The 62,786-nt window shown below is 28.9% G+C and overlaps 3 protein-coding genes across 3 annotated transcripts; all 3 read left to right on the top strand.

Annotated features, from left to right (window-relative positions):
* Nucleotides 1–12,238: 12,238 nt before the first annotated feature.
* On the top strand, nt 12,239–12,982 carry LOC149512725 (uncharacterized). Its single transcript, XM_089751837.1, has one exon. It carries the CDS (start codon nt 12,660–12,662, stop codon nt 12,906–12,908), a length of 249 nt encoding a protein of 82 aa, XP_089607963.1. The 5' UTR covers nt 12,239–12,659; the 3' UTR covers nt 12,909–12,982.
* A 13,424-nt stretch (nt 12,983–26,406) lies between these two features.
* On the top strand, nt 26,407–27,341 carry LOC111307550 (uncharacterized). Its single transcript, XM_089751955.1, has 2 exons — nt 26,407–26,820; nt 26,968–27,341. The coding sequence occupies exons 1-2, from the start codon at nt 26,730–26,732 to the stop codon at nt 27,087–27,089; spliced, it is 213 nt and encodes a 70-aa protein (XP_089608081.1). The 5' UTR covers nt 26,407–26,729; the 3' UTR covers nt 27,090–27,341.
* Nucleotides 27,342–48,014: 20,673 nt separating this feature from the next.
* DHNAT1 (Thioesterase superfamily protein) lies at nt 48,015–50,888 on the top strand. The gene is made up of 3 exons (XM_022905573.2): nt 48,015–48,580; nt 48,707–48,898; nt 50,600–50,888. The coding sequence occupies exons 1-3, from the start codon at nt 48,446–48,448 to the stop codon at nt 50,750–50,752; spliced, it is 480 nt and encodes a 159-aa protein (XP_022761308.1). The 5' UTR covers nt 48,015–48,445; the 3' UTR covers nt 50,753–50,888.
* The last annotated feature ends 11,898 nt before the right edge of the window (nt 50,889–62,786 follow it).

Below are 62,786 nucleotides of genomic sequence, written 5' to 3'. Positions count from 1 at the left end.
AAAATTATTTACATTGCATAATCCATACTTGCATGGTCTTCCAACCCATAAGCTTGGTCTGCCGACATAAACTTAGTTTTTTTTTTTTTTTTGGGGGGGGGGGGGGGGTGGGGAATATGAGCTTGGTCTGCTCCCATTAACTTTTAAATTTTAAATAAAAATATTCGTGTGAATGGTCATTAGTTAACAGAAAAAGGTAAGAACATAAAAATACGTAATTAGGTCATGATTGAACAAAATGTTCAATGAACTATATTGTTAATATTATTTATATAAAAAATATATAAACCTATATTTATATATTATACGCTATAAATATCATATGAAAAATAGTAATAAAATAGTTATTAGACATTACAATAATTGATAGCTCTTTGATTACTAGAATATTCTCATAATTGTTTTTAGAAAAAAATTTAAAAAAATCAATACTTTCCGATATTAATTTGTTTTTTTTTTTTTTTGGAGAAAGATTCTCTCCAAGGTTTGTCCTAGCTAGCTACGTTGTATAAGTAGCGCCCACACCAAAAACTTGGCTACTCCCAATGTAGGGCACAGACCACAGCTCCATTTGCTAGCAAGTTGCAAGAGAGTGACCATCCCCGGCTATCCATCCGAAAAGTTTTAATTTACTTTTACCATGGGAAGTAGCAGAAGGCGGTGCAGAGGATGAAAGCTATCATGTTGCTTCATCTTCCTCAACATCTTCAAGTCCTGGAGATCATCCTATGACACAACAGATGATGATACCGTGACTGTATCGGGTGACTATGAAGGCATTTTTGATTGGGAAGTACAAACTGGCATTAACAGGAGAGCTTCTGACTTCATTAAGAGATTCCATGATACCCACGTATGAATATTATTGTAAATTTATGGAATTCAACTTGATGTGTTGCTCTACTTCTCCAGTACGTACCATGGAATTTTTTCATCAAGTATTTAGCATAAGCTATGTTTTCCCATACTAAAAAAAAAAAATTCGCTTCAGAGATCAGTTCTTTTTCTTCTCTCTGTCAACCTAGCTAGAGAACAATAATTATTACCATGAGCATGACCTTGTCTACTTCTGTTATGATACAAGGCATTTTATCTCAATGTCTTTAATTTAATTTTGTTTCATGCTGTATCGTCTTTTATTCGTTGTTCATAAGTCATATAATAGATGCCCTACATCCACTAAATGAACCAAGACCAGAGTGTTTTAGTAATTGAAGTGTCTGAATTAATTGTTTTTAAGCGCTATAGAACTATAACTCTGTTTCTGTTAACTTTTTAATTCCTTTTGGATTGAAGTTTATATTATAAATGGGATGAATAAGTGCTTCGTACGGACTCTTAACTGAAAGATTATATATTTGTCCAACTTCATAAATAACAGGGTTGAATTTTGGTGCATTCGGAGGAGCTTTTGCTCTTTAAAGAACAATTTCCCTTTGTCTCTTGAATAGAAAAGTTTTCGTCTGAAGAAGCAAATCCCCTGGCTAACATCAACGAGAGCTCAATTACTAAGGTTAGATATAGTAAATTTGGTTATAGAAAATTAAAATGGGCTGCTGAATTCTGTGAGCTAAGCTCAATATGCGAAACAGGTCTTTGTAGAGAATCTGTGGAGGAGAATCATTGATGCCTACCCTAAGTCAAGTGGAAGCTTACCAAATCGTCTGTTACCTTATATGCTCCATGTTTATATAATAAATTAACAAAATCTCACCAAAGCATTTTACGGAGTAGAGCCTGTAATATTTTCCTCGTGTCTTAGCAGTTTTATGGGCTAATTTCCTTTTATTATTGTTCTCACGAAGAGAAAGAAGAAAATATAATTCTACTATATTATTGCAGATGTGATCACAACAAAGAAATTGCGCGTAATACCAGTGATTAAATTGGTAAAAGAAAAACCAAGGAAATTATGCCTTATTTTTAGGTATGTACAAGATATGTACATGCCAAACTCTGGCTCCAGCAGATGTATTTTCCCTTTTCAGGTGCCAAAAGTTAGGTAGACAGCTTGAATGCACTGCAGGGATAAGCGACAAGGACTTTCTTTGAAACATCCTGGCCATTACAGCCAATTCCTTCCCAAAAGTGCAGTTTATTTTATTTTTTATTTTCCAAAAGAAAAAAGGAAAAGAAGAAAGCCATCTGCCAACACCGATCAAGAAGGTTACTTTTTTGGATTTTGTTATTCTATCTTTTATCTTAAAAAACTCTCCTCCTCCTCCTTCTCCTTTTCAAAAATATTCAAAAATATCCCAAGTACAAAGTACGAGCTCAACTTTATTTCAAAGATGTCCATAGGTGCGAAACAGTTAAATAAACAAAAGTATGGCTTACTACCAGTAATCAGATTTGTTTGAGAAAAGAAATGGAAATTAAATAAATCTTTAAATCAAATGCTAAATAAAACAAGTCCTATGTTTCAACTTGTTTGCCAAATTCCTACTCGCAAGTTGTTGTAATACAATGAGAAAGAGATTGAAGCTGTCTACCTAATATTGACGTGAACTGCGAAGAGAAGTGGGGCCAATTCGACACCCTTCCCTATAAAAAATAAAAAAAAATACGGGTCATATAGTGGTTATTACCTTTCTATGTTTATAATTTGACACAAAATACAACATTCCCGCGATTTTCTCCAAAGGCTCTTTACATTTCAATTACATTTCCAAGTTCATGAACCTTTTCTAAATCAATTTTGAAAATATATGTTGGTGTCAAGCTCTAATATAAGGGTGATCTTGTAAATATAAAAAGAAAAGACAGTTAAAAGCAAAGTCAAAGAAGTATTTTTTGTATCTACACTCCAACGTATAAGTTAATAAGGATTAAGTCGAAAAAAAAATGAGAAAGTAGGAAAAAGAGAAAGATATGGGTTAAATGAACCTAGCTTCATAATGTCTGAGTCATCATATTTATAACTAAGCCGAGAGAGACAAAAAGAAGACAATTAAGACAGGACCAAGTTGAGATGACACTGACAATGTCATACTGACTTTACATGTCAGGTCAGCACAAATGATCAAGATATCATTGATTGTCTACTGAAGACTTTGAAAGAAGGAAATACTACTATACTCTTTTGACCATTATATGCTTCTAACACTCTGTCTCCCCATCAAATGGTTTGAGTATTAGATTATCAAATTTATTACTAACATCCTTGGTATAGAGCAGGTTGGTTGCATTCTTCGTCGAAGGCCAATGTTGCAGAGGGAGGTCAATTTTGGACAATGATTAGCTTTGACCTACAATTTGACCTGACAGTTATTTAATCTCATGCGTGTGTTCAGGATTAAGTGCATAACAGATTTAAAAGTTACCGAGGTGATAATTGTCCTAAATAGTTCGAGGTAATTGCTGAAGTTCGTTTGGCCTTAGTGAGACTTATGTTTTCTTTTAAAATTTTGGATTTAAGCCTTTGTTTTGGACCTTGGAGGTGGATCGGGCTCTCAGTTTACCCATGATAGTTATCTAGTTTAGATGATCTGATCTAAGGTTCATTCGGTTAGGCCAATTTGATAGCATTAAATGAGGAGAGAGGTGATTTAAACGGAAAGGTTTAAAGTAGAAAGACGAAAAGATGTCTATCCATTCGTTCTTTAACACATGGCAAGGATCGTATCATTCTTCTAATCTATAGCACATCTATATATACGAGCTGGTAAGGCTTTAGCCTTTCACCTTTTGCTTTCTTTGCTCTCAATCCAACCTAAAATTATCAATCTCAACAACTTTTTAGCCTTTCAAGTTTTTTTTACATATACTTAAATATGATTTCTAACTATGTCTTCTTGTATGAGATTTGGAAGGGCTGAGAGTTATAAGGTAGAGCCAATAAAGGTCAGTAAAAATAGGATGATGACTTGATCCCTTTATTATTATGGGCTGTAACTAAAAAAAAAACGGCTTATTGGTTCAACCCGATGTCCGAAAAGGGTAGCAGCACAATGACAAGAATGTTCAACCAAGAGGTGAGCAAGTTTTAAGCAATGAAAAGCTATGTGCTCAGATTAACTATGTACTTCAAAATCCACCTACTTCTTCCATCTCTTGGGTCAGTCCATTTTTTATGGCCTATTTTCCTTCTCTCTGGTTATTCCTCCATCTAAGGTTCAATCTTCTCTACCTTATGCCACTTCTACTCCCCTTCTCAATCAATTTTTCTTAATATTTCATCCTCTTCTAAGTGATCTTCACCTTATTTTTCTTTTTCTGGGATTAAGTTGCTTTCATCCATTACTCTTCCTTGGAATCCACTTCCACACAAAAGTCAAATTCTACTGACGAAGTGGGTTCTGAGGAGAAAGAAGATGAAAGAAGCACCTCAATTGGAAAAAGTGATGGCAAGAGGGATAGTCCTGCAGAGTAGCACGAACTCGTCGAGGTCCCTATCTATATTTTATGTGACCTCGGCATGATTCCTAAAGATGTGATGAGGGAGGTAAAAAGTAGAGCAGATTTCGAAAACTATTCCAACATGTGTTTAGCTTATCACGTTTGAGCTTTAGGTCTCACTTTTTTTTTTCCAAAGAGGGATACAATGTAATAATGTTGAACTCCTTAGACCAAGTCATTGATATATTAAAGCCACATCGGCTCTGTGTATATTAAGATTCGTTTGTGGTCGGTTTAAGGTTTCCTCTTCATCCTTTATTCATTTTAATTTTTAATTCTCATAATTTAATCATCACTCAGGTCACCCCAAATTTTATTTTATACACAGTCTCTTTTTATTATTTTTTGTCAACATTTAAATATTCTTCTTTCTTTTCCTCTATTCAGGGAATTCTTTTCTTTTAAAAAGCATTTTAGTGATAGCATATGGTTTTATATCATAACTCGACTAAATAAAAAGATTCTCGTTAATTGCTCAAGCTCAAAAAGGAATTTGAAGCTGCTCTTCCTTTACTTTGAAAAATAGAAGGCTAATAAAGATGGTAAACCCAAAGTTGAGGCTTGGAAAATAAAGAGTACACTCAGCTCTGTTATGGATGCACAATGACCTTTCTATCCTTGATTTATTAAATCAAGATAAAATTTTAGATTTTACACGTAAGGGGAGCTTGTTATCGACACTCATGGGCTGACCTCTCTAGAAATAATAAATAGGACAAATTATTAAGTTAGGTTAGAGGAAACCTCATTGGATTTTATTTTGAGTTAATTTTTTATCTAACTACTAGCTTGGTTTTGTAAATATAATTGAAGCCGAGAAAGATTTTGACGTTGCTCTATACCAACATGCACTGAGGCCCAATAAGGGAAAAAAAATTTAGTTCGAGGCCCTGTCGTGTGGGGGATACAAAGTAATCAGCATAGTGATTCCCCATACTCCTTCAAGTATAAAGTCGAAAGCTAGGGCAGGTCAGTATTTGTCCTCCATATCAGCATCAATGCCACATTTTCTAGCCAAGTGACCACAGGTGAAAGTATTATCCTTTCTCTCCTGATAACCCTAAGACTATGGTATTGAGACTTAGCTTAGAAAGAATAACTATAAGATTGGAGTTTACTTCAACGAATGACCTCGTCTCTAACCTCAACATTGCTAAGAGGTTTTGCAATGTCACAGTTCTTCCTTTTAGTGAGTATTTCTTGACTTCAGTTTGGTTTTTTCTTATTGTTTTTGTTTTTATTTTTCTAAGTCTAAAGTCTTCTTATGTAATCCAAAAGAAGTTTTCATATTAGGCCGTGAAAAATAGCATCTATGCCTTTCATCACACCTATATTGCCATGGGACATATATTGAGGGCTGAGATAGATATACTTGCTGAGGAGCATAAAAAGAGCTTAGAGATGTTAGACAACATCAAATCAAGCGTCATTGAGTCCTCTAAGAATGCGGTAAAGCTAAAAAGAAAAATAAATGACCTGTCAATGAAGCTAGAGGCCATCTCAGTAGATAAAGCCTCAACCGAATCGATAAATGAACAAGTCAAGCTAAAACTAAATGATGCTCAAGTTGAAATTGTAAGGCTAAAGTTTGAGTTGGAGGCTTGGGACAAGAGGGAGAAAGAGCTAAAGATAAAGGTAGTGGAAAAGTATAAAGCTTATGAATGTCTCCAGGTAAAGGTTAAATTCCCTATGAAAAATGTTCTTGGTGCCTTTCAATTGGCTAAAGATAAGGTACAATTCAAATTCTCTTCTCTCAACCTTGACCTCTCTGATATTGATATCAACAATATTATATCAATGCTTTTTTAGAATCAACCCTAGAAGGATAAAGAACATGATAAGAAAGATGAGGAAGATGATAAAGATTAGGCCCTAAAAAAAGAGCTAAAGGTCGTCATAGGGATAGAGGAGGAAGAAGTGAAGGTTGTTGAAGCTAAGGTCATTCTTTTTGTCACTACTAATGAAAGCATTCCTCCCACTGTTACTACTACTACTACTACTGATGAATGAATTTGATGATTTTTTGTTTTTACTTTTGATTCTATAAACTTTTTGTAAACTTTTTGAATTTAAGGTCAGGTTTTTGTAAAGACCTCCTATACTCCATTTGATCTACTTTGTTATATTGAAATAGAAAAGAAAATTTTTTAAGTTTCAGTTTAGTTTTATTGTTGTTTATTTCTTATTTGCATTAATTCAAAAATAGTTTATCGATCCAAAGGCAGATGATTGGACTATAGACTTGCATAATTACTTTAGACATAATTGTTTTAAATCAAATTAATGTAATTACGAGTTTTAGGTCAGATTTCTTTAAATGACTTCAGATCATTTATACACAAGCTTATTGAAGATAATTTAATTCATATATTCACGAGCAAAAACAATGTTAAGTGTGAGCTCAGTTAGAACCGATCTATTGATATTTCATATCGTTAAGATAAAATAATATAAGTGCGAGCTGGGTTAAAATTGAGCTACTAATAGTAAATATTTAAGTTGTATATGTTCCATGTCTTTGGAACGACATTACCATTCAGATATTGTAATCTGTAGGTTGCATTGTGAGTGACCTTTTTAACAATATACAATCCCTCCCATATTAAGGTTAATTTGCTACCTTGGTCATTTACCCCTAAAGCTACAATTTTTTTAAGTACTAAGTTGCCTTTCCTGATGTGTTTACGGTGGACCTTTTTATTATAATAATTGACTAACTTCTGCTAGTAGGCCACGATCTGAGTTAGAGCTATGTCTCTTTGTTCTTTGGTGAGGTCAAGTTCAACCCTAAGTGTTTCTTCATTTTTTCCTTTCGATGCCAATTCAACTTTTAAGCTCGATAGGCCAATCTCAACCGACACTATGGCTTCTTTTTCAAATGCCAATTGAAATGGGGTTTCAATAGTATGGACTTTCATGGTTGTCCTCAAGGCCCACAAAACTTTTGGTAGCTCATTATCCTATTTCTCTTTTGCTGTGTCAAGCTTCTTTTTCAGAGCTTCTAGTATTATCTTATTTATAGCTTTAGCTTGCCCATTGGACTGAGGGTGGGCAATCAACGTGAATTTAAGGTTGATATGAAGATTTGAGCACCATTCTTTAAATCTCATATTATCGAATTGTTTGCCATTGTCTATTATTATAAACCAAGATAGTCCAAATTTATAAACTATATTTTTCCACACAAACTTTTCAACTTACACTTTCATGGTAACGACTAGGGCTTCGGCTTTGACTTTTAACTATTTTGTGAAGTAATTTATTATTATTAAGACAAATCTCTTCTAAATTGTAGCTAAGGTGAATAGTTCGAAGACATCCATCCCCTATTGTATGATGGCCACAAGCTGATGATAGGAGTGAGCTTGATTTAGGAGAGATTTTACACATAAGCAAACCTTTAACATTTATCGTATGTTTTTACCAGTTTAGTCACATCCCTTTTGATAGTGGGCCAGTAATAGCCTTGCCTCAATACTTTATAAGACAAAAGTAAAGGTTCAAGGCAATTTCCACATATTTTTTCATAGATTTCTCTCAAGAAGTACTCTACCTTTTCTTCATCGACACATCTCAAGTAAGGTAGACTAAAAGACCTCTTGTATAATTTACCTTCAATCATTATGTATTAAGTGGCCTTTCTTATTAGTGCTTTAGCTCGGACTCTTTCATTAAGTAGCACTTTCATGGTTAGGTATGCTTTAATTAGTGTCATCCAAATTTTTTTCATATGAATTGTCCCATGAGTTTGTCCTCGGTGCTTTTATGCACTAGTTTCTCTCCTAGCACTTGGTCTAGGCTATCCATTGTTGTTCCTAAATTCAACTTAGATAGTGAGTCTGCTATTAACTTTTCCAACTCCCACAAGTATTAAGAATTTCACTTTCAAGTAAAGAGCTGAGCCTATGAGCCATATAATAAACTGGCTATATAAGCCTAATATCATATTGTAAGCAGACCAGACATCTACTATTATAAACTCAACAATCGAGATAATCGTCTTCGATTCTATAATTAGTTAGATCTAGAGCTTGATGGTTCCTCTTATTGACACTTGTTTATTTCTAAACCCTACTAACATTGGTGATCGGCTTTAACTGATCTTTGCTAGTCTCTATTTTCTTAAAATAGCCATAATACATAATGTTGGTCGAACTCTCATTGTCAAATAAGATTTTTTTTACCACATAGTTATATACCAAGGCTGTGAACACTATGGCATCATCATGTAGGTGTTGGATCCCCTTCAAATCTTTTGAGCTAAATAAGATTAGCTCATCTCTTAAATTTTTTTCCTTTTAGTCGAGGTACCTATTGTCATCACCGTGCCTAGATTAGACTTTCTTTTCGTTAAGATGAAGCTATCTCTTATGATCACGTTAATCACCTCGATGATTGGCCTATTATTGTCAGTTCAACCCTCTTTTCGATTTGACTTTTCTTTTTGGACATCCATTCTTTCCTAATCTAATCTTTTTTTTTTTTTGCCTTGGATGGATGCTCTATGGTCATTTCTATAGTCTATTCTAAACTAGTCTTGTCTTCTTTGTCTTATAAATCTTTTTAGTTGACCTTATCTTATTAAAGCCTCAATCTCAGTTTTCAGGTCAATATAATCTTTTGTAGTATGATTGATGTCTCGATGGAAGTTGTATCTTTTTGTCGGATCTCACTTTATGTTTTGCCTTGTTGGCTTAGGTCATCTGAGGTTGAGGTTTCTTTTGATTTGTATAAGAATATTCTCATTATAGGTATTTAGTATAGTGTAATTTCTTTCTCCACTAAGACTTTTAGCCTTATATTATCTCCTTCTTAGAGGAAGATTATAGAAATCTTTATCTTTTTTACTACCAAAGAAAAAAGATAAGCTTCTCTCACCTTAATTTGTTTTCATTGTAGCTTCAGCGTTGATATATTTCTTTGCTATTAGCAAGACATCGATCAGAGTTTTTGGTGGTTCCAATGACAATGTCAACTTTAAGTGATACTTTTTATCATTGATCCACTAGTCAATGTGGTAACAATGGCCGTCTATTTTAACTCTTTGACATATAAAGCTTTCACGTTAAAATGCATGACATACCTTTTTTAAGTTTTATTCTGCCCTTGATGAATTGACACTCATGGTTGTTTTCCTAACTTTTCGACTACTCACAAATCAGGACAAGAATTAGTAACCGAGCTCCCTAAAAGTAATGATTGACCTTGGTTCCAGACTACTATACCAAAATCGAGCTACACCTTTCAACATAGTGACTAGGCCTTTACACATTAGAGTCTCGTCTACCTTTGTATCATTATGTTAGTTCTATAAAGTTTTAAATTATCAAAGGGATCAAAAGTACTGTCATCAAGGATTTAGAAAATGGTGGGGTAGTAGTATAGCGACAGCTATCTTATGGTAACATTGATGTCTGCCACAACTATTGAAAAAAATAGCTTGAGAATGCCATTCACAGTGGTAGCGGCATTTCACAATCGTAAAAAAAGGCCTAACAATAAATAGCAGCAAAAATATACTGCTAACATCACAACTCCATTTTTTGTCCAAAGAAAAAGAAAAAAAAAACCCAATTATCATTTCAAAAAAGCCAAAAACCAAAAAACACAATCTCAATCAAATTCAAAACCTAAATTAAGATCAAGCACAAGCAAGTAAAGATGTGGGGTTTCAAGTTTGAAAAAGGAGAAAGGTGCATCGCTTTTAGGGAAAAAGGAAGAGAAAGGAAAAAAAAAAAAGAAAAGAGAAAAGGTTGTTTCAAGCTGGGTAGCTAATGGAGCAGTAGCAGGCGATGACTGAAACTAAAGGCGACATCTCAGGTTAAGAAGGAAGAAAAATGTGCCATCGGTGAGAAAAAAAAGAAGAAAAGAAGAAAAATAGATTAGGGATTTGCTAGAAACTAAATGGCATAGTTTGAAGGTTAAGAACAGAAAAATAGAAAAACAAAATAGGGCTTGGACCAAACCCATACTATGTTTTGATACAAAAGTTAGCAACTTATATGGTTTTTGGGCTTATTCAATTTATGGTTGTAGGTCTTAATATCAAAATTTAATTGAATATAATTTTTATACTTTTTTTTTATACTTTTTTTTTATTTGCAGTTTGTTCATTTTTAATTCATAAAAATGTGTGCTTTGAGATAAAATAATATTTATGAAAACAAATAAATTATGAATGAACATGTTATTGTTAAATTTTTTATTATAAAATATTTATAAATAAAGAGATACATTATTAAAACTAAATAAATGTACAGTTGTTTGGAGTATGAAGAACCCTTATAATGATAATAAATTATAAATATTATTTTTTTCATATAAATAAAAAAGTCATAAAACTACTTTAAAAATTATTAAAAAAAAGTTTTTATGATTATAATTATAATTATTATATTTATAATAAATTGTGTAAAATTAAAAAAAAATTCATGATCGTGATGGACACAACGACTATGATTACGACCTTTACATCTGCAACCATAATAAATGCGACATAACAAAAAATGAAACAACTACCGCAATTTAAATCCCTGACCGTCATATGTCTCTAAGGTTGGCATTTTAAATCCCTTGGGAAGCATGGTTCTGTTAATCTCATAGGTAAAGGGTAAGGTCTCCAAGAATTTGAGCTCATCCTCAAATGCTGTTGGTTTCGTTTTCAACTCTTTCTCCATGGCTTTTATCCAAGTTTCCAAATCTCTGTTCAGTTGAAGTTCATGGTCTATTTGTTTGGACTTTTGGGTTGTGGCATGTGTTAAATTGTAGTTGGGGTGGTGATGAGTTGAATTGGTGCATTCTTTTTCTTTAAAGGCCGAGGAGGCTTCCACCTCTTCGTAGCTCGGTTCCTTGACAATAGCTTCTTGGCCTAGCATAACTAAGTCTGTCACTTTGGAGACTTATGGTAGGGTTATAATTTGCAACATCTATTTGAGAGCTTGTATTTGTTCGGTGAAAGTTTAAAATTGCTCTGTGGTTAGACTCACTTTTGGCAGAGCTAGGCGGACGAAGTACTAGCTTGTGTGAGTTTCTGTTCCAATCGCGGCAGCTGCCTTTCCTTCCTATTGGGTTCTTTTTCTTGGTGGTATTATTTTGTACTTGGCTAATATGAAATCTGTCCCCTACCTGGCGTGCCAAATATTAGTGCAAGGCTTTGATCTAAGGGCGATCCTATAAAAGCAGAAGAGAAGGGCAATTAAAGGCAAAGTTGAGGTGGTCCCTGCGTTTGCACTTTGATGTGCAAATCAGTAAGGATCAAGTCAAAAAGAAAATGGAATAGTATAAATGAGAGGAAGATATAGGTTAGATGAACCTGGCTTCATTATGTCTGAGCCTTTATATTTATAGGTAAACTAAAGGGAACAAAAAGGGAATAATTAGGACAGGGTCAAGCTGAAGTGGCACTGTCCATGTCAAATTGACCTGACATATCAGATCGGTATAAATAATCAAAATACTCTTGATTATCTACTAAAGGCTTTGAGAGGAAAAAAAGACTACTATATCCTTTAAACCATTATATGCCCCTAACATTATATATTTCTGGTATAATAATCAAATTAATAAAATATATTTGTACTCTAATTAATCTGGTAATCCAAAGAGGTTGCTTAATTAACTAGGTTTCATGTGCTTCCTTCCTTCGTATTTCCTATGATCTGAGTTAAATAATTCCATATGAACCACTTCCACCACGTAACAAAAAAGAATACAAACGAGTAGGAGAAAAGAAAAAGGAAAGAATACCGATAAGAGAAGAGAAAGAAAGAAACGATAAAGTAGTGATGGAAGCAAGTTTGGTAGCCGTAGGGAATAGTTTAGAGAAACAGATGGGGGGGATCTTTGTAATTAAATTAAACTGTGAATGAAAGGAGAGAAATAGCAGTAACTAATAAAAGCTAGAAGATACTATACCAACCAAAGAAACAAAGAGAAAGACAACTGTTTGGGTCAATACAAAAGCAGAGGACAATAACATATATGCTTTGCCTTTGTTCCAGTTTTACAGCCATGAAACGCATTTTTAATTAGTATGTCAAATCAGTGGATCTCGACCATCCAATTAAATTATACACTCAACAACTTCGTGAGAGCCCCCGTCAAATGCTTAGCGCAAGTGGTTCCTCATTATAAATGCAAGCGAATCTCTCATTCTCATGCCATAGCCTAACCAAAGAGAAGTGAAGCTGTGCACAATCCACTTTATCGATCGCCTTAACAAATAATAACAGAACTTAGTCGGTATCCGGGAGAAGAGAGTGATGGGTTCAGGTTACACCAAGCAGAGGAAATCTTCTTCCTTCTCTATATTCAACATATTCACATCCTGTTGTTCAAATGGAGGCGACGACATGAGCGAGGAGGGCATTTACGTAAGAAGGACTTGGCATAGCGAAGAAGATGGAAGACGTTGGACTGCAGAACCGGGTATCGACCGCAAAGCCTCAGCTTTCATTGACAGATTCAGAACTCGAGTTTCCGACCCTGAGCGCCAAACTCTTGCTGTTTAGTTGCTAGATCAGTCCTGAGCGCCAAACTCTGCACTGAAGTGAATCGGATAATTTTATTTTTTATTAACGGTGTAAATTAGATGGTATTATTTCTATGTAATGAATAAAATTTTTAGAATTATAAATTTTTATATATTTATTTTAAAAATTAATATTTATTTATTAATAAAATAATATTATTTTATTTTCTAATAATATATGAAATTTATGTACTATGCATCAAATATCATCTCTTTATTTTATTAGTATTATTCTTTTTTTTTTTTTTTGTACTTCTTACTTTTATTTACCTTTAGTTATTATAGTGAAAGAAAAAGGGGCTGCAATACGTTAAAAACTACGCATTCTAGTGAGTTTTCACTTCAACTTTGTCTAATTACACTCTCTAATCTTTAATTTCGACTTTCAAGGATAAGTGGATTTTTGTTTTAAAAAACAATAAAACTCCAAGCTTTCTCATGTTTGCAATTGGCATTCATCCTTCCTTTATATCTTTACGAGTAAAAGCTCGAAAAAGTGTTTACTAAATTTTTTAAAAAATATTTTTATTTTAGGTGCCTATAAAAAATTTTTACAAGCGTCAAAAAAAATTCCATTTAAAATTTAAAATTTTTTAGTTTTTAAAAATATCCATGAGCACGTTATTTCAAAGAACAAATCTGCCACTGCATGTTCGGTAAAGAATGAGATTGAGGGGTTAAACTTCAGGAATGATATGAAAATTTTATGTTACAAAAAGACTTACATTATTTTAACTTTTTTTTTCTTATTTGAAGGAACCAAATTCAAACTTATTAGGAAAAAAACTTAATTAAATTTATTATGGATAGGGAGGTGAATGTAGGTACACACAATCACATATACCAACTTGAGATTCTAACAAAGAAACTTGGTATATATCAAGCACTGAAATTACAATCTTAAAACTGAACCATTTCCTAATGGATAGGAAAAAAAATAGTCTTACGCTAATTTCTTTTATGAAAATTGATTTTTAGAAACTATTTTTAAAAGGTAAAGATATTTTATTGCTTAAATGAATTAATGAAAATATTTTATATTATTTGGTTATTATTAAAATTAAAAAATATATATTTTTATTAATATAATAATATTTTTGATCAAATTAACTTAAATTTGAACATAAAAAATTATGTTCAATGTTTAACTTAAATAGAACTATATTTATGAGCTTGGTAAATAATTCAATTGTTTACAGTTCTTTTTAAAAAATTATATTTTTCTTTTAAAAGTAAAAAATAATTTTTTTAAAAAATCACATTTTCATTAATTAATAAGTTATTTTCATAAATCAATCAATTTTTTTTCAAAACAAATACAAAAATTTCAAACTTATTTTTTTAAAATTAATTTCTATAAAGCAAATTGAAGCCTTAAACGACAAAAATTATTTAAAAATAATCAAATGTGCAAATTAATTCTTATATTTTGAAAATGAAAATATATGGTACATAAATTAAGAAATTGTTGAACGATTGTAGATACGATGATTTACTCTGTTAGTAAAAAGTAATGATGTGACTTCGTCCAATAGAAACTTGCTAGTAGATGTATCAATCGAATTAGACTAGGCTCGCTTATCAATTTTAAGGATTTGTTCAAGACTCGACTTAATTAGTTCAATTAAATCTGTTTGAGCTCGTTTCATTTAAATTTACTATTAAAATATTAAAATATTATATTAATGGTTTAATACTTAAAAATATATTTTAAAATTATAATTAAATAAAAATAATTATGTACTATTAAAATATTTTAATAACTGGCAGCCAGCATTACCTCGAAATACTCTGACACATCCTTGTAATAAAAAATCCTCTCAACAATGTTCAACTAATCATTAAACTCCTCCGGTTTAATTCTTCCTAGAAATAATTGAACATCTACCTTAATGTCATAATTTCACTAGAAATCACAGTTTCGACGAGCATGACGATAGGGGTAATTCTTCATCACTCGATGCACCGCTTCTAGCACGATAGAAAGGATTAATTCATCCTCTTCATTTGTTGATTCTTCATCTTCAGAGGCACAATGTGGTTGATTGCGCTCTAGAGCTCCAAACGTTGATAAAGCTGCTGCACTTTGTTTCTTAATTCCTCCATCTCGATGTCTCATTGATCTCTCACCATAGCTAAGGTTTACCAAACAACCTTTATACGACGAGGAGCCATTGAACCAAAGCTTTAATACCAGATTTGAAACTATTGGCCAACTTCCAAAGTTACATCTTTTCTAGGATCGGGTGGAATTCTGGAAATATTATTTTGTCTTAGACAGGTGTGGCTAGCATGTGCTCCCTCGGTGCGCATAGCATCAGATTCACTCGAACTCTTCTACTTCCTTCTCTAAGCCTGCACCCACCATTCCCTTTCCCCTTCTCTAGAAAGGAAACAAAAGTCTCACCATCCATGACAAGGATCAGCTTACTTCTCGAGCGATAGTTTCACGATCTCGACCGCCAACTTGTTGGGAGTAGGGGCCTCCATCCAAGCTTGCCTAACCTGGTAAAGGGGCTTAGAGATGGAGGGTTTTCTGGGGGGAGATACAGTTTCTAGGTTGGATTTTTTAGATCAAATAAGAGTGCTTAGGTAGATAGTATCCGTAGTTTAGAATGTGGTGCATCCCGCATTAAATAGAAGTTTTAATTATTGATAAGTAAAATTAATTTGTGTATTAATTTTATTTATATTTGAAATAATTATGTTTGAACATAAATAATTATCTTATGATAAATGATTATAATTATTTAAATATATTATTCATAAAAACCATTATTATATAGAAGGTCATAACTATTTGAATAGAAGTTTATGTCTATTCATTTATTATAAATAGATCTTTTAGTATAATCATTTTCACTTTTTTAATTTGAGAGTGTGAAGCTTTGTTGTATTCTAAAAGTATAATTGTCTTTAAAAAAGTGTATTTCACGATTCAAAGCCAAAATTCTTTTATATTATTTCTATTTTTTTATTTATATTTTTTTAACAATATAAAGGTAATTATGATAAATTTATATTTCATATAAGAAAGATATAAAGAAAAGAAATTTGCATGATTTGGAGATCAATACTAGAGAAGGTTCAAGGTGTCAACAGATTAATGTTTTCTTGAACCAAAATGTTAATTTTTATAAAGATCTTCATTATGTATTTTATTTTTTGCATAATTATTGATAAGAAGATTGACTGGAAGAGATAAACACGTTAGCAATTAATTTCATTAGTGTGTAAAGTCAAAACACAATGGTTATCAAGTAATGAATTAAGTTGGGTTCTACTGGAATGGTCAATTGTTTAATTGTCATATCTTGGTTATTTATATATAATAGGCAAATTGTCCCATTGTTTCTATAAAAACAATCAAAAATAAAAATTAGATATAAATAGAGAATATATGCAAAAAATAAGATTTAGCTGCTAGTCTTATTTTTAAATCATGGCATCAAAATTGAGATAATAAGTTGATTTTAGCTATTTGTATGATTTTATCTTTGTTAGTCATTTATAAATCAAAGGTTGATTTTTTTAATTTATTATTGGTTCAAAATTTGACTAGTGTTCAATTTTCATGAAAATCAATTAAAATTAAATTAATGTATGTGAGTAATTATTGTTAAGATATGGTATTTCATAGATTAATTGTTGGATAATAAATCAAATAATTGTTATTATCAGAAACATGGACAATGTAACATGTATTTTGCCTACTGGGTATATAATACTAGAAGTGATTTTACAAAATAAAATTTTATTATGAATAATCACAAAGTGAAAATCATAAATAGCTGTTAAAGAGTTAATCAATGGTTATACAAAAGTATTGTTGTTTTTTGCATATGGGATATTGATTAAAAGGAAAAGCATGTCATAAACATTGAGACAATGGCTAGTTGTTATAAGTTTGAGGGAAACTCATCCAATGTGTTGTTAGTCATGTTTATGAATTTAAAAAGTTTTATGTTAGAATGCCATGGAGAAAATGACACGCTTTGCCATTAAAATAAATAAAAAGAAGTTTATTTTAATGCAAACAAATATAGCTTAAATCACCTAAATGATTTTTGGATGAAATAAACACTAAACATAAGATAAGTTTCTTATTACTCTCTTTCTAATTTTTATATTCTACTAAAAGAATAGATGATTAATAATTCATTGCAAACATTAAGTCTCATTGAATTTTGCTTTCTTTATTAACTATTCTTTTGATCTTTTAATTTTGAATTAAATTTTTAATTTATGATTCATAATTTTACAATATGTTATATGTGGATTTTCTTGATCATGGCATTAAATGGTTATGAACATAAAATGGACATGGAGTACTTGTTAGCTTTGATTATGAATCTTTTATAGTCTTCTTATATTTTGGTAAGACCATGGTTATCAAATCAAAATAATAAAATTCTTGATAATTATTTTAAGGCATAAAAGAAATTGTGAATCTATAAATATTTTTGAAAAAAAAAGCAAGTATATATGTTCTTATTATAAAATCATATTTTATGATCCATATTTCATGATTGCACTTTATTGACAAGAGAAAAATGCATAATTCATATTATTTGATTTATATAATATTGTTTCAATAAGAAATAAACATATCAACTAAGATAACTTCAATTTAATTGGAAAAGTTATATAATTCTTTGTAACTAGTTAAAATGCTTTCTATTTGTTGGATAAAACTAGTAAATATATAAAAGTCAAAACCTTTGGTAAAAAGGGAAAATTTTTAATGTGGATAGCCTATATTATTGACATGTAGATAATCTTGAAAATCACCATGTGTTCCGTATTAAATTTATTTTTTATTATTATTTATCTTAAATTACTCTAAATTAAATTCATATTAAAAGTAATGAAACTTTAGTCACCATCATTACAAAATAATTTTGTGTTCATTTTTCTCAATTATAATATTCAACTCTTAAATTACATTTGTGTAAAAAATTATTCACTTTCCAATTTTTTAATCTATGGCTTATTTATTTGTTGGACTTTTTAACCTATGTATATACATTTAATATGTTTATATATTGATTTTAAAATGATTAAAAGATGATCAAATCAATTAAAATTAATTTTAAAATACATCAAATAAAATTAATTTCATTATCATTATTACACTAATTTCAAAATCCTTTTTTTTTTTCATTTCTCTCAAACAAGTTAAATACATAATATGTTTGATTAGTTTAATTGTCAAACATAAATTACACTTAATTTAAAATACTATTACTAATTTTAATTTGGTTCTTAAATTCATTTTAGTTAATTAGACATTCAAAAGTTACAAATCATTTCATAATTATTTTCAAGACCCATCCTATAAATAAGGGTGTTTTGGGATGCTTAAGAAATAAATTGCATCCTTAAAATATTTTTTCTTATTGTCATGATATTCTTTTGCTATGCAGTAGACCTAGTTTAGTTTTTCTTTCTTTTTCTTTGTGATGTTATATATAGATGGATTAAACACACAAACTCCTTTATGTTTGGTTTTGTATTATTTTGAGTACTGCTTTATTTTTTCTTTTCTTTTCTGTTAAGATCTTTTAGATTAATTCTTCATTATAGTTGTATAATGATTTTTTTTTTGAAAAAAAAAATCATTTTGAAAAGAAATTTTAAAATTAAGCAAAATTTCTTAAAAAATTAATGTTTTTGATTTCTTTGTAAGTTTTGGCTATGGTTATTAGTTCTATTATAATTTAAATTATTCATATATTTTTATATATTCTTAAACCTTTTTTTTAGTTTTTGTTATGATATCGATTTGTATACCAAATTCTCATTATACTTTATCATGAAATAAAAGAGTAAGCTAAGTGATAAATTATTATAAAAAAAAAAGTCATCACTTATCACCTATCCTATTATATGTATCAAGTATGCATTTTATTTTTTATATTTTGTATGAAGTGAATTTATATATTTATCTATTTCAGAGGTCAATTGGTGTTGATTTTTATGTGTATTATTATTATTATTATTATTATTATTATTATTATTATTATTATTATTATTATTATTATTATTATTATTATCTTTCCTTTTTTTCTTAATTTGTAATTGAATTAGGGAAATTAAATCTGTAGAAATAAGGAGATATCAATTTTGTATAAAACTAGGAATAAATCAAACAACTTGCCAAACCTACACCTAATTTATGTTGAATAGAATCTAATCCCAAGATTTAAGTCTGGATAGGTCCTGTTCGGGTAGAATCCAATCCCAAGATTTAAGTCTGAATTGGTTCTATTCAAGCCCTAAATTTCTACTAAGGTTGGTTATAATTTGGGCACAGGATCAGAAAGAAAGAAGAGTGAATTTTTTGGGAAGGAAATTTTTCTAGATTTAGGGTTTTTGAGGAGTCAATTTTTAGGGAGAAATTTCTTAAGGTTTGAATTTCTGGATTTTGGTTTGAAGTTTTGGATTTGAGAGTTTGAATTTTTGAATTTAGGTGTGAATTTCTGGAAAACTTTTGGAAAATCTGGATTTAGGTTTAAATTTCTAAATAATTTTTGGAAAAATTTGGGTTTGGGTTGAATGTTTAAATTTTGCGGTTGAATTTTTTGATGGAGTTTGAACTTTTTTATCAGATTCCAGTAACTTTTTTCAGAAACCGACAAGTTGTCCAATTTTCGATGGCTTGTTCTTAGGTTTTATTAAAAAGAAGGCAGAGAAAATTTGGCTAGAGAAAAAAAAGACCAAAGGTTTCTGAAGAAAAACTGAGGGACTTGGCTTTTATATCTACACCAAACCACACCTTTCAGTAAGTCAGGATTCGTGTGTCAACCCATTGACCAACGCACAACTTGTGTGTTCGACCCGACCCGATCGTAGGTTTTTCTTTTTTATTTTCATTATTTGATTTGATTTTTTTTTATTTTTTAGCTTTTTATTTTATTTTATTAATTTTAAATTGAGTAATTTATTACTTTTAAAATATTTTTTAAAATTTCTCTTATTTTTGGAAAACAAAAAAAAAATAGTAATAAAAAATAAAAAACTCTCTTTTCAAATAAATTCATGAATCCTATCAAATTATTGAAAGATTTTTCATGAATTTAAATTTTATGGAATATACTAAATTATTGGAGATTTTATAAATCAATTTTCAAAAAAAATAATTTTTTAATAAAATTTTGTATTTTGTCCTACCAAACTATTAGACAATTGCATCTTAAGTTAAATTTTACCAAATTATTAGAGGATTTAATGAGTTTTTCTCAAAAAAAAAATTTTATAAATATTTTATAATAAAATCTCACCAAACTATTAGGAGATCTACATTAAAATAAACCCTACCAAACTATTAAAGGACTTTACCAATTATTTGCTTGAGTAAAATATATTAACAAATCTGATGATGAAGTCTCTTTAGAATATGATAGTAGTCTCCATGAATACTTCTAAAGTGAAAAAATTATCTTAAATTGCTACCAAATTATTTGAGTAATCTTGAGATCAATTTTCAATAATAAGTATCTTGGTAAATTATAAATATATTTAAAGCTTGGATAATTTGAAATCAAATTGATATTATCTTTTAGATGGGTGCTGTGAGGGTGCTATAACTTTTCTCACACGTAATCGTACTCCCAAATCTAAAATTTAGTTTTGTGGATCAGAATCTACTATTTAAAGATACCTAAGTCAATCTTGGGACTCCTCTTTAAATAGAATAGATTCGATCAGGTGGCTAATCACACCTAAACAAAAAATATTGGTGGTGACTCTTAAAAAACATATCTAACAGTAGGTCTATAGATCTATACGTTATAACAATATAATTTTTTTTTGTCATTTGATATTATGTTTATTGTTTTGATATTATCACTTTCATTATTTAACTTAAAGTAAAGCTAATTACTATTTTAGTAAATGAAAATTGATAGAAGTAGCTTTTTAATTTTAATTTTTTATACATATAATAAGATAAGTATTCTAAGATCTATGATAAATGATACTTATTTTCACCAAATAATTCAAAAATAGAATTTTTTATTCAACATTTTACTATGTTTTGCTTTTTACAAAATTTTTAGGGGTGTGAAATTTCTTTTTTAAGACATTTGGAATAAGTTGAATTTTTTATAATTTAAAAAAATATATAGTTTCATTTGGAATTAAGAAAAGTTAAATTCAAATGTGAACTTTTATTACCTTTAATAAATTGGAATATACAATCGATAAAGGAGAGTTAAGTGTCAATAATAAATTAGTAGGTTTATATATATATTGAGGCTAATAAGTTTAATTTTTATGAGAATACTAATAACATATTTTATTATTAAACAATAAGTTTTTATCAAAATTATAAAAATAACATTTTTTAAAAATAAAATAGGCTAGTATTTTTCTGATAAATAATATTCTAAATTTTCAATAATAGTATATATATTAAAAAATTATCTAATTTTGTGGTTGATCTATTTTTTTTACATGTGATTGTCTAATTTAGTATCTTATGTGTCTTTTGATTATTAGATGTCTAAATTGATTTACTTAATAACATTTAACTTTCAATGATATTATAAATTTTGATTTGAATTTGGTAAAAATTTCTAATTATAAGTCCAAAAGAATATATAAATGAAAATTCAATTACAAATTGAAATAAAAAAGAAATGCTACTCATATATTCAAATATTTGTATGCATAATCATTTCTCAATCAAATTTTTCATTGATTTTATTTTTATTGTCTTTTATTTTAAGGTGTTTATAAATTAAATAAGCATTATTACTAATTTGAATTTTTTTTGGTGTAATTACTTCTAATCTATTAATATTGTTAGTCAATTATTAATATTTAAATTTTCATTTTATTTTATTTAAAAATTATTAAAATTTAAACTTTTTATATCTTGTCACGGGCCAAGACTCAAGCTCTGACTCACACAACTCCAGGGACCCAGAAATGGATTCATCCGACATCCTAAATCAACCTTCAACTAGATCAGTGCACTGATAGTCAAGACTTCAGGGCCAACTACCCAAGCTTTGCTAAACAAGGCTACACATATACTGTTTTATGGAAAGCTAAAGAGAACAACAGAGATAGACAAGAGTAAACTTGTATTACTCAAGTTGTAGTATATGTACAATGAGGGTAAGGCACCTCCTTAGGGAAGGCAAAAACACCCGAAACCGTCGGGTTTCAACCCGACCCGACCCCTTAGGGTCGATTTTTTTTTTTGTGAAAATCGGGTATCAGGTCGGGTAGGGTAAAAAATTTTCGGGTTCGGGTCGGGTTTTAGGCAAACCTGACCCGATATATATAAAAAAATTATTTTTTTTAATTTTATATTTATATTTAAAATAATATTTTATTAATTTCGGGTCGAATCGGATTTGATTTTATATAATGTCGGGTCGGGTTCAAGTATTAAAAATAAAAAAAAATTCGGGTCGGGTACAGATTTGGGTATTATATATTTAAAATCGGGTCGGGTTCAAGGCGAGCAAAAACCCGTCCCATCCCGACCCGTTGCCATCACCACACCTCCTATTTATAGCTAAGGCTTCCTTGAATCAATGGCTGACATTATTCCTATCCTAGGGCTCACAAAAGTCTAATATATGTAAGAGAATACAATAGGATTACAATGAACAATTCTAATTTTACATGGACTTTATCAAAAAAGAGTTTGAACCAGGTTGGACTCTTTCTTCAGCAGTGCCCACACGGGGCCCCTCAATGGGCTCGTGCTTAGATCAGTTCTGCCCATGCTTGGGTTTACTCCTACATTAGTACTTAGGTTTGTCTAGAAGCTATCGAACCGAATCCTCTGGCCTAAACTCCCTAAGCTTGTTTCAGTGCCTATGCACCCATTGTGAGTCATGGTTTTGCCCTTATGACCTCCATTACACCTTTGAGGCTGGTCTCTCTTGCTTTCTAACTTGATCTTGGTTGCCTTAGAAAAGCTCTTTGTCTCGGAGAGAATCCCTGGGCCTAGTCCTTCCCGCGAACTATGACATTTTCCCTCATTTATTCTAGTAATGCCCTCATTGCTAAGGGGATGCTACTTCCAGACTGCACACCTTTATACAAGTTGGCTTCATCTTTTACCTTTTGAACTAGATTTCCCATGTGTCAATCTCATACTCTAACAAGTACTCTACTAGTTGTTCTCTCGAGTATCATCAGCCCTATGTTAAATTGGTCCCTTTCGCCTGCACGCCTGATGTTTCCTTCACTTCTTCTAAGTTACCCGTTGCACACTCTATATGGAAGTATCTAGCTGCACCTCGAGACTCATGCTGTGGCATTCCATTGCCATTTTGCCTTCATCTCGTGGAAAGATTTTACCTTATCGACAGAATCAAAAATCACTAAGCCACATCGCTTTAGGCTCCTCTTGGTGCTTATCACTACTACTACTCTTGTTTATAGACAACTCATTTGCCTAGTTAATGGTTGCAAGCCTTAGATGCCTTGGCCAGTCCTTGACTCTGTGTGAACCGTTACACAAAAAGCAACTTAAGGTCTTCTTCTCTTTGCCCCTACCGGCGGCACTGTTGGCCTTACGAAATCTGGGCTTTCTTGTAACCCCTTCTTCCCCTGAAAAAAAAAACACCGGTGTCTCCCCCATTCTAGCCTTTTCTTCTAGGCCTTGGAGACTTGGTGCACTCAACCTGAGTCTTCGATCTTGCAATAACACTGGCCCGACTTGATTCCTGCACGTCACTCTATTGCAGCATGGTCTTTACTCCTAGCTTCCAACCATTAAAAAAATGCTTAGGCACCACCACCTTGGGTCTTAAGCATACACCAGCAACTACGACAACTCGCAATGCAACGTAATCAACTTTGAGCCTTGCCAGCTCCTCTCGTAAGGTTGACATCATGGCCTTCAATGCCCCATTCAAGGATCTTTCCCTATCATAGAACCTATCCCTCAAATTTGAAACGGTCACCTCACACTTCTACAATCAAATGTCCAGGGACGTCACCATGTCTCTCAATTCAGCCTCCCTCGCCTTGCCTATAGGTGGGCACTCATCAAGGCCCTTGGTTTGGCCTTCTATTTGGTTTATCCTAACCATGCCACAGCCACAAACACACAATTAGCCACGAATGCACAAAGGCAAAAGAATTGCCTTAACCTTCTATGGCACCTTAGTGATCAGATCTTAGTCTCAGCAAGCCAGTGTGCATATTGCGCTTGATAGTCAAATACCAGTCTGCACACCTGCACAGCACACCCAACATTCCTACAACATTATAGTAGCAATCAGTTGAACACCTATTCTGCACCCTTGCACACCCGTACCTTATACACCAGGGGTGTATCACCAGCACACGAGCACAGAAACAACCTAAGATGCCCATACCACATAATCGAATGCTAGCACCAACACATTCGAAACCTCCCTTAGGCTAACTTTGGTTCTAGCAACACCCAGTACTGATCACCTTCTCCAGACCAGCTTTTGCGAACTCTGAACCAGCTCCAAACTTACTTTAATACCATTTATCACGGGCCAGACTCAAGTTCTGACTTGTACGGCTTCAGGACCCAGGATTAGACTCATCCCACATTCTAGATCAGCCTTCAACCAAATCAGTGCACTGACACTCAGGACTTCAGGACTAATAGCCCAAGCTGCTGCTAGATAAGGCTGCACATAAACTGTTTGATGGAAAGCTAAAGAAAGCAACAAAGATAGGCAAGAGTAAACGTAAGCCTTGTTGCCCATAATGAATCGGATTTGCCTTTTATAAGATAAAAAGAAAAAAAAAAAAAAAAGGTTATAGCCTTGTTGGAGTTAGTTTGGTGCATCAATACCACTTTGGATCGGATAAAGTTTATTGAAGTAGAAGAATTGGACCCACATTGATATGGGTGTCTTATTGAGTCGCATCTTTCCCACTGAAACATGTGGACATCACATGCCCATTGCCTTCCCCTCCCCTCCGCCATGGAAATGGAAGACCAGCAGTTCCTGCTACTCATATTCAATGCCCCTTCTCAGCAATGTAGATATTGGATGAGCAGGACCAGAACTGGAGGGATAGTGAATGCATATTGACATGCAGAAAAGTGTCAACACTCATCTCGAAAACTGGATCTAGGAGATATATAATTATTCTACTTTCCAAAGGATTAAGAGTAAGACCATTATATATAATTGTTTATTATTTAAAAGAAATGAAGAGTAAGGAGATAGTTGTAGCATTGAAGAAGTTGATGATCGAGCATTTGCGAAAAGGCATGCTCTTATTCATGCCATAGAAGCTTTAGAATGTTAAACCTATTTCTCTTTTGCTGAAACGGATAACCATAGGAACTCCAATCTAGATGAGTGAGACTGAGAGGACAATGCAACGTATCAGATTATAAAAAGTAGAAATAATTGAGGTAAACCGTAAATGCTATTTCTTGTTTGTATTCGTTGATCGGTTTATATACAGCTTATATACAATATGATAAGATATAGAACCTATTTAAATGTTTTGAATAATAACAAATAGTAGTTCATTGTTTGTGAATTTGATTTAATTTTATATTAAATTTGTCTAATTATATATATTTTTTGGTTGGTTTGATTGTTTGATTATTCGGTAATTTCTCATATATAAATATAATATTTTATTATAATTATAATTTACACTGATAATTAAAAAAACAAATAATGGATTAAATTAAAGTGAGACCAAGTCTAAACCAGTTATGTTTAAATTCAAAATATGAATTCCCTCTGACATCCTCCTGCAAAATGGTAGATTCATTGGTGACAACAATGTTTTGAATAAGAGAAACTGGAGTCGAGCTTTTGATAGGATTTGTCAAAGCATTAGAAAGTTGATCAACTGAAGAGATGAACTGGACTGTCATAAGACCTTAGGACATATTTTCTCTAACAAAAACAATAATCTAGGACTAAAATGCTTCATTCTTGTGTAGAAGATTGGATTTTTGCAAGTATAGTAGCACTTATGTTGTTACAAAATACCACTGGTTTAGAAGGAAGTGAAAAGTAAGTTTATGAGACAAAGATTGAATCCAAGTGATTTCAGAGACAGCAATTGCTATAGCCCTGTGTTAAGCTTATGTGGAAGATTTTGCAATTGTTTTCCCTTTTCTGGAGGACAAGGATAATGAAATCAAATTGGCTGAAGCAGAATTAATTGAGGAAAAAGCATTGTCTTGTTTATATATAGCTTATAAAATGAAAAGATATGTACAACCTATTGAAATGTTCCAAATAAAGATAAAATTATAAATACTAGATTAAGATGAACTAAATGTAAATCTATTATGTTTTAAATTCAAAATCTAAATTGACTCCAATACAATGCTCCGTCCAGTATTCGCTGTAGGGTTCGTGCAGCAGTCTCTATTCGTAACCATGTAATGTACCAAAAAGAAAAGAAGAGGCCTAATATTGAACTCATTGTCACATTAATGATTAAACAGGGCATGTAATTAAGGGAAGGGAAGCAAAGTGGGGTTGATCACTTGTAGACGTCACATTCAAAAAAGTAAAGGCATTCACGTGTAGAGTCGTCTTTGGGAGCGTGCACCAGATAATTTGGTGCAGTCGGCGAAGAACCTTTGAGATAAGAAAAACACAAAAAAACTAAAAATGAAGTGATGTTCCTCTTAAGCCTTAGCTCATCTCACGGATCTTGCCACTCTTTCTCTCTATCTTCTTCCTATATAATTGGCCTTTGACCAAGTTAAAAAGGGCCATAGAGAAAGGGAAATTCAGTCATTTCGCGGAGAGAGGCAGCGCAAAGCAAAATCCCGTTGGTAAAACCAGGAAATAGGAATTGATCTATGGCTTCTTGGAAGAAAACCATCACATCACCGTTCAAAAAAGCCTGCAATTTCTTCAATCAGCAACCAAGGGATAAGAAGTCCCAAAGAGGTATCTCTTGCCTATGCTGCGTATATTAACTTTAATCCTAGTTGTCCACCCCATCCATTCCCATATATTTTCATAACTTAAAGTCTTGATGATCCACATCAATCACAAGCTTACATGGGAATGCACTTTTTTCTTTTATGGCTGCAGACCATGAAGACCGTGTCAGGGATCTTCATGGGGAGGTGATGGCATGTGCCTATGAGGATGTTCAAGTCATGTGGTCGATTCTCGACAAGTCCAAGTCCAAAGCCTGCAACATCAATCCCTGATTTTTTTTCTCCCTTTTCTTTCTTTTAATTTCTATTATTTCTTACTTATTCCCACCCATAGTCTTCTGCATGTTTGACTTTTGTAGATACGATGTGCATGCCGGATCGGTCATCTCATCTTGTTCAAGTGATGGACAATATAAGTAGAAATCGATAACTAAATTGGGAATTAGGAGATTGGAAGGCCGATTTCGTAGGATCAGGATGCCCCTTCGACTTTAATGGAGGTGGCTGATGAAATTAGTAATTTTGAGTAGGGTTGGCATCGGGTCGGGTTCGGGGCGGGTTTTGCTTGCCCCGAACCCGACCATACATAATGCTTAAAAAACCCGAACCCGACCCTACCCGAAATTTTTTTTGTTTTTTCATACCCGAACCCGACCCCGACCCGACCCTATATAACCCGTACACGTACCCGACCCGAACCAAAATTAATAAAATATTATTTTTTTAAATATAAAATATTAATTTTTAAATATAAAATATTTAAAAATATCATTATATAAATATATATAATTAAAAAATTAAAAAATTAATTAAAAAAATTATTTATATATATATCGGGTCGGATAGGGTCGGGTTTGCCTAAAACCCGACCCCGACCCGACCCCGACTTTGTCTTCATCCTACCCGACCCGACCCCGACCCGACCCCCGATTTTCAAAAGAAAAAACCGACCCTAAAAAATCGGGTCGGACCGGAACCCGTCGGGTCCGGGTTTTTTTGCCTTCCCTGATTTTGAGTCAAGAATTGAGATGTTATATTATAGGAATCCCCGTGATTAAAAGAAATCCACGGCGAGATTTTTAATGAACTTTTTTTTATTTATTTGAATTGTCTCTATTTTAATATATATATTTTTTAATTTCCTTTTTCGCATGCTTTTTGGAAGTTGAAAATTCTCAACTACAGTTCAATAAATTTTTGGGTAAATTATATAAAATTACCTTATGATTTGAGGTGAATTTAAAGTGTTACTTGAGATTGAAAATGTGATATTTAATTATTTTGTGATTTATTTTATTATTTTTTTTGTCCAAAACCGTGACTTATTTTGTTATTTCTAAATGTTTTTTTTCTTTTTTTTCTTATTGTTCTCCAATAATCTTTTTTCTCTAACTTTCTCTCTCTAACATTCAAATTCTCTTACTTTTCTCTAACTTTCCTGCTAAAACTTAGAAAACTTAAGAACTAAGAACACCCGTCACCGTGTTCTTTAAAACTCCCAGAAGCTGGCAATGCTCCAATGGATTCTGAGTTCCTGGTTTTGAATTCGGCGTGAAAAAAGAGCATCAAACCCTTTGTTCTGTTTCCTCTATCGTTCCTATCCAATCCAATCACAATTTTTTTTATCCAAATTCCCTTATTTAATTCTTTCCCTCTATTGAATCAAATAAAAAACAAAAAACAAAAAATTATAGTGAATCATAAAAAAAAGAAAAAGAGTCGCACCTGTGTTTTTGGCAATCAAAATCAATCCCATCCTTCCTTTTTAACTTATTTTCATAATATTGTGACCTTAGCCTTTTCTTTGCTTCACTATAAAGCACAACTCCCATAATTGTAGCAGCAAATCCAGTCATCCCCATCATGGTCACCGGATTCCTAAAGATCATAATTGTGACACCCTAATCCCATATTGGGATAATATGAAATTTTACTACAATATATATGTAAAAATCTAAATTAAAACTTCTGAAACGTTTGAGATTTTTAGGTCAAAATAGATAATATCTCGCAGGTCAATTGTGAATTCCATAAATTGTGTCAGAACAGTTACTAGTCGGATGAAAGCTAAATGTTATACTATAGAAGCTACATCTAGAATCTTACAGAAGTTAAGTACTATACGGTGGAAGTCACCATTAGAATCCTAATATCTGGTATGATCGTGTGATCTATGTGTGCTTTGTGTTGCGCTTGCCCAATATTTGTTTTGATTTGATAGATTTGTATGCTTTGTGTTGGGCTTGATGAGAATGTCAAGCTTTAATGGGGTGCCTTTTGTGGGATAAAATTGTGAGACTTTCGGGTCAAAGCAGACAATATCTCACAAGATAGGTACCTATCTCCATAAATTGATCTCCATAAAATGTATATATGTTTTCTTTACTTTAACATATGTTTTGTCCTTCTATTTTTCTTTTTAACATATGAGTTGGGTCAACTAATTAAGGTATGAAATTGGGCTTGGTTATTAAATACTCCCTCATTTAAAATAATTTGGTCCTCCAAATTCAAAATCTAGATCTCAAAGTTTATTTGTCTTGCAATTTAATATCGTATGACATCTTTCTATTAAAATCCATGATATATCACCTTAACAGCTTCAATCAAGTCTTCTCCTTATTATTTCTCGCATAGCCAAATTGATATAAACTCCAATGTATAAAATATATCCATTATAGCTTAATAAACAAATATTCTAACAATCCAATCTCAATTCTTATTCCAACATCCAGTCACAAAACATAACTCTTTTGCAAATTTCAGATACTCGAAACATACATAATATTCAACTTAAATCATAGCTAGGTAAAATTACCGTAATGTAATTCTAACTTTTCTAATGATTCTTTACTAACAAAAACATGAAAATTATACTACAATTTCACAACTCTTGTAAAATCTCGAATTTTTAAATATCAAAATCTATAATCCATTTATTATTAACCCACAATCAGTCTCCAATTTAAAAGAATTCATTATTTGCTAAATTAACAATAATCCAAAATCCATATCTTAAATCGATTCATGCTTCCACTATGCACTCTCATATCATTCAAATATAACCCAAAAACATTAAATTGACTTTATAATATTTCTTGCACCAACAAAATCACTTGTTTATAACATCCCTTACAATGAAGTTTTAATTCACTCTTATAAACATGTTCATATATGTCCTTAAATCCTAATAACAATATCACCAAATAGCTGAGTCGAAGATATAATATATTAATTCTTTTTTTTTTATCATAAAAATTTTTTCTTAGCCATTATAAGACTGTGATAAATTTCAAACCAATAAAATTGATTATATTAAAAAATTCACCTTAAAAATCTAAATATAAAACTTTAAGCTCATGATACAACTCCTTGTTCATGTATCATTACTTTTCAAATTTCAATGATCAAATTCCATATAATCATTTCACTATTCAATAGGCTTATAACCATCTAATATCCTAAATTTTCCTTCAAGAAAGTATATTATTCATATTAGCTTCAAGTCAATGTCAAAAATCTATTTACGATAAAGAATCTTTTTACCAGAATTTTAATCCATATACTCTAAGAGTATAATTTATATCAAAAGTGCAACTATAAAACCAACTAAAATATATAGCGTTATATTGTAATTTTCTTAAATTCTTTAAATTATATCCATACTCAAAATTATTGAATAACAAAATCATCATTGAAGTTCACCTTATCATTATAAAAGTCATTCTTTGTACTTATAACATGTAGATTTTATACACAAAATATATCATTGGCCCATGATAAGTATAATCTCCATAAAACAGTATTCATCAATTCTCATATTGCCCTTCAATTTGAAATTATAATCACAACCTAATCACATTGACCATTTCAAATTCCAACCACTCCAAAGTAAAAATAAAAAGATTGACTTCAAACAATTCCATGGAACACCAAGTCACATAATCAAGCTTACAATTTCTTTTTTTTTACTGACAAAATATTTCTTATCAATATATTCATCATAAATTGTAATGATGATCAAGACAATGCTATAGATCATATCTTAAGTTTCTTGGTATACAAATTCAGACATAATCCATTGAATACCCAATATCACTCCGAATTCATATATAAATATCTTTTGATTTCTATAAGCCAATTATCAAATAACAATCAAAATCTTCACCAAACTTATAGGCTTATAGCATCATAATGTTCCAAAATTTCCTTGTAGTCCAATATGTCTTTTATGCTTATTTTACAATGATTTAGTCTTAGCAAAACCTAATTCTACAATTCTTAATACTCAGTCAAAATTTTTCTTTTTTACATTTTTCAACGACTGCAACTTTAGTTTTTATACAAGAATCATAATATATGTTTTATATCATGATATGTGATATTCTCTATTAACATTACTCAAACAAACTCATATTCTGTCTTAATAAAAAATCATAATCATTATTTTATAATGCGACCATTAATAAATCCTTTGCCTCCCAAGTACAAATATGATTTTTCACACTTCAGGCTAATCACATTAGATTCTAACTCTTGTCATCCAAGATAAATAATTCCCAATAAAATGAAATATATCAATATGGACAAATGTTTTTATTTATGCATATAATGCTATTTACAGCCAGTACGATATAACAAACAAAATCCATTAAGAAAGATTCTAAAATCGTAATACCATACCCATTAATAATTGAATTTCAGTAAATTCTTGAAAAGTCAATTCTTAACATAAAGTTATGTATTACTCATTGAAATAAAAATCACACTAATATTATCAAAATCCTTATTTGCATCATAATTTCTATTGATCCTAACTATAAGTCTAAAAATCATAATTTGTAAAGAAAATTTACGGTTAATAATAATTAATATCTCAAAGCATCATATCACTTCTTATCAATCTAAATTTCATATTTTATCTTGATAAAAATATTCCGTATCCATGATAAAAAATTTCAATAAAAATCCATCACAAAACTCTGAAATCTTAATTGATAAAAAATCTAACTTCAATATCACAACACCTCAAAAGATCCAAATCATTCTCTACAATAACTCTTAAGCTTAAAATATCTAATTTATATAAAAATCCCACCAAAGCCACTTCATTTAAAATCATATCACTTTATCGTATTTCTCATATTTCATACTTTGGCTCCAAATAGTACAATAAAAATCATAATTAAAAATTCATTAAAACCCATAAACAAATACAAACAAACCCCCAAAAATAAAAAATTCCAATCTCAATTCTATAAGATCTCCAAAGATAAAAGAAATCATTTTCCACTATCAACTTAAGCTTTAATTTAACTATCTTATCAAATCCACTCAAAAATTACTTTTAACTTATCATTTCTCATAATCAAATTCATCAAATTTCTCCTTATTACAAATTCCAAAATTGATGCCTAAAAATCAATCAAATTAGAAAATCTAAGATCACAAAAATCACAAAACACAAAAAATCTCCATAAATTGAAAATCTAGTCTATCTCAAACTCATAAAATTTTCCCTTTAAGATCAAAATCATTTTCCATAATAATTGTCAAGCTTAAGATACCCCTTTCACTAAAATTCGCTTAAAAATCAATTCACTTATAGCCATCAATACTCCTTGTCATACTAATCCAATTTTTTTTCTTAGTACAAATTTTAAAAACTAATACCTTTATATTATGTATGTTTCGAGTATATGAAATTTGCAAAAGAGTTATGTTTTGTGACTGGAAGTTGGAACAAGAATTGAGATTGGATACTTAGAATATTTGTTTATTAAGCTATAACAAATATATTTTATACATTGGAGTTAATTTATATCGATTTGGCTATGTGAGAAATAATAAGAAGAAGACTTGATTAAAGCTATTAAGGTGATATATCATGGATTTTAATAGGAGGATGTCATATGACATTAAATTGAAAAACAAAAAAACTTTGAGATCTGGATTTTGAATTTGGATGATCAAATTCTTTTAAGTGGGAGAATATGTAATACCAAAGCCTAATTACATACCCTAATTAGTTGACCCAGCCTATATGTTAAAAAATATAGAAGAAAAACTTTGAAAGTTTTCTTTCAATGGTTTTTCTGAGAGGAAAAGGCATACAAAAATTGGAAAAAAAAAAAAACTAAGGAAGAGAAACAAATGGTTGAGATTGAGAATTTAATTATGCAATTGAAGATTTAAAGGTAAGACTTACTTTTTAAACTCTTTAATTTTGGTTTTTGTGAGAAAAACTCAAATATTAAGTTAAGGTTGTTAATAGTTTAAATTTTCAGGCAACATTCCAGTAACTTTCTAATGAAATTGTGGGTTCCAATGGAACATCTTGTCAAGACTTTTCTAATGGTACATGTGGCATTTTATTTAGTTAAGTAATTTAGGAGAATTGAATGTTTGAAGTTTTGATTTTTTGAGTTTTAACAATTATGAATGCCCATCTTTGAGTGATCGAATCTCCTTACTTCGAAGGCCAATTTGGTCGAACTTTTAGTGCTTTTGATAGTACAAAGTGTGAACTTTCTAATGTTATAATTGGTTTGTTCAAATGATTTATAAGCTACGAGAATCAAAGCTCCAAAATAGGCTTTATGAATCTGAAACCTAAAAAAATTTGAGCTATTTGTGATAATTTGTAAAGTTTTAACCTTCAAAACTTAGGCTTCTAGAAATCATTTTTGCCGAAATGAAATTCTAAGTTGTAGTATTACATTTTTAATTTAAATTAATGCTTTCTTTTGTCACTAGAAACTATGGGATATTAGAGATTTTGTTGCTCAAAATAAGCTAGATGATTATAAAATGCAAAAATTTCAAAACTTATAAATTTCTGTTTTTAATTTTTTAAAAACTAGTACCAGCCAATATTTGGTGTATTTAGTTATAAATTACTTAAATTTTATTTACATTATTTTTAATGAATTTTTACTTATTTTAATATATTTTTGCTGTGTTAATTTCATTTTATTATTATTGTTAAAGGGTTATTAAATTATATTCAGATTTATAAAAAATAATTACTATTAAATGTTAAAAGTTAAATATTTATAAAATTTTATATTACTATTGATTTTTATGTTTTAATCCTTAATTTCATATTTATACTCAATTTTAGGCATTTTGCTATATTAATAGAAAATTTCTTTTATATGCTAAAAGAAAATACTTTTAAATAGTTTCAAATTGTCAAAAAAATTACCACAAAACCCAATTTGCTTAGGATGACTCATGAAAGGTTTGCCTTGTTAAATTTATGTTTTTAAGTTAAATTTTGATTTTTGAAATATTTCTTAAATTATTAGGATACTAAGAAAATTGGGTGATTTTTTAATTAAATTTCGGTTTAACGTATCGGGTAAGTGACTTGATATCCCTTTGATTTTGTCCCTACAAGTTAGCCTCAATATGTTTAGAGTTGAAATATATAATATATATTGTTTTGTCCATTTGTTTTATAAATCGAGTTGAGCATGTAAAATGTATATATGATCTCTTTATTATAAGTTTGAAATATGGTTAGCTATTGTTTTGATTTCTTAATATGATTTTGTAAGAATATATCTATTTATCCGTCATTAGTCAAAATATGAAAATTTTCTTCATAATGATTATAGAATTTACTTTGTATGGATTACGTTTTGAGAAAGTTTATATATATTGATTGTGTAGATTAGGTAATCTGAAAATATATTTTGATTTTTATCTCTTATTACGATTATATTCTGACCTTGCCAATTGGCGTTAATTGTTAACCATGTTGACATCTACTTTGTGATATCAATACCAATTTCAAACCGTACCACCGGTTAAGAATAGTTGAAAAATATGAATCAGAGCTTAAAAACAAAAGGCTAAAATGAGAGTTGGAGGGAAGAATAGACAAAAAGGTTCAAGCAATCAAACGAGAAAGGGATGAATGGAATAATCTTTTTTTTTATCTCAACATCATGCAATCATCCACCAATCATGAGTTAGCCCAACTTTTGAAAAAAAAAATGAACAATTGGAAGCAAAGATGCAAGAAAAAGATGAAGCACTCATCGAAGCACAAAAGCACATCCAAATGCTCAATGGCGTAGCAATCTAAATTAGAATACAAATGGGTGTTGTGAATGAAGAATTTGAACAAGCAAAGGATGCATATGTAAGAAAGTATAACCAATTGGAGTGCTTGCTTAATTGAATTACCATGGCTACTTACAAAGCTAAAGACATGGTAGAAAAAGTTGAAGAATGGAACACAAAGTTGCCACCAGTGGAAGCACATGGCCAGGAAGATTTCCTCAACAAATTGCAAGGCCAATATCAATAAAATAAGGATTATTTTCTACAATAAACTTTAGACTTTTCATGGATGTAATGTTGGGTTTAGTTAGAAATAACTTTCAATTCAACAAAGATTTTCTTTGTTAACAATTGTTATCTGGTAAATTCTCCTTATTGCATTCATGCATTTATACATTTATGCATAAATATCTCTCTAAAGTACATGATAATAAGTCATTCTAGTTCTTAAAAATTATGAAAAATCAAGATTAAAGGATAGCTCAATCTTCAAACAATCTAAGACACTATAACACTAGATATCAAGCAAGGATCATGGAAGAAGAAAATATTTTTTACCTTCAAAAGCTAGAAAAAGCATAAGAAGAACTAAATGGGTAGTTGAAAACTATTACTAAATTGTTAAAGAACATGAGCAAGGGGAAGAAAGTGGTGGAAAAAAATAGTGATACAAAATGAGATTGATCCATTATACCTCTTTAGTTTTAGCCCATATTTAGCATATGCATCTTAAGAAGCCCAGAACCAAATGCCATTGACTACAAGTTATCCTTATATACAGATTGACATGCTAACAACTACTGCTCATGTTCTTATTTCCTTTATTCTTAACATTAAGACATTTGATCATACATAAGTTTCAAATCTTGATGATTTCAAAGAACAAAAAAAGTTAAAGATATGACCTGTTGAAACTAAAGAAAGCTTTGGTTCTCAAAAGATAGATCTTATAGAAAAGAGGCTTAGAGCCATTGAAAGAATAACTTTTATGGGTCAATGGATGCTACTGGATTATACTTGGTTCTTGATGTCATGATTTCATAAAATTTTAAAGTGTCCAAGTTTGAAAAGTATGATGGGATTAAATGCTTTATCACATATATTACGATGTATTATCGCAATATAGCTGCAATGCTCATAATGAAAAGTTACTCATCCATATTTTTCAAGATAGTCTTACTAGTTCAATATAGTTTTACTAGTTCAGCTACTATGTGGTATGTGCAACTGGATAGATCTAGCATTCGTCGATGGAGAGAACTTGCAAGGGCTTTTATTGCACAATACAAACAAATTATAGATTTGGCACCAAATTCCATCTCTCTACAAAGCATGTAAAAAAATAGTGAAAGTTTCAAAAAATATGCCCATACATGGAAGGATATTACTGCCCAAGTTCAATCACCGCTTATTCAAAAGAATATCATAATCTTGTTTGTCAATACTTTCAAGGCTCCTTACCATGAATAAATGATTGAAAATGCCACTAAAAATTTTATTGATTTGTTAATTTCTAGAGAGAACATTGAAAATGCCTTTAAGAATGGAAAGCTTGAAGGTGGTAATGCAAAGAAAGTGGCTGTGAAGATGCTTAAGTTGTAATTCATGAAGGGTAATAGGTTGGAGGCTTTACCTTATATTCGTCTTACCAGATATACCAACCATTAACAATGTCTCTTTAAGCCTTTAAGCTCATTAACCAGTCATATAGTCACTCAACTTTTAGTCAGTTGCTCAACTTTCATTTGTTCCATTGCTTTTATATATATGCCTTTCATATTTAACCCATTTTTTTATTCTAAATAATGAATGTTCAGACAATCATGACAATAATTCAAGATTCGATTTTGAAAGCATCATTCATATTAATGAAATTGATAAGTTGAGACTCTTAATCTGTTGGGATCATTGAAGTAAAAGAAGACAGGTTTCAAAAAATGAAACTAGCATAGGATTTCACTCATTCATAGAAGAAATGGATGTAGTGTGTGATTTTTTATGATGATTCACTTACAAGTTTGCTCTTAGTCCATAAATATTTGTCATTAAGAGTATTTATATTTGAAATGAGAAATGATCATATTTTCTTTACCCTTCACACAATGAGTAAAATTATCCATTTGTAACCCTACTTAAGCCTATTGAATTTTCTTTGAAAGAAACTCTAACCAAGAATCACCTTTCACACTGAGAGCAAAGTTTGAAAAGGCACTAAAAGAAAAATAAAAAAAAAGTGAAAGACCATAATGATTTCAAAGGCAAAAAAAAATCCTCTTTGGTGCTTAAATCTTTCCTAAAAAAGGATAAAAAGTGTAAATAAAAAAAATGTGAATAAAAGGAGAAAAAAAAGAGAAAATTTATGAAGAATAGGGCAACAAAAAAAAAAAAAAAACAAGTTGCTCCATATGATAATAAATGATCATTTTGGTTTATAACCCTTTGAATTAATTTTGGGCCTACTTTATTCATTTCTTTTATAACCCCTCACCCTAGCCTATGTTACATCCCTTAAAAGTTCATTTTGATCAAATGTGAATGCCCGAAGTGAAGAATCATGATTGAACTAAGACAAACTTATAATATGAATGTTGTGAATTTTGATCGAAATGTTATTGATGGATTAAGGAAAAAAGGAAAATAAGAAGGAAATGATGTGAAAGAGGTGTGCAAAAAAAAAAAAACAAGAAAGAAAAAAAATAAAAAAAGGAAAAAAAAACTTAAAATGAAAACCTGAAATGACGGTTTAAGTAACGAAAAGGAAATTTAAAAAAACAGCCTTGATAAGGATCCCCAAAAAATAGGGATAATGCATGAATTGATGAAAGATCAAGAACATCAATGGAATGGGCTTTTGAAAAAGAATTCAAAATTACTTTGTCTAGAATTATCAGAATATTCATTACCTTAGATGTTGCATACCCTTCCTAGCATTTATCTTGATGATTCATCCTAAAATGATTTCGTTTCCTATTTATTCTTTACCAGACTTGTTCTTATAATGAATACCATTTTTTTATTTTTTTTATTCTTCACCATTTATTTCTTCCCATGATGAATTAAAAAAATGTAATGGATTGCATTCAGCATTGAATTAAAATGATGATGAATGAATAAATTACTATTATGAAAGATCATTGCATTATTTCGAAGTGATTGGGAAATATTGATAATGAAATGTGAAAAATGAAAGAAGTTTAAAGTGATGTTGATCTATGTGGCTTACAAATGAAAAAAAATTCCAAATATTGAAAATCAAATGATGAAGCTAATGAAGAGGAGTTTTGGATCACAAATTAGTTGATACATTTACTGGCTAATTCCAAAGAAGTTAAAGAAAAATATGATGAGCAGCTAAAAAAAAAGGCATGAAGAAGAGTCTTAAGATCCCATTAAAAAAAGAAAACTTTGGATTTAGATAATATAAAAGACGAGACTACTTGATGATGCATAATAGCTCATGTTGAAAACCACAAGGGTTGATGAATTAAAAGGAGTAAAGAGATAAATCAAGAGTTTTGAGAACCCTCTGATTTACCACAATTAAAAAGATAAATGAATTGCATAGCATACATTACATTCACCACATGCATTACATGCATGCATAATATTAAAAATATTGCATTCATTCATGGCATTCATCATGCATATTTGAAAAAGAAAAAAAAGTTTAAAGTTTGAAAATGGGTTGGAAATTTGAATTCATTGCATTCATGCTTTGCAGTCATTGCATTCATTACATGTTGTATATATCATCGCATTTATTGCACTCATGCATTGTATGTTTGAAAAATCAAAGTTTGAGTTGTGAAATTAAGATGAAATTTTGAAAAATCTTTGGCTCATTCATTCACTGTATGCATATATGTATTCATCATATTCATTCCATGCATCATTCATGTTTGAAAGGAAGAAAAATTAAAGTTTGAATCTTGAAATTGAATTTAAGAATTGTGGAGAACCTTTTTCATCATTGCATGCATTAATTGCATTTGACTAGATGATGAAATAATTTTGAGAAAAGACATTGAAAAACATTAATGATGATCTAGATAAGATACAGAGAATCACTCAAGGTAAGATTTTGTTTAAAGTTTTAAGCCTTTGTTGAGACTGAGCTTTTTTGGATGAGAATTTTAAAGTTTCAAGCTTTTATTGAAAAGAAGCTTTCCTATACATGACTTTATTTTTCAAATTTTGAAGCCTTGATGGAAGAGTATTTTATTTTTCCAAAGTTGAAGTTTGAATGGAGGAGTACTTTATTTTTCAAAAGTTGAAGCCTTGGTGGAGGAGTACTTTATTTTTTCAAAGTTGAAGCCTTAGTGGATGAGTACTTTATTTTTCAAAAGTTGAAGTCTTAGTAGAGGAGTACTTTATATTTTTCAAAGCTGAAGCCTCAATGGATGAGTATTTTATTTTTCAAAATTGAAGCCTCAATGAATGAGTACTTTATTTTTTAAAGTTGAAGCATCAATGGATGAGTACTTTATTTTTCAAAAGTTTCAAAGTCTCAATTGTGTGGGAGCATTTTATTTTTCAAAAGTTTCAAAATCTAAGTTGTAGGAGAGCATTTTATTTTCTAAAAATATCAAAGTTTCAGTTGTGGAGGAGCATTTTATTTTTTAAAAGTTGCAAGCTTCAAATGTGAGAAAGCTTTTGAGATTTTCTTTTTCAAATTTCTTGACTCGAATAAAATGAATGTCTTTTGATCTTTATATACTTTCTATTTCATAGAAAATGCATAAAGAATGGTAGTTCTAGACATCCATTTTATGCAAGCATTATTCCAATATCAAAATAGGCTTTTAATCTTAATTGAGCCTTAACTAGAAAATTGAGTTTTTAGGCCTAAAATATCAAATAGCTCAAAATTAGATTTTATTCATTATTATTGTTGTTGTTGTTGTTGTTGTTGTTGAAAAAGTGGGTTTTATTTGCAAAAGGAAATAGCCAGACTTAGTCTTCGATTTGGTTTTCGATTCTAGAATTTATTGATTCATTGCCTATGGAAATACTTGGAAGCTAATCCATCAAAAAATGAAAATTACAAGGAAAATCGAATCCTAGAGACTTTTCCTAGGTTCAGTGGAATTCAAGGGTTTCTAAATTGAATTCGGATTTCAATCCCTATATAAGGTTCTCAATCTGTGAACAAAAAGGGGTGTCTCACAACAACTCGCTTTAAGATCATATAAAGGTCATTTAAATGAGAAAAAATTTGGATAAAGTTTTGAATCAACAATCGTCAAGCAATACGAAGCTTTAAGTTTTTAAAAAAATTTCGAGTGGGTTCAAGCTTGAAAGTGATCCCATTCTTCAAAATTGAGAGGAGGTGCTACTGAGATAGGGAAACAAAGAAAAATATTAGAAGGTATCGAATAGTACTATGTAACTCTTTGAAGAAATAAGGAAGAGCAAAAAAGGAGTTGATTTCAACTAAAGATTCAAGCCTTATAGACTTGTAGTTTGTAGCAATTTTTTTAGGCTATCAAACTTTTCTTTGTGCTAAATTCCAATATACAAGTGAGGTATGTATATTTTTTGACTTTTTATATTTCGTACATAATTAATTAATTAATTATTCATTCTATTTATTTGTAGATATATGTTTTCTTATTCCTTAATTTTTAATTATCTTATTAATATATAATTTCTTAAAGGAAAAAAATTGGTAAGATTTTATAGTTTATTTGCATGATGAATTTAGGTCTTTTTTTTTTGCATGAATTTAATTACTTGCATGTTTTAATATATATATATATATATATTGCATGACATTTATATGATATTTATAAATTCGCATGATATTTATTATTTTCATGATTCATTATATTTGCATGACTTATTATATAATTGCATGATATTTTGTATTTTTGCATGATATTTTATATTGTTACATGATATATTATTCATGATATTTTATATTATTGCATAATCTTTGATATTTTTGCATGATATTTTTGCATAGATATTTTGGTATGAGTTTGGCATGATTTTATCTTTCATTGCATGATATCTAGGCATGATTTTTGGTGTGATGTTATATTTATTATATGATTTATTACATGATATTTTTATTGCATGATTTATTGTGTGGTGTAATTTTATATTTATTGCATGATTTTTTGGTATGATGTTTTTTATTTTTGCATGATATTCTTGATAGAATTTTTAAATGACAATTTTGTGTAAATAAATAAAAGGGATTGGAATTGTTTTGCATAATAAAAAAATCATCTTTGATTAGGGCTTAGGAAAAATAATACATAATTAATGTGATACCAATTTTGGGTGTAATAGGGTGCTAAAACCTTCTCTGTGCGTAACTCTCGAACTTAGGTTTATTGATGTAGACCAAAACTTTTTTTTTTTAGACTCTTAGTTTACACTTAGGACAACCTTAAAAATGATAGATTCACATAGGTGACCAATCACACTTAAAACAAAAAGATTAGTGGCGACTCCATGATTTTTGTGTCTAATGGGTAAGTTTTCTCAATTTAAACATTATGACAGTTCGTAAACAGATTTAGTATTTTTTTTTTCAAATATGCTTGTATGAATATAAATAATTATTCTATGACAAAATAAAATGTCATAATTATTTAAAATTGATAATTGTTTAAATAGTCATAATTATTTTAACTTGCTCAGTAAATAGATTTATCTTTTAAATCTTTTACTTGTTAATTTTTGAAATATTAATAAATTAATATTATTTTATTCCAAATAAGCTTGTATGAATAGAAACAATTGTTCTTTTATAGAATAAAAAGTTGTCATTATTTGAAATAGATAATTATTCAAATTGTTATAATTATTTTAATTTGTTCAGTAAACGGATTTATCTTTTAAATATTTTACTTATTAATTTTTAGAATCTTAATAAATTAATATTATTTTATTTCGAATAAACTTGTGTCATAACGTATAGATCCGTGCATCTACTGCTAGATATGGATTAAAGGAGTCATCTCTAATCTTTTTTGTTTAGGTTGGCCACTTGATCTAATCTGTCTTATTTAAAGATGAATCCCAATATTGACTTACATATCTTTAAATAGTAGATTTTAGTCAACGAAACCAAATTTTAGATTCGAGAGTGTGATTATGCGTGAAAAAAGTTATAGTACCATCATAGTGCCCTTCCAAAAGATGATACTAGTTTAATTTCAAATCATCAAAGCCTTAACCATATTTATGATTTATCAAAATATTTAATATTAAAAATTAATCTTAAAATTACTCCAATAATTTGGTAGCAATTTAAGGTAATTCTCTCATCTCAAAAGTATTCATGGAGACTAGTGTCCTACCCTGAGAGGCTTCGTCATGGATTTATTTAAATTTTAGTTAAAAAAATAATCAGTAAAATTTTTTAATAGTTTGGAAGATTTACTTTGATGTAGATCTCTTAATAGTTTGGTGAGATTTTATTATAAGATTGATTTTTAGAAAATATATTAAATTTTCCAATAGTTTGGTAAGATTTAATTTAAGATGCAAATCCACCAATAGTTTGGTAGGATAAAATACAAAATATTTTATTAACAATAGACTATTTTAAAAAATTAATTTATGAAGTTTTCCAATTTGGTGGTATGGTTTTTTTTATATATTTTTTAAAATAAATAAAATTATAAGGTTTTTCAATAGGTTGGTAAAACTTTATTTTAAAAAAAAAATGATTGCCTTCCAATTTGTTGCTAAGGCTTTTATTTAAAATTTTATTTTGTTATATAAAAATGTTTTTTTTTTAAGAATACTAAAACCAATAGACAAATAAATAAATGAATAAATAAGTAAATAAAATAACATATAAAGAAAAAAAAAGTACCAGCACTTGCCTTAGCTTGGCAATTGAAAAAAGCAGTTATAGGCACAAATCAACTTGAGCGACTTGGAACTCTGCTTCCAAGGTAGCTTGGCTCAGTGCAGCAGATGGGGGAGTGGATCAAAACTAGGTTGCACTAAGGGTCAGGTCCAGAAAAACTAAACCCAAAAATCCCTAGAATGCAAACTTACAAAAATTCAAACCTAAGAACACAAAATCCCAGTTTTAGAAAATTTAAACAAATCAAACCCATAACATAAAATCTTTTGGTTGCTAAACAAATTTCTTTCTTTTCTTTTTAGAGTTTCTATAGAATCTTTTTTTCCCTCTTTTTTTTTTCTCTCAAGAGTTTTTGTATATATCTTTTATTTTTTTGAATGATCCCCCTCTTTGCGTGTGATTGTTGTTTATTTATAAGGATTGAATCCTTGTAATTTTGGAAAATAAATCAAATGATTATGATTTTGTAATCTATGATTTGATTTTAAGTCTCTCTTTTCACAAGTTTGCATGAATCAAACTAAAATCACTCGTTTTCTGATTTCTCTTTTTTTTTTTTTTTTGACTTTTTTTGAAAACAAGTAAAATCAAATCAAATCAAATTAAAATTAAAAATTTTTTCTATTGGGCTCGAAGCTTCGTTTTTTGTCCAAAAAAATCTCAGACAAAAAAAAATGCGTACAACTTGTATGAATAGAAACAAATGTTATATGATAAAACAAAAGGTCATAAGTATTTCAAATTAATAATTGTTTAAATAATCATAATTGTTAAAGTGATGTTATCTCACATCTAATAGATATTTAATATCTTGTAGTCTTATTTTCAAGTTGGGCCCCTCTAGTTACATCCAATTAATTTTAAGTTGGATGCTTAACATAGTATCAAAGCCAAAATTTTCTTTTGTTGTCCTTTCTAAATCTGTCGTGTGATAGGTTTCTTTCATTTTCGCCTACACATGATGGAGGCCTGTTAAAGTGGTGTTATCTCATATCTAGTAAATATCTAATATCCTGTAGTCTTATATTCAAGTTGAACCCCTCCACTTGTAGCCAATTAGTTTTAAATTACTATAAATTGGTTTCCAAATTGGAAACTTAACAATAACTATTTTAATTTGTTCAGTAAATGAATTTATCCTTTAAATCTTTTACTTATTAATTTTTAAAATATTAATAAATTAATATTATTTTTTCTTAATAAGCTTATATGAATAGAAATATTTATTTTATGACAAAACAAAAGGTCATAATTATTTGAAATAGATAATTGTTCAAACAATTATAACTATTTAAACGTGTTCGTTAAATGGATTTATCTTTTAAATCTTTTACTTGTTAATGTTTAGAATATTAATAAATTGATATTATTTTATTTTATTTTTTATTATGATTAAACTTGTACAATCAAAACAATTATTTTATGATAAAACAAAATATCATAATTATTTGAAATAGATAATTGTTCAAATAGTCAACTGTTTGAACTTATTTCGTAAATAGGTTTATCTTTAAAATCTTTTAGTTATTAGCTTTTGGAATATTAATAAATTAATATTATTTTATTATGAATAAACTTATATAAACAGAAATAACTATCCTATGACAAAAAAAGTCATAATTATTTGAAATAGATAATTGTTTAAATAATCGTGACTATTTAAATTTGTTCAATAAACAAATTTATCTTTGAAATCTTTTACTTATTAGTTTTTGAAATATTAATAAATTAAATTATATTATTTCGAATAATCTTGTTTGAATTGGAACAATTGTTTTATGACAAAATAAAATGTCATAATTATTTGAAATAAATAATTATCAAAATGATCGTAACTATTTGAACTTGTTCAGTAAATAGATTTATCTTTTAAATCTTTTACTTATTAATTTTGGAATGTTAATAAATTAATATTATTTTATTTCGAATAAGCTTATTTGAACAGACACAAATGTTCTACGACAAAACAAAAAGGTCTTAATTATTTGAAATAGCTAAATGTTTAGATAGTCATGAGTATTTGAACTTGTTAGTTAAATATATTTATTTTTGAAAATTTTTACTTATTAATTTTCAATATATTAATAAATTAATATTATTTTATTTCGAATAAGTTTTTTCGAACAAAAACAATTATGTTATGACAAAATAAAATATAATAATTATTTGAAATAAATAATTGGACAAATAAGTGTGATTATTTGAATTTGTTTGGTAAATAGATTTATCTTTTAAATATTTTACTTGTTAACTTTGGGAATATTAATAAATTAATATTATTTTATTTTGTATAAGCTTGTTTGAATAAAAATAATTATTTTATGACAAAATAAAAAGTCATAATTATTTGAAATAGATAATTGTTAAAATAATCATGACTATTTGAACTTATTCGTTAAATAGATTTATCTTTTAAATTTTTTACTTATTAATTTTTAAAATATTAATAAATAAATATTATTTTATTTCAAATAAACTTATATGAACAGAAACAATTATTCTATTATAAAACAGAAGGTCATAATTATTTGAAATACATAATTGGTTAAATAGTTGTGACTATTTGTACTTGTTCGGTAAAAAAACTTATATTTTAAATCTTTTACTTATTAATTTTTAAAATATTAAAAAAATTTTATTACTTTATTTCGAATAAACTTCTTCGAATAGAAATAATTGTTTTATGATAAAATTTAAGATGAAAGAGCATTTAATAATTAAATTTAAGATCAAATTTTTTTCAACATATAAATATCAAAATGTAAGATAAAAAACGATTTAGTTAAAACCAATCTTAGGACAATTTAAAATTAATTGTTACCATTTTAGGATGGGTATTTTGTGGTGCTATAACCTTCTTTATATGTAATTAAACTCCTGAACATAGTTCAAAGATATAGTATAGAATCTTCTCTTTTTAGAAGCCTTTAGTCAAGCTTAGGATTTAAAAAAAAAAAAAAATAGATTCACTTAGGCAACCAATCATATCTAAATAAAAAAAAATTTGTGATGACTCCTACTTATTGTCTAATGATCGAGTTCACAAATTTGAACATTATAACAATTATGAAAGAAGGTTGAATGTGACAAGGATAGAATGAAAAGAAATGAGACTGATGGAAAAGCTTGAGAAAATGTTGATACTTAAGGTTTTCAAATAAAATAGAAACATTTTGAAAAAGTTCAAATGTCTTGATCAAATTGGTGAGTGAAGATTTTGGTTCATAAACCTATTGATAGAACTTGGTAACCAACCTTGAAGTTATACTTGCTTGAAGTTGAAAACGAAAGACGATACGAAAAGAGTTTTTAGAACCTCTCACCACAATTAGATGTGCATTATGTTGACATTACATGCATTGCATTCATGCATTGCATTCATTCCATACATTGCATATAAGAAATTTTGGCTTTGGATGTTGATTAGTAAAAGGGCTAAAAGTTTTACCTTTACCACAATTGGATGTGCATAATGTTGACATTACATGTATTGTATTCATGGCATTACATTCGTGCATTACATTCGTGCATTACATTCATGCACTACATTCATTCCATATATTGCATATAATAAATTTTGGCTTTGGATGTTGATTAGTAAAAGGGCTAAAATTTTTCTTTAAAATTTTCTTTTCATGAAAAAAAGTTTTAAATTTGTTGGTCCTAAGATTTTTACTGTCGAATGAGGGAAACATTTCAAGATAAAGTTTTTAAATTTTTTATAAAGTTCCTTACCTTTGTTTATGCCTCTGAGTACAATCTGTTTAAACCTCAAGGTATTTGATCTCATTTTCAAACTTTGGCTCAATCCAAATCATTTCATATTTCAATTTTGATGTAATCCAAGTCATTACATTTTTTTTTTTATTTTGACTCAATTAGGTCATTTAATTTGTAGATTTCGACTTAGTTCAAGTCATTCCATTTCCAGGCTTCCATTCAATCCAAATCATTTTATTTTTAGAATTTTGGTCAGTTCAGGTCATTTAGTTTTTAGATTTCAATTTAGTTTAGGTCATGACTTCAGTAAAATTTTTTAATTTAAAGTTACACATTATTTTAAAGGAGGTTTTTTTTTTTTCAAAATTTAAAGTTTCATTGCTTTAAGTTAAAAGAGCTTTTTAAATTTTAAGGTTATATTGCTTCTTGTTAGAGAAACTTTTCAAAATTTAAAGTTTAATTGCCTTTATTAGTTTAGAATAATTTCATAGCATTAAGAAATAGTTTAGAATTAAATATTAATTATTCCAATAATTCAATTCTAAAAATGCCCAAATGGATGATTTTTTTTTAGAGATTTTTAGGTGAAAATTTTTTTAAATTTTTCCAAAATGCTAGAAAATTTAGATTAAAAATTACAATAACAATATTTGGTATTTATTTTCAAGAAAAAAATAAAATCAAAAAATTAAAAATGATGAATTGAATTAAAAAATATTTTCTATAAAATTTTTAATAAATCCAATGACATAATCTTTTCAAGATAATGAATGACTTTTACGAATACTCTTAAGTTGAGAAATAATTTTTAAGAATTCCGTCATAATGGTGTCAAAGACTTAAAAATTTTTTCTAGTATTTATATATCAAAATTTAAGATAAAAAACCATTTAATTGAAATCAATCTTAGTATAATTTAAAATTAATTGATATCATTTTAGGATGAATATTGTGAAGTGCTATAATATTTTTTATATATAACTGAACTCTTGAATATATTTAAAAATATAAATTAAAATCTATTATTTTTTAGAAATATTTAGTCAAACTTAAAATTTTTTTAAAAAAAATAAATTTACTTAGGTAACTAATCATATTTAAACAAAAAATTTGATAATAACTTTTAATTAGTGTCTAAAGTTTGAGTTCAGGAATTTGAACATTACGGCAATTATGAAAAAAAAAACATAAAAGTTTAATTAAGAAAAAAATTTTGTAACTAAGATTTTTTATAAAAATCAAAATTTCAAAAAAATTTCAAAAAGGAAAATTTTGCAAACCTTGGAAGCCGAATTTTAATTTGTGAGAATGAATTAAACTCCAATTTTTTTTTGTAAATAAGATTTGATTAAACGAAAAGTGTGAGATTGATAAATAATCATTACATTCTGATATTTATGTCCTACAACAACACGGCAATACTGGAAATTTTATTTGCAAAGCAAAAGGCTAAAGGCCAAAAACAAAAAAATATTGGGCGTTGGGCGTTGGGTGGTGAACTATGAAGCGTTAGACAGGGTGGTGTTAGGTCACAAGTCACGAGTAAGGAACATTTGGTTTACACATGCTATGCATAGATGCTACCTAACCCTGGAATTTGGCCTAAAATACGAATACGTTGAAACGAGTAAAAAGAAAAAGAGCAAAAACCAGACCACATGTCCCACGTGCCACGAGGATTACCTACCACAAGATTAGCATCGATTCTACTAATATGCCAAAATACCCCTGCTCTGCTCCGTTAATGTCAAAGAGAAGAATCAATACCCAAGAGCTGGACGGAGATTGAGATGTTTCCTGGTCTTGAAAACCTACGGAGCAACAAAACAAAAAGCAAGGTGTAGGTGTTGACGACGACATATTCACAAATCAAACCAGCACCCACTCCGCCTTCCCCTCCCCTGACGCCACCCTATCTTATTCCCAAAACTCTAAGTTTTCTTAGACAGAAAAAGGTATAATTAATTTTAAGGGTTTGTCCTTGACTACTTGCGGTTCGCTGCTGATGGATCAATCATCATCATCTTTGGACAAGACTGCCTGTCTGGATGCTCCGCTGCATCCATTTGGGTTTGAATTTCAAGATTTGTCCCCCACCAAAGTCACTGGACGCCTTCAAGTAACCCAAAAGTGCTGTCAGGTGAGTGAATTCTCAAATACTAGTATTTTTGTTTCCTTTCATTTTTTACGGTTCAAACTAACAAATTTATCTCTTCCATATTTAAAAATTAATTAATGATCTTGCGATTGAGTATTGGCAAAGCAGCCATTCAAGGTGTTGCACGGTGGAGTATCGGCTCTGATAGCGGAAGCACTGGCTAGCATCGGGGCTCACATAGCTAGCGGCTACCAAAGAGTGGCTGGAATCCACCTTAGTATCAATCATTTAAAGCGCGCCGAACTGGGAGACCTTATCTTCGCTGAAGCCACCCCGGTCAATCTTGGCAAGACCATTCAGGTAGGTATTATTATTTATTGAGCGGCCGGTATACTAGTACTTAATTTGGATGCTCATTCGCATATTCATTTATTACCTAAAGCTCCACTTTAATTTTAGATAAATAAACTTTCAGGCTTGCTGTAAAGGACAAACTTTATACGAAGATGTTTTGGTAAAGTTTCTGAATTTAAAAAAATAAAAGATTTAATAAAAATTTTAAACCAATAAATTAATAATATATAAAAAATTATTAAAAATATTTTTTATAATTTAAATTTATTTATATTTATTTACGATAAAAATTTTATTAATATTTTTATTAAAAATATTTATCTAAAAAAATATAAAAATTTATTATTATTTTTTAAAATTTTACACACTTGATAAAAACCTTTTAATTTATTAATTTTAATTTGTATTTAGTCATTTTTAATAAAATAATTCAATAACTTAGCTTAAAAAACTTTCCAATGTCTTTGCGCTTTATAAAATAGCAGAACAGGATTCTCTTTCCATAAGTTCTTATCCCATCACTGAGATACCAGTTGCACAATGTTTGGAAGGAAATGAAAAGGGGGGGGGGGGGGGGGGGGGGAGAAAAAAATGAGAAAGAGAAAAAGAGGATTTGAATGAATTGGATTTGGAATAAATTTTCCTTTTCTCCTATTATTTTCTTCCTACCATACCTATTTTCAATTTTTTTTTGTCTTTTCCCAAATATAATGATAAAATCCAACTAACAAGTTTTCCATAGATATTGTTTAAAGTTGGTTAAAATATTATTTTAAGAAATATTTTTTATAAATTAAAAAAAAAAAACACAATGCATTAATTTCGAAAACTTTCTATAAATCTCATAATAACATTCCTCTTATCACTTTTCATACAATAATAACTTTCATCAAGGTTTAAAAAATTTGTAACCAAATCACAACCCACCTTGCGGTCTTTTTGGCCAGAGACAGAACAAGAGACAACTTTTGGTTACTTGAATTTGCTTTTTATCCGAGCTTTGCTTCATGTACCTTGCTTTGCGGAGCAAAATTCCACAAATTGGTAAGCTACACCTTAAATATGTGCATCATTCTATACTTGTCTTGTTTGCTGCAGATCCAAAACCAACAACAACGAGGCATATGATGATTGATGATAGTCTTTCACGGTTTCACATTGTTGAAAAGCTGCATACATGTACATTTAGTATATGCATATCTCTTCAAACTCATATCTTGTATACTTGGGTAATGTTTGGTGCATAAATTGATGGATAAAATAGAATTATAATTATCTTACATCATATTTGATTTATATTTAAAGAAATTGATAAGATTGTAAATAAGATTAATCATTTTCTTGGCATAAGATAATTCAATTATCTTAAAGTTAATAAGATTATTTTTAATCTATGAAATTGAGATACTTTTAAAAATTACATTAATAATTTAAATTATATAAATTTTAAAAAAAGATGATTTTGATCAATAAATAAATTATTTTATTTTAATCTTACGGACCTCAAATATAAAATAAAATATATTATTTAATTTAATTCTATCTATAATATTATTTTATATTATTCTGTCATAATTTTATATATCAAAAACACCAATTGTCTATTAAATGTCCATGTGCCGTGCCTTAAATAATGCTGCTGAAATATAGTAAATATATTAATGACGGCTGTTTTACAAACACTCCCAAATGCTAATTTTCAACTAGGTTTGGGAGGTGCGACTATGGAAAACAGACCCTTCAAGCTCGGACATCCGATCCCTGGTATCATCATCGAGGGTTACTCTCCTGTGTAACATGCCTGTGCCAGAGCATGCAAAGGATGCTGGAGAAAATCTTAAGAGGTACGCCAAGCTATGAACGTTTTGTACTTGATTTTATATTTGCTGTAATGATTGCAACAATAGATCCAGCAACGTATTCAGATGGTAAAATGATGAAGGATCACTTGTATAAATGTATATGCCTTGGTTAATTAAACAACGATTTCTGCCATCGCATGTTTTTCTAATCCATCATAGATCCATATTTGCTTAAATCCTAATCTTCTGTTTAGGAAAATAAAAGAATAATGAAATAACGATATGATTGAAGAAAGTATTAGAATTGTTCTCAAAGTAAATAAAAAATCAAGTGAAAGAATAACTTAAACAAGTTACAAAACAGCTCAACTATAGTTTCATGATATAAAGAACTTGAGAAAGAAGACTTATTAATAGCAATTGATTTCAATGCTTAGTGGAATCAACTGCTTTAGGCTGACCATAAGGGGTAGTCAGACTGCTAATGCCAATGTAGTCTTACTGCCATGCACTTCAAATATGTACCAAAGTTTCAACACGATTTGATTCTAATAAAGTTTCAGTACATTTTGGTTCCAATATTACAAAGTAGCAATTGTTTCCTAACCCTAAGATTGCTATGGTTCAAGCCACTCGACTGTTTAATTTAGAGGGAATCAAATGTTTTGAACATGGAGATCTTCTGTTTTAGAAAAACACGAGCTATTTAGAGGGAATCAACTGTTTGGAACTGAAATTAACTGCTCTCATGGCTGAAACATTATCTATTTTCATAGAAGTTGACTATCTTGAAAGGAGTTTATTACTCACGTCAAAAGTGTTCTAGAATTCAAGCAAGTCGATTGCCTAGTGGTGGAATCAACTAACTCGCTATCTTTTAACATTCTGAAATTTGTTGAGGAGTCAACTGTCGCAATGAACAAAATCTACTAGAACTAAGATTTGCAAAGGAACAGTCTGCTGCCAAAGAGGTAGAGTCGACTACCCTACACTAATAGTTATATCTTTCAAAATGAAACCCAGCACTTTGTTTCATTTCAAATGACACATGATCTTTCACTAAGCTTAAAATAAATTTAAAGAAAAATGACTTCTAAAATATGCCTTCAAGAATTTTTCTCTCGAAGTTTGATTCCCTTTTTTTTGAAGTTCAACAAGTTGGGACACCTCAGCAATTACATGAACAATAGAAAGTGATGATCAACAATGCAAGCACTCAAAAATTACAACAATAGCATCGCTGAAAGTACAAGGCAGGGCCATATTATACCAACATTTTTAAAATTCAAGCCGTATTCTGATTTGATTCATCTATTATTTAATAGCTTTTACTAAAATATAAAAAATCAAGTTTATATTTCTCTTTTGTTAACAAGAAGTGCTGTAAGACTTTTTAATATTATCCAGGCATATTTTTAGTAATTTAATTTTTCAATGCATTTGATAGCTTAAACTAAGATACTTTTTAAAATACATTTTAATAAGTAGATAGATAGTTACTTATCACCAATCTAAAACACGGTAGTGAATTTCACTTTTAAAATTTTTTTAAACTATAGTACTCTTATAGAACTTTATTCTCTTCTTTTTATTTTCCCGGAATCATGAGCGATCTGTTGTGATGGCTTTATGGCCTTCCTCGAATATGTTTCCATGTTCCATGATAATTATGAGATGGCAGTCGCCATGGGACTGAAGAAATTCTTCGTTGTTTTTTTTTTCTTCTTTTTTTTTTTCAGCTATCCAGATTCAATTTGTTTTCAACACGAGATGTCTTCAGATGCCTACTATAATATGTAGTAATATAAAATATGATGATAATAAAGGTAAAAATGTAAAATGAATAATTTCAAAAGTCAATATTTATAGTTATCAAACAATATCGCTGTTTTCAGTAATTAATTTTCAACATCATATCAAATAGCTTTTGCAATACAAATTTAACGCTTATGAAATTTAGTATTAAAAATTCAGTACTAAAATTTTCATTAGTTTTTCAGTTTATCAAACAACACCTAAATTAATATTTTCATCCAATGGATCGTAGATTATCACATTTATTATCAATTATTATATTTAATGTAAAAGATTACTAAATAACGCTTTGAATAGTGCTTTTAGGACAATGCTAGCAAAATTCTTAATCTTATTAAAAAATTAAATAAATAAAAAAAATATTTATGTTATACATTTTACAAATTTTACAAATAGTATATTAAAATTTTGACTAAACACTTAATTAATGATTTAACATTTTGATATTTTTTAATTAAGAATATTAATTTTAATTTAGTTAATATAAAATTAAATATTTTTGGATGTATTCAAATTAGGATTATTTAACGACAGTAATTTGCATATGTTAGTAAATCTATTTTACCATTAAATTTTTCAATTTTTATTAATTAAAAATATTTTAAACTCAAAATTAAATCTGAAAATCCGAAAGTTCCTCACAAACTCAAATGATTGGCCATCACTATAACCATCGTCGATTGTTGACCTTTCTCATCGAAACAAGCCCAAAATTCATCCACCAATCTATCTTGACTCTCTCGTTCCCAAACTCAACAATTAACATCCAAAGAAGTATATTAAAATTTTAAGTTTGACTTTATTTATAAGATTTTGCCTAAAATACTAAAGTAGTCATTTGAAATTTACCACTTTATTTAGATAAATTCTTATATCTTTATTGTATTCAAATTAATTTTTATTCTTTAATTTATATTTAAGTATGTCCTTATTTCAAATAAAATATTTATTTATATTAATGATTTATTTATATACAAATTAAAAGATAAGGATTTATTTAAATATTACTTAAAGTTTAAGATCTTATTTAGGTGGAAAGTAAAAATTATGGATTTATTTGGATATAATAAAATTATAGTGACTTACATAAATAAAATGGTAAATTTCAAGGTTTTTTTAATTATGTTAGCAAAAAAATTTTTCACTTTTAATTATTTTTTGTGCAACTTTTATTTTCTTTTTATTTACAAATTATGATTAATTAAAATTTTAAACAAAGATAACTTGAAAATTTAATATTAAGGTAAAATTTGCCACTATATTATGACTTAATATTGAATTATATTTCAATTTTATTGAATTTTGCTGTTGTACTTTTTTATTTTGTTGATTTTTGGAGAAATGGGAATGGGATTAGTATATTTCACGATATATTTTGTTAATATAAATAGCAAATTTTGCTATTGTGAGTTTAATTGTATTGATTTTTGGACAAATTAATAGAATTGATATATTTAGTAAAATTCTTTCGAGTTTTAGGAAAGAAAATTATATTTATATATATAAATATGAATTTTGATATTTAGGAAAGAAAGTTGCCTTAAAATTTTCGTGCATGTCTTAGATATAATAGTATTTGCTTCTCATTCTTTTTTCAAAATTTCCTTTATGTCAAGATTGAAATAAATGTTGTAAGAAAATGAAAATCTAGTTGAGTTATGGAATGAAACAATTTGGACCTTAAAGATTAATTTTATCTTCTACTCACTTAAGAGTGTTGGATATTGTTAAGTTCTATTATCCTATATCTATTAAAACTTAAGCCTAAGGTTTCTTATGGTTTTATATTCAAGTTTGTCATTATAATTATAGTTAATTACTTTTAAGTTGAATTTTAACATGGTATCAAATCCCAAAATTTTGCTGTTATTTTTGTGTCATTCCCACTATGAGATTGTCATGTGATAATCCCCACATTTGAGTTTTCTGTGATCTCATATTCAAGTTACGTACTTTTATCTATCATATTAGATTATAGGTCCATTATGAGAAGAGTAGATTTCATCCCTATCACTCTCATTTTGGAATATGTTTGATTTGAGAGTCACCACTCGATTTATTCTAATAATTGAGAATCAATTGTAGGCATTAAGGTCTCTAGTCTTTTTTTTATCAAGGAACTTGGTTCGAATATTAGGATACAAAATTAGAAAGAATCATAATTTAATCATGCTTGGGATAATCTAGTCTATACTATTCCACTTCATATATTACATCGTAAAGCTTTCAAATCAAATAATACATCTCACCATTCACTTAATGCATGCATGCATTTATGAATTATGTCTCATATTGTCACGCATGCATTTAAAGAGATATAGGTGGGTTGCCAACCTTAAATAATTTTTAGATAATTATTGATTATGATACAAAAAACTAAAATAAATAACTTTAAAAAGTAAATAATTGAAAAATTAAAGATCTTAAAAAATGAAAAAGTTGGTCAAATAAATGACTTGAAAATAAAGAACTTGAAAAATAAAAAACTTAGGAAGTAAATAAAGTAATTTGTATGAAAAATAAAATAAAAGATGAAACCTAAACTACAAGATAAACATAATTAACCCATACTTAAAAATTAAACCTAATCATTATGTTATATGATGTGATATAATTAAATAATAATCAATCAAAGCATAAAAATAAATCTTAACAAAAGATTCCACATGACATTCTTAATTAATCAAAATGACAAGTAATTAATCCAAACATGAAATTCCATATGATAGCACCTTAAAATAAATCTAAATCAATAAAACAACAACAACAAATTAAGTTTTATATCCTATAATTTTGAGATCAGTTGCATGAAAAGCCAAAAAAAAAAGAATCATGTTAGATCATAGTTTTGAATTTTCTTATGCCCTTCATTTTTATAAAAAAACAGCATTTTCATCTATTTTCTAAATCTTCTTGCATCCACGCCTTTTATGGTTTACTTGTAGAAGCTTTAGTCTTTCCCAAATCTAGAAGCTCATTTCTCCTAACTGGTACATAAATAAGCCTCCGTTTCACATGTCCAAACCATTTAAACAGTCATCTATCATTTTTTTTCTTAGTTTAAACTGCCTTTAATTTTTTTTTGAATCTTTTTATTTTTTCTCTTCTAATCTCACCACACATCCATCTAAATATCCTTATTTTAACTATGTTCATTTTCATCTAATGTTGTTTCTTAATGGCCCAATACTCAATCTCATATAACAATGTAAGCCTTATAGTTGTTTTATACAACTTCGCCTTTAACTCTAAAGGCATGTTGTAATCACACAATACACTCGACGCACTTCGTCCCCTCACCTATCCTACTTGAATCCTATAATTTACATCCTTTTCTATCTCAGCATCGCTCTAAATAATTGATCCTAAATATTGAAATGACTAATTTTTGTTACTATTCCACATCAAACTTAATCACATTAGTACCTGCTTTCTTATGATTACTAAACTTACATTCCATATATCTAGTTTTAGATCTACTTAATTCGAAGTCTTGAGACTCTAGCACATCATTTTAATTTTACATTATGATCATTACTAATTTTAACAACTAAGACTATATCATTTGCAAATAACACGCGCCATAACACCTTATCTTAGATATGCCCAATGAGCTTGTCCATAACTAATGCAAAAATAAATAAATTTAGTGTTGAGCCTTGATTCAATCCTAAGGTAATGGTAAAGCTATCGGTTAATTCCCCAAATATCCTCACATTCATTACAACCCATTCATACATATCTTTAACTATATTAATGTATTTTAAAGGAACTTTTTCCTTTATTAAAGCCCATTACAGCACTTCTTGTGAAACTCTATCATATACTTTCTCTAAGTCAATAAATACCATATGGAGATTTTACTTTCTCATTCAAAAATCCTCTAACAAAATCTTTAATAGGCAAATTATCTCTATTGTGGAGCGTCCTCATATAAATCCAAATTGGTTTTCGAAAATAGTAACCTCATATTGCAACTTACATTTAATTACTTTGTTACAAAGGTTTTTGTCACTTTTCAAGATCAAGACGTAACACAGCTATATTACCTTGAAGTAAAATCTCAAAGGAATACGAAGCCTTCTTTCTTAATCATTTTAAAATTCTTTAATAAACTAATATAGTCTGTCAAGTAAAATCTATATCTTTAATCCAACTAATAATATATCTTTCTATATCTAAATATAAACTATATAAAATACAAAACTATTTTATAAGATCTCACTAGCCAACATTGTCTCCGGTAATCTTTTCCATTTGATCTTCTAGCTTCTTATAAGACTAACCAAACTTATAATTTCTATCATCTGAAAAAAAAAAAAGTGAAAGGAGAATGAGTAAACCACAACTCAACAAATATAAGCTCACACATCTTACCGGATCACGCATTATTTTCATATATATCATATAGATAATTCAAAACATTTGTCAAATAATAATGTCAAAACATTTCAAAAATTATCTTTCTATCAAATATTTTGTAAATTCATAAATCAATATAAAAACATATTAACTCATAAATTATTACAAAATATGCTAACATTCAAATATCGTAATCAAACCAAATTATGGATCAATAATTAAAAATCATCATAAATCATCTTTGTATTCAAATCATGGATCAATCTTTAAAATCATCATGAATCATTATCATCATAAATCATCATTATCATTTGTTTATCAATAGCTACAGTCACTATTATAACCTGTGACATTGGTTGTATCGATACTTTCATCCTCATGATCATTGCTAACTATTATAACTCGCTAGTCAGGGCTTTACGCTAACTACTATAACCCATTAGTAAGGCCGTATGATCATGTCTTGACTAACTACTATAACCCATTAGCCAAGGCCATAGAACTAGTTCTGGTGTCGATGATCCCACTTCCTACGGATGTAAAAACGTAGCCATTATAAAATTAATTTTTAAACATAAATCATTTTCTCATTTCATTCATAAACATGATCCATCGTTTATATAGAGAAACATAAAATAATCATTTGCTTGATCCTATTTTCATACATTGAAAATAATGAAATAAAACATTCAGTCATTTAGAAACATACATATATACATAGATTTGAAAACAAGTAAAGTGTGTGAGATTCTACTTACCTTCTTTCAATTCCGTCACCTAGTTTTTCTTCCTAAATAATTAATAGCCTATTCAAGATAATTGTAATACAGTAGAAATTAATCAACCTTTTTTGAGACTATTTATACAAAAATCAACTAAGTTACATAGAGGTTAACTAATTAATACTGACAGCTTGATCTCTTTTCATTAAAACAATCATATCTCAATATATCCAAATCGAAATTAAGATCTCTTTAATGTGTTAGAAACTATACTTGATAAGCTTTCTAACCACATCTAGCCTATCTTGTGATTCCTTGTGGATTAATTATAACAATTTTTGCAATCCACATTAGATGCTTCTGCCAGATAGTCTGTATACCTTCTCATAAAAATTACATATTTATTTATAGGAAACTCTAAATTCAATTTCACTTATTTTGTTAGAAAATAGACTCAATAAGCTTTCCAAACATATATGGCTTAACCTGTAAATCCTTGTATAAAAATTAAGACAATTTTCGCAATTCAACCCTGATGCTACTACCTTACAACCTATATATCCTTATGTAAAAATTAGACAACTCTTCATGGAAAACTTTGGATTTGACTTCTGTTTGTTTCATTAGAAAGTAGATTCAATATGCTTTCCAATGATATATAATAATCATAGCAATAATTTATCCATTAATATAGAATCCTATTTTAATTCACTGTTATAAATCATAGCATCTCATCTAAAAAATGAAATTTCTCCTTCAATCTTTAAAAATTCAAATCCCCACTTTCAGTCTTTAAACTCCATTCAATAATCATCAATAAATCTTAAAGACATGAAATAAACAAAGTCCAGTAATTTATCTAAATAGATCATGAAGATTAATGAAAGATTTCATAATTTTTCTTGGTTTGCTCTCAACACTTTAACTCCAAATAATAGCAATCAACTTGATATTTTTTCTTAAATAAAAAGAGGGCATATACTCATCTTTAGAGGATTAACTTAATTGTAGCCTTTGATTTTGAATTGCCAACTTGATTTTTCATATTCTTTAACCTTAAGGAAAATGAGAAAGAAGAACTCCCATTTCTTTTCTAGTTCTCGATAGCTAAGTTTTCTTTCATTTAATGTCTCATGCATTTTTCTTTTACTAAATAATATCTTAATAAACAGATGGGTTTTGGTATTAGTCTAGCTCGATTATTATTTAGGCTAGGGTATCACATTCTCCCTCCTTATAAAAAGTTTCATCCTCGAAACATCCATATCTTATTCCTCCATTTCTGAAATCACTTTTCTTGTTGTATGATTGTTTCGTTATACTTCGACAAAAGTAATCATTTTGTCTCAAAACTTGTTCTTTCTAATCAACCATTCAAAAAATATATTTTCAATATGTTAAAGCTTATATCATCTTGAATTTCTAAATACTTATATCCAACTACATAGCTTCTATCAAGATATTCTCTTGACATAGATTCATCTTATACACTAGACATCAGAAATGATAGTATTCTTTATTTTGAACTTTTTTCACTTTACCAAGAACTTCAAATGTCCTTACATAATGCAAACTTAATCTTTTTACTTATAATCCTCATAACACCTTTAATGATGATACATTTGAGTACAAATGATTAACCACTTGAAGGTACAAATCTTATCTCTAAATTTTGGTATAATTCTTTTGCTTACTTTAAACAATTGCTTAATCAACCAAAATTTATCAGTCATTTGTTCCACAAATTCAAGAAACAAAAGTTTCTTCTAATTCTTTTTTATCCCAATAAGTTTGAGATTTAAATATACTTCCATACAAAATCTCAAAATGAATCATTGAATGTTTATATTATGACTATTGTTATAAAATATTTCTCTTCAAGTCATGATATGAGCACTTCTTAAAAGAATGTCAATCAACGATAAAACCTCAAAAACTAGAAGGAACACAAAATATTCTTATCCAAAATCCATTAGTACTTATTTATTAAAGATTCATCACTTTCTCAACTAACAATAGCATAAAAAATTTAGAACTTGAATCAAATCGGGCTTCTACTGCGCACTCTGATATTTTCTTCTAATAAAATTTAAACAAATTAACTTTCATAACATTGTTTCATAACAAGAAAAACATATGTCCATAAATTTTCATGTAATTCGCTTTACACCAAGTATTCATAACCATATACAACCTTAAAGTTGAATAACAGTATCAACAAATCTTTTAGTCACAAAAAAAAAAAAAATCACAAAGTACTTTAATTTTTTTTCTCCACTAGCAATATAAAATTTTCTATCAATTAACCATTATAAAACATATGAAATCGATACAATAGATCATATCTATAATTTTACACCATGTAAATTCATACATAAAACTCTAGTTATCAAAGTTGTCTCCAATTTCGAATATTGTTTTTTCTGATTTAATAGACCAATTATCATATAACAATTGATTCTTCATAATCCCCACAAATATCATAATGTCTCAAATTTTCATTTTATCAAATATATTGCTATCATCTCTAAGTCAAAGTCAAAACCTAACCATTATAATCCATAAGTAAAATTCTCTTATAGAATTTAAATAATAAAAACTCCAAATATTTGAATTCGTGTTGAAAGTATAGTTATGAACAATAACCACATGCATCACATTATTTCAAAAATTTTCTCAAATTTCTCTAAAATCAGGTATATATTTAACATCACCAAGTACATAAAATCATCATTTATAAGATTTCAAACAATCTTGTGCACTTGTAAGATTTCAAACAATCTTTTGCACTTGTAAGATTTCAACAATCATTCTTAGCCAAAACATATATATTTTTCTATAAATTATTACTCTTTCAAAATCAACTTCCGTAGTAAATCATCTAAATAACCATAAGCTTAATTTTTATCCACAAATTTAATTCATTGCTAAGTACACAACCTTGTACCATAATAGGCAATGTTCTCCATAAATATAAAATTCAAAGGAATCCAATAGTATACTTCAATTAAAAACTATAACCACAAATTAATCACTTTAGCCATTAAAAAAAATTCAATACACCCTAAATAGGAATTTACTAATCAAACTTCAAATTAACTATACAAACATTCAACTCGTATGATCAAATCTTAAATACTTTCACAATAAAAAATTTTAGAACTAAATCAAGTGAATATCTTTCTTTACGAATATAAAACTATTTACCACAATTATAATATTTCAGACTAAATCCATCAAAATAAATTCCCAAACATTATAATCCATAAATAATTACTTCAAAAGTTCAACATATCATTTCATTCCAACTCCAATATTCTATACTTTTAATTCCAACAATGTACACTCCTATTTCAATTTTAATCTATGATCAAGGATTCACTTAACATTTATAAAATAATTTCAAAACCTCATTAAGTCAAAAGTCTTTTCTCAAACCCATAGGATCTCCAATGATCAAATCGTTCTCTTGAATAATCCTTTATCTCATAAAAGATATCTCATTATAAGTTGCATCGAAAATCTCTTCAACTTATAAAATTGCACTATATCAAAGTAATTACACTTTCTCTTAACTGCAAGATCCCAAAGCAATATGTAAATATTAACCAAAATAATTACACCAAGAATCCATTGAATCATTAATTCTTCAAAATTCATTGAAACTTTAATTACTCCAAAATTTATCAAATCATTTACTTATACTCACCACTATAGTCTATAGATCTAACTATATCCTTGAAAAATCATCACATTATCTAGAAGTCATCATCTAAGTTCTTAAAAATCTCCACATAGTATATGGATCATAACTATACTCATAGAATCTCTTACAACCCAAAAATCATAAGCTACATTTTTGGAAAATCACTGTTAATCTACTTATCATAATTTAACTTCTTAAAAATCTCTAAAGATCATAATCATAGTTTTTAAAAAATCTATAAAATCATATTATAAGCTCATTAACATCTAAAGATCATAACTTGAACTCTTAGAAAATCTCCAAGAAAAATAACTTAGGCTTTTAAAGAAAATATCATCACAGTCTACAAATCATAATCTAACTTTTAAAAAATTCTCCAAAGGTAGCAACTTAAGCTCTGATACCAATTTATGTCACGCCCCGAAACCAAGACGTAACATGGCCATATTACCTTGAAGTAAAACCTGAAAGTAATACGAAGCCTTCTTTCTTAATCATTTTAAAATTCTTCAATAAACTAATATAGTCTACCAAGTAAAATCTATATCTTTAATCCAACTAAAAATATATCACTATATATCTAAATATAAACCATATAAAATACAAAATTGTTTCATAGGATCTCACTAGCCAACATTGTCTCTGATGACTATGTAATCTTTCCCATTTGATCTTCTAGCTTCTCACAAGACTAACCAAACTTATCATTTCAATCATCTGAAAAAAAAAAAGTAAAAAAAGATTGAGCAAATCACAACTCAGCAAGTATAAGCTCACACACCTTACCGGATTAAGCATCGCTTTCATATATATCATATAGATCATTCAAAACATTTGTCAAATCATAATGTCAAAACATTTCAAAGATCATCTTTCTATCAAACATTTTGTAAATTTATAAATCAATATAAAAACATATCAATTCATAAATTATTGTAAAATATGCTAACATTCAAATATTGTAATCAAATCAAATCATGGATCAATCATTAAAAATCATCATAAATCATCTTTGTATACAAATCATGGATCAATCTTTAAAATCATCATAAATCATTATCATTATAAATCATCATTATCATTCATTTATCATTAGCTACAGTCACTGTTATAACTCATGACATTGGTCGTATTGATAATTTCATCCTCATGATCATTGCTAACTATTATAACCCGTTAGCCAGGGCCTTACGATAACTACTATAACCCGTTAGCAGGGCCGTATGATCATGTCTTTGCTAACTATTATAACTTGTTAATCAAGGCTGTAGAACTAGTTCTGGTGTCGATGATTCCATTTTCCACGAATGTAAAAATGTAGCCATCATAAAATTATTCTTTAAACATAAATCATTTTCTCATTTCATTCATAAGCATGATCCATCATTTATATAGAGAAACACAAAATAATAATTTGCTTGATCCTATTTTAATACATCAAAAATAATGAAATAAAACATTCATTCATTTAGAAACATACATATATA

Source organism: Durio zibethinus, chromosome 22 (genome assembly GCF_047325235.1).
Source record: "Durio zibethinus cultivar Kanyao isolate XHJ-2024 chromosome 22, ASM4732523v1, whole genome shotgun sequence".
Classification (NCBI taxonomy): domain Eukaryota; kingdom Viridiplantae; phylum Streptophyta; class Magnoliopsida; order Malvales; family Malvaceae; genus Durio; species Durio zibethinus.
The sequence above is the reverse complement of the archived record's forward strand: the minus strand, read 5'-3'. Positions and strand labels throughout refer to the sequence as shown.

What these genes read in the sequence shown, in the direction of transcription:
- LOC149512725 (XM_089751837.1), top strand. Translation starts at nt 12,660, where the DNA reads ATGGGTTCAGGTTACACCAAGCAGAGGAAATCTTCTTCCTTCTCTATA.
- LOC111307550 (XM_089751955.1), top strand. Translation starts at nt 26,730, where the DNA reads ATGGCTTCTTGGAAGAAAACCATCACATCACCGTTCAAAAAAGCCTGC. An exon ending in GGATAAGAAGTCCCAAAGAG is followed by an intron (nt 26,821 to 26,967) that starts GTATCTCTTGCC and finishes TTATGGCTGCAG; the next exon opens with ACCATGAAGACCGTGTCAGG.
- DHNAT1 (XM_022905573.2), top strand. Translation starts at nt 48,446, where the DNA reads ATGGATCAATCATCATCATCTTTGGACAAGACTGCCTGTCTGGATGCT. An exon ending in TAACCCAAAAGTGCTGTCAG is followed by an intron (nt 48,581 to 48,706) that starts GTGAGTGAATTC and finishes TTGGCAAAGCAG; the next exon opens with CCATTCAAGGTGTTGCACGG. An exon ending in ATCTTGGCAAGACCATTCAG is followed by an intron (nt 48,899 to 50,599) that starts GTAGGTATTATT and finishes ATTTTCAACTAG; the next exon opens with GTTTGGGAGGTGCGACTATG.